Source organism: Dasypus novemcinctus, chromosome 8 (genome assembly GCF_030445035.2).
Source record: "Dasypus novemcinctus isolate mDasNov1 chromosome 8, mDasNov1.1.hap2, whole genome shotgun sequence".
In the NCBI taxonomy this organism is placed as follows: Eukaryota; Metazoa; Chordata; class Mammalia; order Cingulata; family Dasypodidae; genus Dasypus; species Dasypus novemcinctus.
In genome coordinates this window covers 47537612-47602410 of record NC_080680.1, presented here as the reverse complement: position 1 = coordinate 47602410, position 64799 = coordinate 47537612, and the positions used below count along the sequence as shown (strand labels likewise).

Here is a 64799-nt window from a genome sequence, read left to right as displayed (position 1 = left end):
AGAATGATACATGTATATTAGAGAAGAATGTATGTTCTGCTGCTGTTGGGTGAAGTGTTATGTATAGATGCTAGGTATAGATGGCTTAGAGCAGAGGTTCTCAACCTTTTTTGTTGCACGGACTCCTTTGCCAGTCAGGTGAATACCACTGACCCCTTCTCAGAATGTAGCAGCAGATAGTTTTATGACACTCAACATCAGCATGTCTTTAAATTAAATTTTAGGATTATTCAAAATTATGTTTTACAACTTTCCCATAATTTCAATACCTGATAACCTAACACCATTCAATATCCATTTAAACAGTCATTTTTGGCAAACATGTAGAAATTCAAGTTTTCCCATGGTGTCCTAAAACCATCTCTGCCATCCTTACCAGCCTTTTTGCAGGCAGTTGTCCACTGCACTCAGAACATGCTATGTCAAAATAAAAATCAAACTAAGTCCACACTGTACTGTGTATTATTTAATAAATATATCACACCAGCACCAACACATCCCCACAAGAATAATGTTATTTTGAATTTTCAATTCAAGCTCAGGGGCCCCCTGAAATCTTTCCACAAACCCCTTGGGGGTCTGTGGTCTCCTGGTTTAAGAACCCCTGGTTTAGAATATCACTCAAATCTTATATTTCCTTATGGACTGTCTGTCTTGGTTTCTATCCATTATTGAAAATAATATATTTAAGCCTCCTACTCTCAGTGTAGAACTGTTTATTTCTCCCTTCAAAGTTGCAGATTATGTTTTTATACATTATATATATAAACAATAGATTTATAATTGCTTTTAATGCCTTTTCATTTTAAAACCTGTATGAAGTAAGAAGTGGAGTTACATACCCAAAAGTACAATTTACTGATACTGGCATTTAAAATTATCTATCTGGTTAACTTTACTGAAGGCTTTATACCACTTCAGTCCACTATCTAGTGTCCTTTCCTTTCAGTCTGAGGAGCTAACATAGCTTATAGAGCAGATCTAATGGTGACAAATTCCCTCAGCTTTTGTTTATCTGGGAATGTCTTCATCTCTTCCTCAGTTTTTAAAATAATTTTTAAAAGATGTATTTTATTTAATTATTTCCCTCCCCCCTTGTGGTTTGTGCTTGCTTTCTGCTTTCTGTGTCTGTTTGTTGTGTGTTTATCTTTTTTTTTAGGAGGCAATGGGAACCAAACCCAGGACATCCATGTGGGTGGGAGGCACCCAATTGCTTGAGTGCTCTCTCTACTCCCTACTTGTTATGTCTCGTGTTCCTTGTTGTGTCTCCTCATTGCATCCATACTTCACTAGTAAGGGTTAGTGGAGGGACCAACAAGGGTACCAGGAGCTTCTCCTATGGCTTTTTTCTACCCCTCCCCCCCCCCCATTTTGGTGTCTGTGTCCATTCGCTGTGTGATCTTCTGTTTCTGTTTCTTTTTGTCTTCTCTTACCATCTTCTCCTCTAGGCTGCACCAGGATTCGATCCCGGGGAACTCCAATGTGGGAGAGAGGTGCCCTGTCACTTGCGCTGCCTCAGTTCCTGCTTTTCTGTTGTGTATCACCTTCAGTTTCCCCTGTGTCTCTCTTTTATTGCATCATCATCTTGCTGCATTGCTCACCGCACAGGCACACCTTTATCAGAAGGCCCTGGGGATTGAGCCCAGGTCCCTCTGCTCATTTTTCCTGAGAGGATTCTAAACAAAGGTCGTACTCAGAGCTAGTCCCTAGTAATCTGAAGTAGCTGATGAAAAGCTGTGATCAGTGATCAGGCTACACACACCTGGAATTTGGAGGACTGGGTCCATATAGCTCACCTTGGCACCAGCAAGCTGCACTAGAAGCCCAGTCTGTAGTTCCCACTGCTGTCCACCTTGAGGCTGAGGGAATGGGAATGGTAGCCACTGCAAGGGGGCTGAAATTCACCAATATTTACTGCAATTTGCCAGCCTCTTCCTCCAGCTTTTTCCTGGATGCTGCCCAGTGTTCCACTAGACTTCAGAGCTTTAAAATAGTTGATTCAGGCAATTCCTGCCAGTTCAATAATTGTTTTGGTGGAGAGACTGACTCCTGGAGCTTCCTAGTATGGCATCTTCCCCTTTTGCATAGGTTTTGGTGGAGTAGGGTTGTTACTGTCTAACGTTATTTGTCTTGTTTGGTTGGCCTTTTCCTGGTCCTTTGTCAAAAGAGTGCAGGCTTTTCTTGAGGGCTTATGGTCTGTGTCATAATCTGGTGTTTCCAGATTGCTATCTGCTCCAGCATCCAGTTCAGGGTATATGAAGCAAAAGGAAAATCCAGGGAACTCAGAGCCATGTCATTCCTTGAGTCCCTGATCCCTTGCCAGTCTGTCTTCTTCTCTGTACCATTCAGTCTTCTTATATGTGTTTAATAGATAATGTCCAGAGGTTTTAGCTGTGCTTATCAGAAAGAATAGGCAAAAGTATATTGATCTTGTCTGTAACCAGAATTGAGAAAAGAATTTTAGGCGAGTTTTAAAAAATTCTATAATTTCTGTCATGACTGCCAATACAAATTAACTATAAAATCAAGCACTGGCCTATTTACAGAACATTAATCCTATAATTGCTGATAGGATAGAAAGGAAAAAGTAATTGGAATTGTGTGGTTCCTAAACCTACTATACCCTGCCACTGAGTCATCCAAATACCGAGGAGTGCCCCAGTAAAGGGTATATTGCAGTGGTTGCCATGTGGAATTACAGATTCAGAGAAACTGTCGGGTTTATTTTAAGTGGTAAGATTTGACAAAATCAGGAAGGGGGTAGGAGGAATTTTAGTATTTTGTTGAATAACATTTTTTCAATATATGTAATGTCTCTTTATTTAGCTTTTTTTTCCCAATGTAATCTGTTTTTGAAGAAAATGATGCAGTTGTACTACCTGGTGTTTCCTACAACACAAGACAATTTTAGATGTTTTGCTGACTAAGCATTAAATGATAGCGAATCACATAGTAAGACAGTTATTTGTTTCTCTTTCAATCCTTTTGTGTCAAGGAGAGTGTCTTAATTTGCCAGTGCTGCTGGCAATGGGTTTGCTTTAACAATAGGAATTGTTTCATAATTTTAGAGGCTAGAAGTCCAACATCAAGGTATTAGAGAGTTTTGTTTCTCCCAGAGTCCACAGAATTCCAGCAGTCCTCCATCACGTGGTAATCTCTCCTGTGGCTTCTTCTCTTATATCTGCAGACTTCTGGCTTCAGCTGACTTCCACTCCTATGAGTGATTGTAGCCAAATTTCTTTTGCTTATAAGGACTCCAGTCATAATGATTAGGGCCTACCCTGATTCAATTTGGCCTCATTTAAATAGGATCTTTGCAGATTCTATTTACAAATGAGTCTATACTTTAATAATAACATCTTGAATAGTCCTATATACAAATAGGTTCACATTCACAAGAATGTGGATTAAGACTTAAGCAGGTCTTTTATGGGGGACATGATTCAACTCCCACAGAGAGTCTTCAAATTTTTTTCTCTTAGTAATCTCCATCTTTAACGAAGAGAGTAGATCTCAGGTTCAAAGCCTTCTGCAGCCATCAGTATTTTCCTAAGTTTTAATAAAATTAATTTTTCATTGTCTTCATTTTAATAGTTATCCTCTACTTATGGGGCATGACACTGGTTTTCCATTTAGGGCAGTGATATAAATGTAAGACAAAAAAAGCTGGTTGACTGAAAAAAAATATTAAATAATAGCGTAGGTGGTATGTGGATGTTGAGATGGTCAGTTAGGACAATGAGCCAAACTGAAAGTAACAATTGAGACTTTATCTACTTAATGACAGTGCAAGCAAGACACAAAAGAGAAAGGTACTGGCTCCCCATGTTCCATCATTTTTCCTCACGAAATGGCACCAGGCATGGTCAGGTGGCATTCAAAGCAGATGGAGAATCATCTCACCACCAAGGAGCCCGCCCCTCTCCAAAAGGCTCCTGACTCTTGATGGACTGGGGGGGGGGGGGGGGGGGAGAGGGGGAAGGGAGGGAGAGGGCAAGGGCTAGGGGTGGAAAACTACTGAGTCAAAATGGAGGAGAGTGCCTCAGTCAAGGGCCCCCTGATAAGGAGGTATCAGCTGAGGCCCCCAATAAGAAGGTCTCTGAAAGGAGAAATCTTGGCTGAGAATGCAGGTATGTATATAAACATAGCTTGGCAGGGGGAGCTTGAGTTGTTTTTTGTTTTTAAGATTTTAAGATTTATTTATTTAATCCTCCCCCCCCCCCCCTTGTCTGTTCTGTGTCTATTTGCTGCGTCTTGTTTCTTTGTCTGCTTCTGTTGTCATCAGCCACACGGGAAGTGTGGGCGGCGCCATTCCTGGGCAGGCTGCACTTTCTTTCACGCTGGGCGGGGCGCACTCCTTACGCGTGGGGCTCCCCCTACGAGGTGCGGCACTCCTTGCGTGCATCAGCACTGCGCATGGGCCAGCTCCACATGGGTCAAGGAGGCCCAGGGTTTGAACCGTGGACCTCCCATGTGGTAGACAGACGCCCTAACCACTGGGCCAAGTCCGTTTCCCTTGAGTTCTTGACTATAACTCCCTTCACAAAATTGTAAGGCACTAGCTGTACACCAACTCTGGTGTGGGAAGGGCAGCTTCTCCCCATGAGGCTTGCCAGGCAGAGCCTTGCAGCATAAGCCTAAAGGATCACACAGAGATTTTGGCCTTGACCCAGACTCCTCAGTGGGCAAAAAATAAAATTAAAAAAATAGTGATATTGCTATACAAATTACTATACTATTTCAGAATCTCTGGTCCTTTATGACTTCTTTTACATGTTCTTATGAGAGGGATTTGGGAGCCCAAAGGAACTAAAAATGCCATAGGGCAGGCAGTTTTAAAGTACATTTAAGACAATACACAGACATCAGACAAACCAGAATAGATTTTATTGATTTAACTCCTGACCCCACATTCTAGTTTAACGGAAAAATTCTTGTCATTAATTATACCATTGAGCCTTGAAGTGAAATGTGGTTAAAACTGCATTGCATGTAAGTTTTACTTAAAATATAAGGTCTTCTCAGTATACTGTTGTAGAATTATAGGGTTTTAGAGCCCAAAGAGACATTACTGAGGCTTCCCTGATCAGATAAATATGATAATTTAGTAGGTCAATAGTCTCTCTTTCTTAAAACTATAAAGATGTCCTTTATGCATATTCCATAATGCAGACTCTACCTGCAACAATTCTCTGTATAGTTCATGTTGGTCAGGACACTGTCTCTTCAAAAAAATCTGCATATTAATTTGTTATTTATTCACCAAATTTCAACTGAAAAGAAATTGGGTGGTCCCAGAACTTTGACTTGAATCCATACCTCTGAAAACACCACCATATATTTTTTACATCTGATTTCTGTCTAGCAATTACTGCTGGCACAGATAATATTAAAAAGTTTGACAAAATTTTTCCCATTTTAGTATTTCTCATTTCCTAACTCAATTAGTACTGATTATTGCCCTAATAAGACTTTAACACTAAATTTATTGTTACTGATGATTTTCCTGTAGCATTCCAAAGCAGATTATTATTAATAGATATCTATATTAAATCCAAGCAAAAGTGTAAATGAAATCATTCAGCATCCTTCAGGTGACTTGCTGCCTGTCAAGGTGAATAAGGTGGTGGTGACTGTTCTGCAGAGAGTTTTTCATAGACAGGTGGAGCATTTGGAACCTGTGAGAATGAAAAAGGTAATGAGAAAGGGTTTGGCTCAGTGCACGTGTTATTGGAGGAGGGATCAAGTACCAAATAATTTGCCTCCTTGCCTGCACTTTGCATCATGCTGATACTTTTGCAGTGGACTGAAACTTCTGGTGTTTACTTCTAAATTCTGTCCAATCCTGTAACGATTGTTAAATATCACAGGTATGTATTTTGAAACATTGTTGGCAGAAAGAATAGAGAAAAATAGGGGCCAAAAAAGTTACTTAAAATCTCAAAAGTTTATTTATACTTGCATGATCCCTGTCAATAGAAGTACCAAGCCCTAATTAATGAATTCTTATACCCTCTTACAGACACTAATATGCCTTTCATCTTTATGATGTAAGATCCTTGTAGTTGTGTCTAAAGGCATATTGCTAGTATTTGTTGAGCACTTCCATGTCCAGCTTTCATTTAATGCTCACAAGTATTCTATGAGATATTTTCTTGTTATAGATCAGGAAGTAGAGGCACAGAAATTAAGCCTGTTGCCCAAGATGACAGTAAGTGGTGAAACTAAGAGTGAAACAATAATTTGGTTCCAGAGTCAGTACACAGGACTGACTCTTTTGTCTCTTTTGCTTTTTTTTTTTAAATGGGAATATATATACTAAATAAACTTTCCCGTGTTAACCACTCCCAAGCATACCATTCAATGGGATTGACACATTCACAATATTGCAGTACCCTCACTACCCTCCATTACTAAAACTTTCCCATCTCCCCAAACAGAAACCCTATACCCATTATACATTACCTCCCCATTTAGTCTGCCCCCCAACATCCTGTACTCTAATTTCTTTTTCTATAAACTTGCATATTCTCTGATATGGATGCATGGGGCTTAAATTTAACATTCTAAATCTATCACAGTCTTGTTTGCCTTGATACCAACTTAATTTCAATGGTATACATGTTCATTACCCTGCTGTCCTCCCACTTTTATGCAGTTCTTCTCACAAATTACATGTTTTACATTAGGTGTCCAAAACCACTGATTCATAATTACATGTTATACATTTGTCCTTTAGATCCTGTAAGAAGTAAAAAGTGGAGTTACAAATAAAAAATACAGTAGTACTGGTATTTATATTTACCCTTGCCTTTACCCTTATGGAAATGTTTGTTTTCTTCATGTGACTTCAATCTATTGTCCGTTCTTTTCAAGCTGCAGAAACTCCCTACCATCTTTGTATGTTTGATACAGTAGTGATGAACTCCCTTAGTTTTTGTTTATCTGGGACTACATTAATCTCACCCTCATTTCTGTAGGAAAGTTTTGCTGGATATAGAATTCTTGGTTGGCAGTTTTGCTTTTAGCACTTTAACTATGTCCTCCCACTGCCTTCTTGCCCCCATGGTTTCCAATGAAAAATCACCACTTATCCTTATTGTCATACACCCTTGTGTATGACATTTTGCTTCTCTCTTGAAGCTTTCAGAACTCTCTATCTTTGACTTTCAATAGTTTGATTATAATATGCTACAGTGTGGGATCTATTTGGGTTTTTCCTGTTTGGAGTTTATTGAGTGTCTTGGATGTTTATATTCATGTCTTTCATTAAATTGGTTGTGGTTTCAGCTATTATTTCTTTGAATATTCTCTCTGCCTTTTCTTCTCCTTCTAGATATCCTACAATGCATATGTTGGTATACTTGTTAGTGTCCCACAGTTTCCTCAGGCTCTGTTCATTCTTCTTCATACTTTCTTCTTTCTGCTTCTCAGGCTGGATGATTTCAATTGCTTTATCTTCAGGTTCACTGATTTTTTTTTTTCTGCTAGCTCCAATCTGCTGATGAGCCCTTCTAGGGAATTTTTGATTTCTGTCACTGTGGTCTTCAGCTCTGTTTAGTTCCTTTTCATAATTTGTTTCTCTATTGATAGTCTTTGTGTTCATCTATAATTTTCCTGATTTCCTTTAGCTCTTTGACTATATTTAGGACCATTTTTTAAAAGTCTTTGTCTGGTATGTCCTAGGTCTGGTCTCCTCATTGACAGTTTCTAATGCTTTAATTTTCTTCTTTGCCTGGGCAATCATTTCCTATTTCTTTGTATGTTTTGTTAAAACTTGGACATTTTTATATTTTAATGTGTTGTCACTAGAATTTAGACTCTGAGTCATCTGTTCCTTAAGCTTATACCTGCTAATGTTATGACAGAGCTTTCCTTGAAGGCCAGGAGCCAACAACAACAAAATAGCAGGGGGAGGGGGGAAGAAAACACCTTTCCAAGTCCTTGCAGATTGATGTTTGTGAATGCTCTCCTTTGGGGCTTATCCATACAATGAGTTTAGAGAGCAGTTCCAGGTCAAATTGCAGAGGCTGCACTGATCCTTTCTGTGCTAGCATCTTGTCTTGGGCTTGCATATGCAGCCCTGGAAGTCTCCCCATTTCAAGGATATGAATGTCCCCTCTTCATTAGGAAACAGTGTCCTCCTGGTCCCAGGCACTGCACTGTAATCCCTTCCCGCAGGCAGCCACTTGTCTGCTCTCCTACAATATTCCACCCCTCCCCCCCCTTTTTTTTTCTGCAAAAAAAACTTTATTGTTTACACTTGGTTCAGACCTTGTTAGAGGGCTACTAGATGGCAGTACAACATTCCCTTTTAAAGCTCTATAAGCTGCCTTCTATAAGCAGGGCAAATTCTGGGATGGTGAGTCACTCAGGCCACCACCAGACAGACTAGGCCAGACATATATTCTTGTACAGGATATGCACAAAGGATTCTCTGCTCCCTCTGGAACTGGGACCAGGGATACACACAATGGGAGTGCAAGGCTGGCTCCATGCTGAGTTGGAGAAGTGTTGGGGAGGGACAAAAAGGGCTCCACAAAATCCTACCACTTTTAAGTAGCCTTCTTCTTGATTTGGTGTTCTCCCTGTTAGAACAGTCCTTTAACAGTTTGCTGAAGCTTTGAGAAAGATATTTCTGCCACTGTTTGCTGGTTGTTCAAAGATTCTGTGGGGGAATGGAGCCCTGAAATGTCTTGCTTCACTATCTTGATTGGGGTGGCACCCAAGATTAATTTAATAATGTATTTTATTTAGCCCAAAATACCAAAATATTCTCATTTCAACATATACTCAATATAAAAATCACTAATGAGTGATTTATAATCTTTTTCTCAAAGTCCTTTAAATCTGGTATATATTACAGCACATCTTAATTCAGACTATTTGTGTTTCAAGTGCCCAATAGCCATAGTGGCAGTGGCTTCTGTATTGGACAGCACAGCTCTATACAGTTAGTAATAGGCACATTTTTTCTCCCTCAGATAAAAATTCAGGAAAAAGACAAATGAAGTGGAAACAGAAAAGGATATTGTATCCAGAACCAAGTTCTTCTTTTGAATATTACATGTGGGGCTGTTATTATTGACCCCTAAAAATCTAGGTATTAGCGGATACAATTTAATAAAATATCTATGATTTCCATATATTTTTATATGAGTATGATTATATCAACTGAGTTAAAAGCTGCTCTCCACAAAACCACCAAGATGCAAGATCTCAACCTACCTGAGATTTAAAATAGTGCTCTTGAAAAGGTTTGCTGTCCTGGTGAGTAAGACCCTCAGGCAGGCATCTTACCAACAAGGTACTTTGAGTACCAGCTTGAAGGCTTTTGTCCTGAAATGTTGGTTAATGGGGGTCAGTATGTGAAAATAATAATTGAGTTCATTCAAGAAAAGAGAAGGAAATAGAGGTTTTAAGAAGAGTTTTAACCCCACTTACTAGCTGTTTGTCCTCTGGCTGGTCACTTTACCTCTCCGAATTTCAGTTTTCACATCCGTATATGAAAATTATACAACCTACCTCTTGGAGTTGTTGTGGGAATTAACTAAAGGTAACTAAAGGTAAATTACCTTGTATAGGATCTGATACCCATTTTTTTTAAGGGAAAAAGAAGAAATAGAGTAAATCTAAACAATGAACCTCAGATAAAGAGTGTGAGAATAGAACAGAGCTAGTGAGGCAAGAGCTGGCATCACGGTGAGGACAAGTGTATGAGCTCCTTCACAGCAGGAAAAATACTATCTATTTCCATCTTCCCCATAATGGCAGCAAAATACCATAAACACCATGAAGACTCAATGCATGTCTGTAGATAGAAATGCTGCAGAAGCTCAAGTCAGACTAACGCTGAGTTATGTACCCTGAGTTATTGGGGGGTGGGGTGGGTAAAAGTATAGTTTGGTGTTTTGCATCGGTTTAGGGGTTTAGAGGTTGATGCTATCCTTTTGTACAGTAGAATGACAACAATGTGTACAAGGCAGAGTTACACCAAAGTGGGGATGGCAGAAGCAATCTACGCTAGTGAGGGACTATTTCACCACTGATATTGGAACTGCTGTCACATCATGAGGATAAATGGCAGACTTTTCCTCAGTTTTATTATTGCTTTTAAATTCTCCATGGCACGCATGAGAATCAGAGGGAGGACTTGTTAAACACATATTTCTTGTCCCACTCTGATTCTGACTTAGTAGGTCTGGGAGAAGACCCAAGAACTAGCATTTCTCACAAGTTCCAGGTGAGGCTGATGCTGCTGGTCTAGGATCACACTTCGAGAACTACTGTTTGCTGCTTGACAGACTGCTCCCCCTCACTGCCTGCACCCACTCCAACTGCCCACTCTTGGTATGACACTGATACAGGAGGTACAAACTCAGATGCACACAGGCACCAGGTAGGAAACACAAGTAGGTCAAGTGGGACAGGTGGGCCTGAAGACAGGGAGAGAGTATATATCTCTAAGGGACAATCCACCTGCCTAGCTGCAGGTTTATGCCAGCATTTTTTTTTTTCACTTCCTTGAAAATAAATTAGAAATTTAGATTTTTATGTAAAATATTACATTTGAATGTTGGCATCTAATTCAACTTTTTAAAATGCAGGCAAAATACCTCTGAGCCAAATCCAACCAGTGGGGCATTAGTAGCATACTCTCTGTAGTATTAGCCAAGAGGGGCTAGAAGAGGGAAGCAGTATGGTTGTTCAGCTGCTCTTCAGGTTTGTCTTCACAGCAAGACTTTGTTCACTGGGTCCTATTAAGTTGGGGGAGCAGGACTTCAAGGCAGATTTCCCCTAAGAGGAGATGTGCAAGAGGTTGGACCATTGATTGGATGAGCCTGGATGTGGAATGGATGGTATTTAAAGAGTCTGTAGTATTTAAGGAAGTAGTATTCTAAAATCTAGCCTGAAATTATATTGCTGTTGACCCTACTCAATGGAAGGATATATGCACAAGGACCCTAATCTTGACATCAGAACCCAGGAGGTTCTGCTCCTCTCCCCTACTTCCAGCATTAAACCTCCAGAAGGGTAGATAATGTGCTCTCCCCTTTTACCTCAATTGCTTTTTTCTTTCTCTTTTCACTTTCTTTTCCCTTTTTAAACATGATCCTTTCTCCTCACCCACTGATAGCCCTCTGCATTTGCATTCATATTTCAGAGTACTTGTTAAAATGCAGATTCCTGGTTACTGCCCTGAGACAGTCCCAGAATCTGCACTGAACAAGAACCCCAGGGTATTCCAGTGTGTACCTTGGCCATGTCTTAGGAAACAGAATGCATGAGTGTAAACTGAGCTGTCAGCAGGTACCTTGACATTCTTCAAGAACCAAAAGTATTTTATGAACTAAACTTCCAAGTGAAGTAGTAAAATTGGTAAATATAAACACCAATTTCCAATCTCTTACAAATCATTTCCCACTCTCTGCTTCAGAAATATGTTGCTGCATAATGGAGTCTTTTCTTCCAAAAAATGCTTTTCAGGTTGAGGGTATTACTAACCAAGGGAGAAATTTTAGGAGATCTAAACTTCAACCACCCTCCTGACCAGTTTGTGGTCACTGAACATGGAAAAGCATTTTATAGCTTAATGAAGGTTTGTAAAGGTGGAGTAGCTCAAGAACTCAAAATGTGCATGTATGTTTAGTTATGTTCTTGTGCTTTAAAATGAAAATAGAATCATAGAAGAGAGCCAGGAAGGTAATTATGTCATTAAATACAGTACTTAATGGACTATTTTACATATTTTTGCCTTTATTTCATAGACTGCTAATTCTCAACCTTGCTTTTCTAGAGATATGAAAGTCCCCAAATAAGATATTAATGTTAATTTAAAAAATAAATATGATGGAGAGCAACTTTAGGCACTAGGGGAACTAGAGAATTTAAACAAACAGTTTTATCTCATAAATTTTCCAGAAACTCCCCGCATCATTGATTTAGGCCTGGAGGAATGGAAGCATGACAGGTTGAACTTGAACCTTACTGAAAAAGTTGTTCACAGTGCCCGAGCTTATGATGTAAGACTCTGTTATTCTTCACTTGGATGAGTTTGAGATGAGAGCACTGAAGCAGAAAGGAGGGGAAAAATCATTGTCTTTGTATTCAATAGCTTCAAGCTAGTAGTATTTGAGAGTTAAGAAGTGGGTACCAATATATTGATTTTGTATAGTTTTCACTCCATGAAAAGACTAAAAGCATTGTTTTTTTTTTAATACAAACACATAATGGAATAAACATATAGAAAAAAATATTAAACAAAAACTTACATGTACTATGCCACACGTGTTTCCACCATGTCTAGGTATAGAATAGAGCAAAGGGAGCTTGGAGAAGTTAAAGTCTAAGGTCACCAAGCAGGTATTGAAACTAAATTCTAATACCATACAATTGAGTGGCTTCTGTGTGCCAGGAGCTATGCTAGGAACTGGAGGTAAAAACAGGAGTAAGAAATATTGTCTCAGATCGTAAGTGGGGCAAAGAGGGTGGACGAGGCAGGAAAATAAATAACCAAGGCAATGTCATGATGCAATGCTAGAGGTACAAATGGAGTTCTGTGGTAGAGAGCAAAGTCCCTTCCCAGCTAACCTGTTGTGGACATCTCCAAAGAGGAAGTGTCATATGAGCAGGAGTTCCGTCTCTAATTCCTAACCCAGGGCTTTCCTACAGCATTTGGTTTGGAATTTTCTTGTTCAGACTCAGCAACTCCTCCCCATTCCCACTAAATGTCAACATAGGGGGCTACTGCTTGGGGGTGTGTCAGCTCCCAAGTTGTCTCCCATCTTGCCTGCCTTCCACAGTTTGTATTGGGACACTTTAGCAAGAAGGGCATTAGGGAAAAGGAGACATGAAACTGTCCAAGCTTCCTGGCAAGGAAAGGAAGAATTGAAAACTGTCTCTCACCTTTTCCTTCTTCTCCTCAGACTTCCAAGCTCCAAACCCCATTCTCACCAACCCTCCTCTCCTTTGCAGAACCTTTTCCTCTGAATGAAGTGCTTCTTAAATGAGGAATGAGGCTTTCCAACATGTATTATAAGGATAAACTTTTTTCCATTATGTATCAACCTGAGAAGCTTTCATGAAAAAGAAAGGGAAACAGGGAGGCAGGAAGGGAAGGAAAAAAGGACAAGAGAGAGATAGAGTTAGAAAGAGAAAGAGGATGAGGGGAAGAATCAAAAGAGAAAGAGAAAGAAAGAAAAAAGAAAAGGGAGGGAGGGAGGGCCAGAGAAAGAGTGAAGGGGAGAGAGAGAGGAAGGAAGGGAGGGACAGAGGATGGAGGGAGGAATCACAATTTTCTTTCTTTCAGTTGCTCACTGTGGAGAATGCCTTTGGGTGTTCAGGGTCTTTTTTTTTTTATTTTAAATTTTTAAAATTTACTTCCCCCCCTCCCCTTGCCACTTGCACTTGCTGTCTGCTGTTTGTGTCCATTCATTGTACATTCTTCTGTGTCTGCTTGTCTTGTTTTCTCATAATCTCTTTAGGAGGCACCGGAACCTATTCTGGGGCCTTCTGATGTGGAAGAGAGGCTCTCAATCGCTTGAGCCACCTCTGCTCCCTAGTTTGTTGTGTCTCTCATTGTCTTTCCTCTGTGTCTCTTTTGTTGTGTCATCTTGTTGCATCAGCTCTGCATGTGGGCCAGCTCACCTTCCACCAGGAGGCCCTGTGAATCAAATCCTGGACCTCCTATATGGTAGATGGGAGCCCTATCACTTGAGCCACATCCGTTTCCCCCTTTGGGTATTTTAAATGCTACCTGCTTTGAAGTTAAGTTTGCTGAAACTTTGTCTAGTTTTTGTAATTTATAGACTCAGTTGATGTTTGCCATTCTGAAAGATCCCACTATCAGAAAACTGGACTGTTTCATTGTATCAGCTTCCCACTCATATGGGTAAAGAGATAAAAATACTATTAAAACCACAATGGTCTTCTAAGGAAATGGAACCCATTAAAAAATTGACTGACCTATTGTGCTACTAGAGGGGTGGATGCGTTTCTTATTGCTTTGATGCTTGGATGGGTTCTGGGTATGCTGAGTTGCTCAGTAGAAGAACTTGGAATTCCCAGGCAACCTCTTGGAGGAAAGAGGTATAGAGACAAGGTTGGAGCAGCAGCAGTAGAGTAATGGAATTGGTGAGAATACCCAGAAGGATTAGTAAGACATGGGGTGTCTAATATGCTGTTTGCCATGTGAAAGGACTGTGAAACCTATGACCCACAAGGCAACAGTACTCATCTACACGTAACAGCCAGGAACTCAGGTTTGCTATGAGTGGAATCAAAGAGACAAGCCAAGTTCCTGGTTGGGGTTGATGCGAGAGACAAATCAAGAGTTGCAAGAAGTATGATGTAGGGGAAGATTAATCAAAAGCAGGAATCAGAGCTAGAGATGATTATGAGCTTGTTACCCTACTCCATGGAACTTCACAGAAAGTAGAAAAGGGGTCCTAGATTTGAAGGGATCTGTGCCCATAGTGGGAAGAAAAACCAAACAATGGGAACTGTACCAACCTTCAAGGTTCTGTATCCACTTCGTCTTCTACAATACCAGCAACCGATGAGCAGTAAAATTCCCAGGATCACAGTCAGAATGCCAATCCCGGCAGCCCTGGCCCAAGAGACAGATAAATCCAGCTTGGCACAGAAACATTGTTCTAGACTGCAATGAAAATGGATATCAACCTTCTTCTCTTTCCATGAGGACTTGGGCGGTGCAGAGCAGCCCCTTGCCGTCCCCATGCAGTTTCCCACCCTACACCACACTGGACACCCTTCCTGCCCTTCAGCTCTGGTTCTAAGGACATTGCTTCTCTAGGAGCCTCTCAGACTTGCATCCACGAGAGCCATGCAGAGCAGCATGGCCCAAGCACTCAAGTTTCAGGCACAAGAGGAGCCATAGCAACTGACCCTTATGTGGACAATTTATTTGTTGGGACTGAATTTACTTCTTATAGGGAAACGGACTTTGGCCCAGTGGTTAGGGCGTCCGTCTACCATATGGGAGGTACGCGGTTCAAATCCCGGGCCTCCTTGACCCGTGTGGAGCCGGCCATGCGCAGCACTGATGTGCGCAAGGAGTGCCCTGCCATGCAAGGGTGTCCCCCGCGTGGGGAAGCCCCACGCACAAGGAGTGCGCCCACGAGGAAAGCCGCCCAGCGTGAAAAGAAAGAGCAGCCTGCCCAGGAATGGTGCCGCCCACACTTCCTGTGCCGCTGACGACAACAGAAGCGGACAAAGAAACAAGATGCAGCAAATAGACACCGAGAACAGACAACCAGGGGAGGGGGGGAAATTAAAGAAATAAATAAATCTTTAAAAAAAAACAACTTCTTATAATGGCTAGTTTTCCCCCTCTACTAGTTCACAAAAAGGAAATGTAAATTAACATTGGCTAAACATCTACAAAAAGCCAAATGCTGGACTAAATATTCTATATGCAGAGATTAGCCCATTTCAAAGATTAGGAAATAAATGCAGATGTTAAGTGACTTGTCCATAGTCATACAGAGCTAGCATATGACAGGGCTAGGACTTGAAGCTGAGTCTGTCTCCACTGTGTTTGTACACTCTCTGCCTAAAACTCCCTCCCTCACCCCTTGACTGTCTCCTCTCTCAGCTTCTGCCCTGGCTAACTTATACTCAAGCTTCCAGTCTCAACTCTCATCTGCAGTTCCACCCCTCCCTGTATGGTGGCTACCCATGCAGGCTTCTCTAACAGGTGGCCCTGTGGTGGCAATGAGCTTGTGTGTCTCTTCTAAAAGAGAAGCTCCTTGAAGAACTTTTTGTGTGTTTAATTTGTCCCTCGGTGCCTAGACAGAGCCAGGCACATAGGAATGGATAGATGAATAGATAAATGGATGGTTGGAGATATGGCCAAACAAATGAAAAAGAATTAGGAGTGATTACAAAATCACAGCCTCTTCACCAAAGCACAAGTCTCTGCAAAATTAATGAGCCATTTAATATCTTCTTTGAAATAAATATTTACAAGTAAGTGGGTTTGTGGCATATCATTAGCCTCAACATAATTTTTTTCCCCATTTACAATTAAAACTGAAGACCTGGGAAGCGGACTTGGCCCAGCGGTTAGGGTGTCCATCTACCACATGGAGGTCTGCGGTTCAAAGCCCAGGCTTCCTTGACCCATGTGTGGAGCTGGCCCACGTGCAGTGCTGATGCGCACAAAGGAGTGCCGTGCCACGCAGGGGTGTCCTCCATGTAGGGGAGCCCCATGCCCAAGGAGTGCATCCCGTAAGGAGAGCTGCCCAGCATGAAAGAAAGTGCAGCCTGCCCAGGAATGGCGCCAAACACACAGAGAGCTGACACAGCAAGATGATGCAACAGATTCCTATGCCGCTGACAACAACAGAAGCGGGCAAAGAAGAACACGCAGCAAATAGACACAGAGAACAGACAACTGGGGCGGGGGGTAAGGGGAGAGAAAAAAATAAAAATAATCTTTAAAAAAATAAAATAAAACTGAAGACCTGAAATACCAGGCAATGAACAAGAGACAGCTTTGTCATGAAGAAGACAGAGGAAAGAATCAAATCTCAGAAGTATTTAAGGATAATGGCCTAGAGATGGAGCATTTTGAATTCTGAAAGTAACGTTGTTTAGGCTGATGGCACTAAATGGTAAAGGACAACTCAGTTTTGTTTTATTTTTTATTTTTTTGCTTTACTGAGCTGATAACCTTCTTCCTCAGGCAAGAAGTTGTTCAGCACTCTGCTTCGGACTAAGAGAAACTGATTTCTGCCCTCTCATCAAACCAGATTGTGCAAATATTTGCCTTCACTGGCTGTGGCATAGTGCTTAACAGCACGGATCTGGAGATAGTCCCGGATTGCAGTCCAACACTGCCCCACAGCAGTGCATTTACTAGTTTCTCTAAGGTTTTCCTCATATATAACACAGTGATGATGATACCCATTATTGGTGGGTATCCAAAGATGAAATGAGGGATTGAGGAGGGGTAGGGAATGGGAAGTTAAGGCTTAATTGGTACAGAATTTCTGTCTGGGGTGATGGAAAACCTTTGGTACTAGGTCATGGTGATGGTAGCATAATGTTCTGAATGTAATTAACACCACTGAGTTATGTATCTGAATGTAGTTAAAAGGGGAAATTTTAGGTTATGTATATGTTACCAAAATTAAGTTAAATTAAAAAAAGAGAATGACAATGAAATACAACACATGATCCTGGACTGGAAATAGCAATGGAGAAGAAAAGTGCCAAAAGGACATTATTGGGACATAAGAAAAAACTGGAATATATACTGTAAGCTTTATATCAATGTTAAATTGCTTGAACTTGATAACTGTACGTAAGGTGGTTTATGTAAGTCAATATCATTGTTTTAAAGAGATGTACATGTCAGTATTAAGTGTTTAAGGAACTTGTATAAAAACTACTCTCAAATGTTTAGAAAACTAGATAGATAGATAGATAGATAGATAGATAGATAGATAGATAGATAGATAGATAGTGATGGCTAGATAGATAGAATGATAAGGCAAAATGCAGCAAAATGTTAAAAATTGATGACTCTGGGTATCTGGGTGGAGAATATATTGGGATACTCTGTGTGGGTTTTGTCTTATTTTTGTAACTGTCCTGTAAGATTGAAATTACTTCAAAATAATTTTTTTAAAGAACACCAAAAAATTAAAAATTAAAAAAAATTAGGTGCCTTGCAAGAAAAGGCAGCAGATTAAACATACCTATCTAATTTCACTTCCTCACAAATCCCTGCCAAAGTGACAATGAAGCCTTTTTAAGAGGCATTAACTTCTTAAGTATGTTAGCAGCAGAAAAGGAGACAGCAGCCAGAATATACTAGAGAACAAATGGATGAGTAGTTTTTTGTTTGTTTGTTTGTTTGTTGTTTAAGGGAGGGAAAGAAAAGACAAAGAAAGGACAACTGTCAAAAGGAAATATTAAGACTCCAGTTCCCATCACAGAATTCCGCAAAGCTCTGGGCTTGGCAGTACTCTGAAGCCGAAATGAGAGGAGAGCTAAAATAAGGAAAATTGATTAAAAGCCTGCTTAAGACACAATTACTCAAATCCTCTCCCCCTCCATTCATTCGCAATGACTGCCCCTCCCCTACATTTGCAAAAAGAAAAATATTTAGCTGCTGGGACCCCAGACACAATTCAGAGTGGGGAGACATTCTGAAAATAGGAAGATTAAATATACAAATTCATATCCACTCCTCACCAGCACTCTCTTCCTCCAGTGGCTTCCAGAAAGAGGTCAGGTAGGAGGTTGGAAGAGTGTCCTTAAGCCCAGACTCAAGACCCAAAGATATGACATTAGTGGTTTCCCAAGTAAATGGCTCATCAGAGCACCTACAAAGATGCTCCCAGTCAGTACACACTATCACACAATTGGAGCTTGAAATTATCTTTTTAACTCCACTTTTGTACATGAAAGAACCACGGGACTGCCCAACACCTTGAAGCAAAGCCTCTAATATGAAGAATGGAGAACAAACAACAGAAATAGAAAAATCTGCTTCATAGAAACAAGGCAGGGGAAGGGGAAGCTACAAATGGGAACAATTCCATAAATTTAGAAGGCTTTGGAAATTGAAAATATGATACCAGAAAAATTTTTAAAAACTCAGCTGAAGTTGGGATAATCCACTGAAAAGTAAAACAGAGTGTCAAAGAAAATAGGAAAAAAATAAAATTGATAGAACCAGTTCAGGAGATCCAACATCTATATAACAGGAATTCCATAAAGAAAGAACAGGGAAGTAGATGTGGATGTGGCTCAAGCAGCTGGGTGTCCGCCTTCTACATGTCCTGGATTCACTTTCTGGTACCTGCTAAAGAAGATAAGCAAGACAGAGAGCTGAAGGGATGGGCTGGTGCAGCAAGGTGACAACACAACAAGATGACGATGCAACAAGGTGATGACACAACAAGATGATGCAACAAGGAGCACAACAAGCAGGGAGTGGATGTGGCTCAAGTGATAGGGCACCTCCTTCTCACCTGGGTTCAGTTTCCAATGTCTCATAAAAAAAAAGAAGATGAACAGACACAGCAGACAGCAAGTGTAAAACAACACGAGGGGTGGATAAATAAAATGAATCTTAAAAAGAAAAAGAACAGAAAATTGTGGGGGATAAATCACCAACAAATTTTTTCTTTTAAATTTTCAAGGACTGTAGTACAGGAGGTTTCTGATTGAAGTGCCCAGCACAAAGATGAAAATAAGCTCACACCAAGGCAAAAATGTCATGGATTTGGATTTCTCAATCACAGTGCTGGAAGGCAATTGATCCATGCTTTCAAAATTCTGGAGGAAAGCTATTTTTCCACCTAGAATTCTGTATATTCCAAAGTTTCAATTAAGTCTGAGGATAGAATAAAGACATCTTCAGGCATATAAAGTCTCAAAAATGTTTACCTCCTGAACAACTTTCCTGAGGAAGCCACTGAAGGATGTATTCTACCAAAACAAGGGGAAAAAACAAGAAAGAAAAGGCAGGTGACCTTAGAAACTACTGATTGCCTCTGTTGTCTGTCCTCTACTTCCTCCACAGTAAGGGAGTTGCGCTGGACACATGGTCTTCCATGATAAAGAGTATATTTCCCAGTTTCCCTTCCAGGTAGACGTGGCCATCTGACTTATGGTCTGGCCTATGGGGAAAATGAGTGAGATGTGTCACTTTAAAGAAATGGGCCTGGCCTCTCCCTATCCCCCTTCCTGCTGGCTAAAGACATAGAGATGATGGTGTATCATTTTTAACCATGTAGCCAAGGTGTAACCAAGGGTTAAGAATTAACAAATAATTATGATTACTAAATCATTATATAGATGCCTTTACATTATAAAATAGCCAAAGGTTAATATCTGAAATTACTAAAGCTAGAGTGACCTCACCCCTGTTTATGGTTACTCTAGACTTAACCTCACCCTCTGTAGGCTTACATTTGTGATGGTAATTCTAGATTGACCTTACACATGCTTATAGATTATGCTCACCCTTGTGTATGCTTACCATTGAGATGGTAACCACTCCACCCACCTCTGTTTAATATCCATATATAAAACCTTGTAACTGACCTTTGTTCTGTGTACCCCTATCCCTGATCCTTGTAACTGACCCTGGTTTACTACTGCTACCCCCCATCCTGTTCAGCCCCTTAATGTTTATAAATGAAGGAACCTATGTTCAACTCCACCCTAATTATTCATTAGCACCCCATTGTTATAAAATAGAATTTCTGCACATCAGGGTGGCAGTTTTGGACCATGTGTGCAACCAAATAAACCATTTCTGTCATTGAAACCCCAGTGTTTCAGGAATTGGCTTTAAAGAAACATCAGGAAAAAATAACCAACTTTTGCTCAGTGTCAATTTGGCAACCCAGATGGGACTAAAGACAAAGGGGTCCCAGAACAAGTCTGCCTACCCAAGGTTCTGGGGCCCTAGCGAGAGAGGTAAGCATGATAATCAAGCTTTCTGCAGCTGCTTAAACCCTCTTGGTCTAAAAGGTTGACAATGAACTGGTACTGAGGACTTGCAGATAACAGGAGATGAAGAAAAATAGTAAATGAAGCAACAGGGAAAAAACAGAAAAAAATCCTAACAGCCCAGGGTATGCTAAAGAGAAATTAGCAGCACCAGTAAAGAATCTTAAATGGAATGCTAAGAGTGCTGAGGATTGTGTTAATTTAAAACAGAAAGAGGTCCCTAAAGCTAAAACTTACAAAGGATAAATGAAGTAATACAAGAACAGAAGTTCCTCCACTTTCCTAGAAAGAATGTATACTGCTTATCAGCAATATACTAATATAGATCCAGAAAGTCCAGAAAATACTAGACTTTTAAATATAACCTTTAATACTCTAAGTTCTCCAGATGTGAGAAGGAAGCTACAGAAAATTGATGGGGGTGGGGGTGGGGGGGGGTGGGGGGGGGGAGGGCGCTAGAATTACCTATTTCTAGTTTAGTTAGCATTGCCTGTGAAGTTTATTGCAATAGGGACTGAATTAACAAAAACCTGTACTTCAAAAGGCAAATGACACTATGCAAAGCTCTAACAAACCAAAAAACAATCAGAACAAGACTAGCACAAAAAAAGTAAGACCCCTGGGCCCAACCTCCACCCTTCCAGGAACAGAAGTTATTTTAAAACTAAGAACCCATTAATGTGCATATTGCAAAGAAGGACACTGGAAAAGGTATTGTCTTAGATACCCCTGTGGAAAAAGCCAAGAACAACTAGGTGGGAGCAGACAGAAACCCTGAATGAAAAGGTCCAGTGTAGGGAAGCTTTACTACTGAATTAAAATCAAATATTTAAAGCATAGCTTCCTAAATACACCTCCCTTGCAAAAGACCTGTTAACCAAATAATACCCAGATAACTTTTTCTCTAATTTATATATATATATAAAAGTATTTCCAAGAAAAAGGTTGCATATTATGGGCAACACTGATCCCAGAAGGAATCTTAAAAGCTGTAAGAAAACCAAAGGCCTGGAATGATGGAAAGCCCAAAGACAACCATACCAAAAGAGTGAGATTTATGAGCCTAATTGGTGAGTTATGTTTCTGTTTGTGTGTGTGTCTATTTTTGTCTATCTGTTTCTTCAAAGTATATCTTCATACCTCCGGATGGTAAAATCAAATTAACAAATGAAAATTCTTAAAAGCACTGTATTCAAATTGCTAAAAATTAAATAAGTGCTTATATAAATGAATACTTCTGGAACCCAAATTAGAAAAGCTGAACAGGATGAAAATGTCATAGATATTTGACTAAAGAAATTATTTGAAAAAAAACTTTAAAAAGTTTTCCTGAATTCCTCCACAATCTTTCTATAATTTATCCTACCAGGGTGTTCTCTTAACCTTGACTGTATTAAAACTGAATAAGGGGAAGTGGATTTGGCTCAACTGATAGAGCATCTGCCTACCATACAGGAGGTCCAGGGTTCAAACCCAGGGCCTCCTGACCCATGTGGTGAGTTGGCCCATGCGCAGTGCTGATGTGAGCAAGGAGTGCCATGCCACACAGCGGTGCCCCCTGTGTAGGGGAGCCCCATGCATAAGGAGTGCACCCTGCAAGGAGAGCCACCCCATGCAAAAAAAGCGCAGCCTGCCCAGGAGTGGTGCTCGTACATGGAGAGCTGATACAACAAGATGACGCAACAAAAAGAGACACAGATTCCCAGTGCTGCTGACAAGAATGCAAGCAGACACAGAAGAACACACAGCGAATGGACAGAGAGCAGACAACGGGGGTGGGGGGGGGGTGGGGTGGGGGGGGTGGGGAGGAGGAGGCGATAAATAAATAAATTGTTTTTTTTTTTTAATAAACTGGATTAGGAAACTATAGGGGATGGGCTGGGTTTGGAAAGATGGGGGAGATATGAGTTTAGCTTAAAATCCTGTCTACTTGACCTTATTAAAATGATAGGACAGAGGGGATATTACAGAATAAACCTTGTTTTGCATAGTTTGACCTGTAATTTCCAAATTAAAATTAAATTTTAACAGCTTTGAGATGACAGTAATTAATAATCCAATGGTCAAATTTCAGTAAGTAAAGAAAAAGTCCTTGAAAGCTATGAAAAATTTTCCTAAACTGTAATATATTCTCCAGAACCTGATAGTCAGTATGCTCTTGAGGTTATTTATAATTTTAAGGTATTATGAGAACAAAGAAGTTTTAACCTCCTATGAAGGAAAAGAAAAAAAACATTTCTTATATAAAATATTATTAATTTTATTCCGCTTTGGTGTAATCTCCCTAGGCTTATACAAATACTAATAAGTTAACAATAATGAGTCCAGTTAGTATAGGGAGAGAGGGAAGACAAGTCACAGCTCGGACCCAGCAGAAAACATGGCTGTGAGACCCCACCTGGAAATCCCGAGGGAAGATGGCTACTAAGAACAAAGCTGGAAAGACCCCACCAAGACCCTGCCCTCAGGTCTCATTTGGAAGTCCCAGATAACGCCAAACAAAAGGGCCCCTGAGGGGTGGGGATCTTAAGGCAACCAGTCAGAACAGCAAACAGCTGAGGCCCCTCCCCAACATTAGGAAAGGGGAGGAGTGAAGAACAGCTTTGATAAAGGCAGCCCCCCAACCCCAGGCACTCCTCTTTGCCTGGAGGTAGCCCGCACCCATGTCTTCGGTGTGTACTTTTCTCTTGCTTATCAATAAACTCTATTTTACTGACCTAACTATGTGATGTAGCCAAGAACCTAGAGGAATCCAGTGTCTTCCGACTACATCTAGTGAGCCAACCAGGAGTTCTAGAGGCACGTAACTCTCCCTGATCCCCTGTGAGGGCTGGTGAGTCTAATCTTTTAATTGTAGTGTGTCTGTGCCCTCTCTTGGTTGTCCACCATCCCCTTCTGCCATTTTAAATGGGTTTCTGGATAGGTTCCCATAGGGCATAAGCTCAGGCTACCCAGACTTCCGCTTCCCTCTTTGGAGGTGGCATGGGTGGTCCTTGGATTTTCATGCCACATAGATCTAAGGAAGTTCTGAGTGGTGGGTGAAACTGTTCTTGAGACCTGATTAGGCATGTGGCCTGAGCTGTGGAGTCTACCAGGCCCTCCCTGTGAGTTCAGAATGGCTATCAGCTGTTGTAGCAGTTCCTGAGGCCACTAATTAACTCCTTTTAATTAGAAGTGCCTTTAATCTTCCAACTGCTCCTGTCCTCATTGTTGGGTCTGTGAGATGCATTGGAGTGTCTTAGAAACTGAAAATGCTTTTGTTAGTGAGGCATTGGTCCTTTTGTTCCTCCTTAGTTCTGGGAGGCCCTGAGATTACCCCCAGCACAACTGAAGCTGTTCACTGGCAAATTGCCTAACAATGACTCTGATCTTTTAATGGGCTTTTAATGTCTGGTTTAACTATGAAACTTGGATTTTGGAAGTGGCCATAAAGTGAGCTCTCTCACAGTTACTTCTTAAGACCTCTGTAAGAATAGGCTGAAAAAAGGTCCCTAGGCCAGTCTATTTCCTGGGGAGAAAGCCGGGCTTGGGAGCTCTGGTCTGGGAACCGAACCCAGAGTCTCCCAAGACCTCTAAGGTTCTGGGGATACCCAAGACTAGAGACTCCTGATTCCTGGAAAACAGGGACAGCAAGTAGTGCTCCCCAATCTCCAAGATGCTGGGTTGGTGTGCAATTTGTTCAGTGAGATCTAACACTAGGATGCCACAAAGACTGATGAATATGTTTATCTTCTCCTAGGATAATGGGCAGCTCTTCCAGCATTCCAGCAGACTTCTCAGAAACTGGGATGATCTGCCTACTGATGGTGTAAAAATGAAGAAACCAGTTTCTCTCTGCCACACCACGTGGGCACTGTACTAGTTAGAGAACAGCCAAGAATGTCTGCTAAATGGGAGCTTCAATTTCAACCCTATAGTCCAGCTATCCTTACTGTGTAGAAGAGAAGGAAAATGGGTAGAATTTGCCTGTATCCAGCTTTTTATGTCCCTGTTCAGAATAAGAGCCTAAGGGGTTCTTGTTGGTTGTGCTATGCAGAGGGAAACCCCAGAGCACAGAATAAGCCCCCTCCTGAGAAGGAAGATGATATCTTAGATGACCCCCTTCTAAGCAACCCACCTTGTTATGACCCAGCTCTGGACCTGGAAGCCCCTTTAAACTCACCTCCAGCAGGGGCATCGGCACCTCTCCCATATGCTTCTAGATCTAGTCTGGCAGGTCATACCCAAAGTGAAACCTCATTCCACCCAGATAGAAATCTGAGCGTCTCTACCCTATAAGAGAAATAGCTAAGGGGGACGCTAGGGTACATGCCTCCTTCTCTATGGCCAATCTGGCAAAGTACAAAACAAAAGTTAGGTTGGTTCTCTGAGGACTCTACCAGATTTACTGAGGAGTTCCAGCACCTCACAAGGACCTTTGACCTAACATGAGGTGAAATGCACATTATTCTTTCAACTTGCTTTACCCTGGAGGAAATTCACCGCATCTGGACTGAGGCACAAGGGCACACCAACAGACTGGCTGCCCAACAGCCTAACCAGGATGTGGTGGGAGCAGTAGCAATTCCTAATACAGATCCAGGGAGGAACTATCAGAGGGGACAGGCAGATCTGAAAGCTAGAGACCATATAGCCACATGTCTCTTTGAAGGGATGAGGAAGTGCATTACCAAAGCGGTCAATTTAGTAAGTTCAAGGAAATTACTCAGGAGCAGGATGAAAACTCAGCCTGATTTCAAGGAAGGCTTATTTCATTAGTCAGTCTGCTCTAGATATCTGTAGGAAGCTGCAAAAGCTTTCCATGGATCCCCAAACTCCCATGAACATCCTTTTAGAAACAGCCCTCTTAGTCTTCAACAATGGAGACCATGCCACAAGATGGAAAAGGTAAGGGGCAGCAGGCACGGGGTCCAGGATAGGCTCGCCTTTTAGCTATTGCCATTAAAGGCACCCTCTCACCTCAGGGCCACCCGAATTCAGGTTCTATATTAGCAGGAACCTGCTTCAAGTGTGGAAAGGCCGGCCACTGGAAACGTGGCTGTTTCAAGCTGCTTCACTGCTGGCATCTGCCAGGGCCTTGCCCAGGTGCGGAAAGATTGAGCACTGGGTCCAGGAGTGCACCACTCTCCAGAGAGGGAATGGGGCTCCCCTGCAAGCCCTGCTCACCACAGTCAGGGAAAATTGAGGGGACCTGAGGCCAGGTGTGACTCCCTGAACAACACTGCAAACCATCCACCAGGAAGAGCTTCAGGTGCCCCTTGGCATGGCAGGTAAGACTGTAACTTTCTTAATTGATATGGGAGCCACTTGTGCAGTCCTGACCTGCCACTCTGGACCTCTTTCATCTCAGTCATGGCCTATAGTAGGAGTTGATAGAAAACCAAGATCTAGACAGTTTACTAAACCTCACCCCTATAGACTGGGAAACCTCCTAATAAGCCATCAGTTCCTAGTTATTCCAGAATGTTTAGACTCATTAATGGGACGGGACTTTCTGCATTCACTGGGGGCTTGATTTGATTAGTTGATCCCAGCCTGAGCTCCCAGGGGTATAATATCTCAGAAACGAGAGCTGGTAAGCCTGGATTTAAAACCATCTGTCTTGCTGCAGTGTTAGCATCAGACCCAGGGACCCAGCTAAACAAAATCTCCCAGGAGATAACCAACAAAATAAATCCCTTAGTATGGGCTATGTTTCCATCTCTTACACTATCAAACAGCCCTACCCTCACAGAAAGCAGTAACCCCTTAAGGAGGAAGCTGTCCAAGGCCTCCGGCCCACAATTAAAAAGTTCTTGGAGAAAAGTAGTTAACAGCTTTATTATACTGATCCATCTGGTCATGCCCAACACTTATACTCTGCTAACCCAGATCCCAGAAACCACAGCTTGGTTTACTGGTCTTGACTTAAAGGATGCCTTTTTCTGCATTTCATTCCACCCAGACTTCCACTTCCTTTATGCCTTTAAATGGCAGCATTCCAACTTTAAACCTCTGGTCTAGCTTACGTGGACCGTGTTGGTGCAAGGATTCTGTGACAGCCCCCATATATATATATTTTCTCTCTCTTCTTCCCCCCGTTGTCAGCTCTCTGTGTCCATTTGCTGTGTGTTCTTCTGTGTCTGCCTGAACTATCAGGCAGCACTGGGAAACTGCGTCTCCTTTTTGTTGCGTCATCTTGCTGCATCAGCTCTCCATGTGTGCGGCACCACTCCTGGGTGGGCTGTGCTTTTTTCACACAGGGCAGCTCTCCTTGCAGGGCGCACTCCGTGTGCATGGGGCACCCTATGTAGGGGCGCCCCTGCCTGGCATGGCACTCATTGCATGGGCCAGCTCACTGCTTGGGTCAGGGGGCCCTAGGGATTGAGCCCTGGGCCCTCCATATGGTAGGCAGATGCTCTATCAGTTGAGCCACATCTGCTTCCCAGCCCCCATATTTTTGAGAATGCCTTAGCTCAGGACCTGGCTGATCTCCACTTGCCTCAGAGTTCCCTCCTACAATATGTGGATGATCTGTTGCTTTGTAGTCCAACAAAGAAAACTTCCAATGCCAACACCATTTTAGTTCTTAATTTCCTAGCTGATAGGGGCTACAGAGTGTCAGCATCCAAGACACAAATCTCTTGGCAGAACTTCTCCTATTTCGGGTTTCTTCTCATACTAGGGAAAGGGCTTTCTCCTCAGAAAGAGTTCATATCATCACTAGTATTCCTCAGCCTCCAACACAAAACAGCTGCGGGCTCTCCTGGGCACGGCTGGTTACTGTAGACTGTAGATACCAAGGTTTGCCGACATGGCCCAGCCACTGTACAGTGCTATTGCAGGGACTGACAGCCATCCCTTAGAATCCCTTAAGAACAGATGAGAAAACTGCCTTCCATGCCTTAAAACATGCCTTAATTAGCCCTCCAGCCTTAAGAATTCCTGACCTAAACAAGCCTTTCTTTCTGTGTGTAACTGAAAAGAAGGGCGTGGCTCTGGAAGTATTAGTCTAGAAATTGGGCGAGATTTCTTGACCAGCTTATTTCTCCAAAATGCTGGATAACACAGCACAGAGATAGCCACCTTAACAAAGAGCAGTGGGTGCAACCTCCCTTTTAATTGAACAAGCCACCAAATTAATTTGGGGGCACCCTCTCACAGTCTTTACCCCACACCAGGTGAAAGATGTAGTTGAAGCCATGAGCTATCAATGGTTTACAGGGAGCTGGTTAATTAAATACCAGACTCAATTACTAGAGACCCCTAAAGTGCAGCTAAGGGTGTGTCAAACCCTCAACCCAGTCACCCTGATACCAGCAGGAGAAGGCCCAGGTCAGATCCTGAGGGACCCCTTCTCCACTCCTGCCTTAAAATTCTCAACCAAAACTACTCAAGCAGGCCAGATTTAAAAGATGAGCCTCTAAACAAACCCAGACTTTGAGTGATTCACAGATGGAAGTAGTTTTGTCAGGGAAGGAATTAAAAGGGCAGGCTATGCTGTGTTCTCTCAATTTAGAACTGTAGAAGCCCAAGCCCTTCCCCTAGGAATGTCAGCCCAGAGGGCAGTCTAATTGTCCTGACCTGAGGCTTAATACTAGCCACTGGGAAAAGGGCCAACGGTTACACAGACTCCAAGTTTGCATTCCTCATTGTCCACGCCTTGTCCGAGCCTCTGCTGTTGTGACCAGAACTAGGCTTGCTTTTTTTTTTTTAATTTCCCCTTCCCACTTGAGGCTTGCTTGCTCTCTGCTCTCTGTGTCCGTTCTCTGTGTGCTCTTCTGTGCTGTTGCTTGTCTCCCTTTTTTGGTTGCATCACCTTGCTGAGTCAGCTCTCCACGGTGCTTGCAGGCCAGCCTGCCTTCACAAGGAGGCCCCGGGACGTGAACCCAGGGCCTCTCATATGGTAGATGGAAGCCCAACTGATTGAGCCACAGCCACTTCCCTTGGCTTGATTTTTAACAGTGGGTCACCTATTAAGTATAGGCAAGAAATCCTGGACTTACTAGAGGCTGTTCTGTTGCTGCAAGAAATAGCAGTTATGCGTTGTCCAGGGCACCAGAAAACTGCTATAACTAGGAGAATCACCCAGGCAGTTGCAGCAGCTAAAGCCACAGTGCAAACCCAAGTCTCCCTCTTAGCCCTCATCCCAGTACCTGTCCCACTACCTAAGGCTCAGAGTATACCCAGGACTAGCAAACTTAAGCAGCTGGCCTAGTGCTCACCTGGAAAGCTAGTCAGTGGCTTGTTAAGGCAGCTCAAGTCTACCTGTGGAGCAGTGCAGTAGAAGATCCTTCACGCACCAGCGTAGCCAAATAGGTTTTTTAGAGCCAGGTCCTGGCAAAAGCAGAGGTCACCAAGAATTGTTCCTTATGTCCAATTAATGACCTAAACAATGGGAGGCTTAACCTCCTCCCTTAAACACCCCTGTCTAGCAGTGGAGATCATACCCAGGGGAGGACCGACAGATGGACTTTACCCATTTGCCATCTTGCGAGGGACATAAGTACCTCTCAATACTGGTAGATACTTTTACTGGTTGGGTGGAAGCCTTTCCCACTAGAAGGGGAATAGCAAACAAGGTGCCTAAGTCCCTCCAGAGTGACAATAGGCCAGCCTTTAATAGCAAAATAACCCAATGGCAGCCAACAGACATTGGGTTATTTAGCTATTAAACATCATCTTCATAGTTCCTGGAGACCCTAATCCTCATGGAAAGTAGAAAGAGCCAACCAAACCTTGAATCAAATTCTGGCCAAACTTTGCCAGGAAACTACATCATCTTGGGTCACCAATCTACCCATTGCTTTGCTGAGGCTGCATGTAGCTCCAGAAGACCTGCTTCAGCTTAGCCCCTTTGCGATGGTCTATGGATGAACTTTCCTCACCCTGCTACTAGATGAAGAGACCCAGGAACTCACCAAATATTTTATAAACCTAGGAGAAAACTCAACAAATCATCTAAGAGCTTCAAACAATATTCTCCCTAGCCCCAACCATGAGTTACCTCCACCTAAATTTAAACCTGGAAACCAGGTTCTGATCAAAACCTGGCAGGAGAACAGACCTCACTCCCAATGAGGAAGGGAGCTTACTCTGTGGTTCTGACCACTCCCACAGCTGTTAAAGTTAAAGGAATTGCCAGCTGGGTGCATTTGTCCCAAGTGAAGCCTGCTCTCCAAGGAAGTGCCAACTTGCCAGAAACACCTGATGAGAGGTTCGAGTGCCAGTCACTGGATGGCCTTCAAAAAAGTTTAGTAGTGTCTGTCAAAGTCAGTACATAAGTTGTGCTATTCCCTTTAACTCTAGCCCAAGTGAAGCTTCATTTTGTCTAATACATTATCCTATTGCTAGGGGAAGGGCAAGCCAGATGTCTATTTAACCCAGTACCCTATCAACACCACAATGTTTACGAGCACCAAAGATCCACTCAAGGCTTAGCAAGCTCAAACACTACCCAGTACTGTCAGGAACACCCTGCTAGCTCTTGTGATTCTATACTTCTAAACATACTTATGCAAGCCAAACACGCCACCAAAGATGCCGTGGGCATAGTCAGAAGCTAAACCCCTATGGTCTGAGAGGAGAAGCTAACCTTGTCTGGAACACCCCGAGAAGCATCCTGTTTCACAACACAAATGGGTTTATGTTAGTACTGTGTGCTAGCAGGTTAAGCAGTGAGCTGATAACTTGAAGCTCTGAAGAGGGCTCTAGCTCACCAATAACTAATCTCACATTTGCCACTAATTTAAGCTATCAAGGTGGAATTTTCTTCTTTGTGGAGACCAGGCTACCTCTCTTTACCTCCCCTTTGGACCAGCTTATGCTCATTAGCATACATCATTCCCTTTATCTACTATGATCCTGAAAAGCTCACTCTCACATTTACTGTATTTTCTCACCACACAATAACTAAAAGGGCAGTGCCTCTCCTCATCCCCCTCCTAGTTGTCGTAGGCATGACTCCATGCCATGGGAACTGGGGTTGGTAGTTTATAGCAAACCCAACAGTTCTACCACAATCTCTTCCTGGAGTTAACCAACAGCATAGAAGAAACTGTGCCTTAGAAGCCCTTAGACAGCAAAGAGACTCTCTTGCCACTGTGGTGCTGCAAAATTAGAGAGCCTAACAGCAGCACAGGGAGAAACCTGTCTGCTCCTCAAGGAAGAATGCTGTTTCTATATAAATCACTCCAGAATAGTCCTAGACAGCATTCAAAACCTACAAGATGATAAAAAGAAAAAGAAGGAAAAAGTGAAAAAAACAAACAACAAAACCTACGAGATGAAGCCCATCAACTTCAGGAGGATGCAGCCTCTGGAGGCACTGGCCTTTCTCACTCTCATGGACCAGGATGTCATGACTCGCCCCCTTATTGGGCTCACTTACCACCATCTCCTTTATCCTTTTAGTGGGTCAATGTATCTTCAAATTCCAAGTTTATTTCTTCCAGAATCAATGCCTTCCAGAACAAGGTATTTGTCATGTGAGGATTTCATCCAGTCCCAACCATGGTGCCAGATTCTCCTTCCCTCAACCTCAATAGAATAACCAGGGAGTTTTAATCTGGTCAGGCAGGGACTACTGCCCCGGGTCAGCAGGAAGCAGCCTCAGAAGAATGACCATCCCACTTCAACTACCTCTTAAGAATAAGGGTGTAAACCCTGGGGGAGGGGGGGTTGAGACAGGTAATATAGGGAAAGAAGGAGGATGAAACAAGCTGGAACCCAGCAGAGAACATGGCTGTAAGACCCCACCCAGAAACCCCCTGCGGGAAGACCACCCTAAGAACAACGCTGGAAAGACCCCACCAAGACCCTGGCCATGAGGTCCCGTTGGGAAGTCCCAGATAACTCCAAACAAAAGGCCTCATTGTTGGTCCCTTAAGAACTAACAGGTGGGGATCTTAAGGCAACTAATCAGAACAGCAAACAGCTGGGGCCCCTCCCCAACAGGAGAGGAGAAGAATGGCTTTAATAAAGACAGCCCCCCAACCCCAGGTGCTCCTCTTTGCCTGGAGGTAGCCCACATCCATGTCTTGAGTGTGTACTTTTCTTTTTTCTCTTTCCTCAATAAATTCTTTTTTGATGGCCAAACTAAACTAGTATGCTCTTGAATTCTTTCATGCAACATAGCCAAGAACCTAGAGGAATCCAGCATCTTCCAACTATATCAAGTCTGTTAAATTTTTAAGATGTAAAATTGTAAGTTTTTAATTAATGAAATTATTTTTACAAACCTTTTTTTAAAAATAATTGTTTTGGAGGATGTGGCTCAAATGGTTGAGCACCTGCTTCCCACATGGGAGGTCCTGGGTTCGGTCCCTAGTTCCTCCCAAAAAACAAACAAAAACAAACAAGCAAACAAATGAAAATACCAACTAAAGGGAGCCAATGTGTCTCAGTGGTTGAGCACTGGCTTCCTACATACAAGTCCAGGGTTCAATCTGTGGCCCCGTATCTCAAAAAAAAAAAAAAATTGTTTTGCCTAAAGTGAAATGGCAGTTTTTCACAGAACAAAATAAGGGATGTAAGACAAACTTAAATGAACATGGAAAGAAGTAGAAGGGTTGCGAAAGCTTGTTTAAGGGAGTGCTTTTGTCCTAAAATAAGACTGGTTTTCATAAAATCAGGGTGAAAATATGTACAAGATTTGAATGGATATGGAAAGTTATAGAAGGCTTACTGGAAGTAAATTTCGCTGTTGTTCAATAAGTTAATTTTTAAATTAACAACTTTTTTCAAATTCACAAAAATGAAAGAATAGAAAAGGGAAGCTCAATAAGATATGGAAACATTACTCCTAAAAAGTTTTTTTTCAGGCACTTTTATCTCATCTAATTCCCACTGCTAACTCAGTTGTTCCTCTAGTGTTCCTCTAGTGAACACAGATTAGTTAAATGACATAGTCATCATCTCCTTATTAATGAAATAAAATGAAAAATGCTTAATCAATGAAGCAACAAGCTTCTTTAAAGGTGAAATTTGTCTTAAAATAACTTAACAGAGAAACCTGTCAGGCACCACCTTAACCTATTATGATCTATGCTAAGTAGGATTTGTTTGCCAAATAGAACACTGATGCAAAACCTGAGTTTGATTTTCTCTCTTTTAAGGTGACACAGGTTTCTTAAATTGTTAATCTGTTTAAGTGAAAAAATAGAAAAGTCCCTTTAAAATGAGCAATATATAAAGAACAAAGGATCTGTGCCTTATCAGGGTGGCTTCATGTACTTCATGTTGGCTTTATGTATCCTTAATGGTTAAAAATACATGGGGAAGCAGACTTGGCCCAGTGGTTAGGGCGTCCGTCTGCCACATGGGAGGTCCGCGGTTCAAACCCCGGGCCTCCTTGACCCGTGTGGAGCTGGCCCATGCGCAGTACTGATGCGCGCAAGGAGTGCCGTGCCACGCAAGGGTGTCCCCCGCGTGGGGGAGCCCCACGCTCAAGGAGTGCACCCGTAAGGAGAATCGCCCAGCGCGAAACAAAGTGCAGCCTGCTTAAGAATAGCACCGCACACACAGAGAGCTGACGCAGCAAGATGACACAACAAAAAGAACACAGATTCCTGTGCCGCTGACAACAACAGAAGCAGGCAAAGAACGCGCACCAAATAGACACAGAGAACAGACAACTGGGGCTGGGGGGGGGAGGGGAAATTAATAATAATAATAATTTAAAAATATATATGTATACAGCTGCTGCTATTTTGGAAGGTAAGTCTTTTCCAAACAATTTTACTAATTTGTCACTGTGATAAATAAAGGCCTGTTTAAATACAATGTTTGAACCTAACCACTTTTATATTCTAATAAATCCTTAAGGATGTCTTTAATTTCAAACTGTTACAAAAGAATTTGTCCTATTATCTTATAAAAAGAAAGGTGCTAAAATATATGTTAATGAAAATTAACATTATCAATATATTTCTTATCAGTACACTGTTTTGCTCTGATGCTTCTCTAAAAGAGCATACAGTCACCCCATCTTCAACAAAAGGGGACTTTAAAAGCAAGGCAAGAGTCTATAAATTATGCTTTGCCTGTTGATTAACATAATCTTGGTAAAAGTGTAAAAGTAAAATCAAACTCACTGTGATCTATAGTTAATGATCTCTAGAAACAGCTTTTTTAAAAATACTCCTAAAGAAATTAAGACCTTGATTGTAAGCTCTTGCAGCAGTCATATCTATACCTGAGCTCTGATCACTAATTGTTATTTTTAAGTCCTAAAATGCTTACTCTTTGTGTATAACCTAATAAAGCCCTAGAATTGCTAAGGGCTTATATGACACCTGAAACTAAGAGCTAAAGTTAACCAGTTCTAAATGTGCTGAAAAAGCAGCATTAATTCTAAAAGACACCCCCCCCCAATCAAGGAAGCTAAAAAGAATCGGACTTCAATTAAAAGGTAAATAGGGCTAATCTAAAATGAAGGAGAATTGAGGTACAAGGAAAAGGTAGCATTATTAGTATTTTAAAACATTAAGTACTATGGAGACCAGAAAGAAGAAATTTACATTGTCAAGAAAATTCTTTAAATTTCTATATCTGATTTTACCTGACCCATCAGCTTATTTAAACGCATAGCTAACATGGAACCTAAAATAGCAAATGAGATTGTGATATTCTGTACAAAATTGTTGTAATACCTTGATGCCTTTCAAAGTATTTTGGGGTATAAGATAGAAAGGTATTTACAAAGACCCCTAAGGGATTGGAAAAAATGTAGAAATATTAAACTTCTTCACCTGGGAAATTCCTCCTACTTTTTCAAATAATAGGAGCTCCCGATTTATTGAAACAGTAGAACTGTGCAAGGTAAACGTGTGGTAAAGAAACATGCTAGTAAGCTGAGTCCTCAGTCTCAAGCCTTGCCCTCATGAAACTTATTTCTGTAATGAGGAAGCTAAACCTAACTACTAATGCCTAAGAGTCACCTCTAGAGAACCTCAAGTATGGCCTGCCTCTCTAAACCATATTCTCTCTACATTCCGCCCTACATGGGACAGGACTTCCAGGGGTAAAGTTTTCCTTGGCAACATGGGACTTGACTTCCAGAGATTTTTCCTGGCATTACAGGACTTGACAAGTCCCAGGGATGGTCCTCCCTGACAACATGGGATTAAACCAAAAGGGGGAAAAGAAATAGAACAGAGTAAAGTTTTAATAGCTAAGAGATACCAAATTGAGTCAAAAGGTCATTTTGGAGGTTACTCCTATGCAGATTTCAGCCAAGCGGTACAAACTGCCATAGTAGCCAAAGTCCCTCTCCCTCCCCGCAAAAATACTCCAGACTATATCTAAGAAAAGCTATAAAATTATTTCCCCAAAGTTACATGGTTATTGAAACTTGTAATTCTCAATTTGCATGTTAAGTTTATTTTTCAGAGAGTCTCTGAATTATTCCTATGCCAGACAATCCCTGGAACCCAGAGGTCAAAATGACAGCCCGCTCTACATGAGGGGGTAGAACCATCATTGTCAATGCCCCTTTCCAGCATGAAGAAGCCAGAAAAAGCCGACCACTCCGCCCACCTCTGTTTAATATCCATATGAAAAACCTCGCAACTGACCTTTGTTCTCTGTACCCCTGTTTGAGATCCTAGTGACCGACCCTGGTTTACTACTGTACACCCCATCCTGTCAGCCCTTTAATGTTTATTAATGAAGGAAACTGTTCAGCAACTCCCCAATTACTCATTAGTACCCCAGTATTATAAAATAGTAGAATTTCTTCAGATCAGGAAGGCAGTTTTGGGTCATGCTGTCACTGTGCTCCTTTGCTTAACCAAATAAACCCTGTCTTTGAAACCCTGGTATCTCAGGATTGGCTTTAAAGATGCATCGGGAGAAAAGAGCCTGCTTTTGTTTGGTATCAAAAGGCAAGTTTCAAGGGGATTAACCAGAGAGAAGGAGTTGAACTTTTTACTCTTATAGTGCTAAATGAGCGATAAATAAAATTACATTTTGAAAAAAGGTGTATTGTTGAGTATTTTGAGTCATTGTTCAACAGCTGAAACAATCTCCTAACTAATACCATGTGGAAAATACCCCCAAAGAATATATTTTTGTTCTTCAGACATTGGTCTGAAGATATCTCTGCCCCTATCCCAATTGACCCTGCAGGAAAACTAAAGAATCCTACTAGGGTCTTCTGAGGAAATACAGTCTGAATTCTTCTTCAGTGTCATTGGTGGGTTCTACAGCTTGTTTGTCCCTGCCAGTTTACACTATTAAAGATTTTCCAACAGTTCTTTCAAAAAGAGAGGAAGTTTGCATGGAGCTCTGAACAGCTAGCATATAAGATGGTCCAGATAAAATTCTGATTACAGGGGAGTGGATGTGGCTCAAGCAATTGAGCACCTGCCTCCCACATGGGAGGTCCCGGGTTTGATTCCTGGTGCCTCCTAAAGAAGACAAACAATGAGCTGACAATGAGCAGACATCAAGTGGGAACAACGAGCAGACAACAAGCAAAAACAATGAGCAAACAGATGAGGGAGCCATCTCAGGCGGACATAAACAACAAAAACCCTATTATTGACCCTGTTGGAGACCCCATGCAAAGGGCAGGCCTTCCCTCCCACCACCATCCCCTTCCCCACCCCCAGTACCTGCAGAAGGTGTCTGAGGTGGGTTGAATTACTTGTACCAAGGGAAGACATATTCTTAATTTTAACCCACATCGTTGTATGTGTGAACTTATTTGTAAATAGGACCTTTTGAAGATGTTATTAGTTAAGGTGTGGCCAGCTGAATCAGAGGGCATCTTAATTCACATTACTGGGGCCTTTCAAAGGGAAGGAACTGGAAGCCAGAAGTGAGAGAAACACAAGCGCAAGAAACCGGAAGCCAGATGGAAGCCAGTGGAAAACCAGAAGAGAGGAGGAAAGGAGAGGCCATCGCCATGTGATGAGAGGCAGAGACAAGCCGAAGAACTCAAGAATTGCTGGCAGTCAGCACCAGAGCACTCTAGACTCCAGAGAAAGCAAGCCTTGCTAATATCTTGATTTTGAACTTCTCCTAACCTCAAAACCAGGAGCTAATAAATTCCTGTTGTTTAAGTAAACCCATCATGTGTTAAGTAAATCCATTTGTCATAGCAGCCTGGAAAACTAAAACAATGCCCTCCCTGCCTCTGTGTTCCTTATTACAGCACTTACATTTGACAAGGTTATTTTCATGCCTAACTCTTCCACTAAATTATAAGATTTTTCAAAAATAAGAATAGTTCCTTGTGCTGGTATACAATGCATAGCTCTTAGATATGTATAATCATATAAATAATTATTTTTCATTAATTCATAATACCAAATGCATTTCCTTAGGATAAGGTTATGATGCAAAGGTTATGACCACTGTGGAGGGTTGAAGCTGTATGTACCCCAGAAAAACATATCCTTAAACCTAATCCTTTCTTGGGAGTGGGAACACATTGTAAGTAGGACCTTTGATGAGGTTACTTCAGTTAAGGTGAAACCCACCTCAATCAGAATGGGTCTTGATCCTATGAATGGAGTTATTTATAAGCAGAATGAAAGACAGAGAGAGAAAGCCATAGAAAGCAAGAAGCCAAACATCAGTGGAACTTGGAAGAGAAGGGAGAGATCAGGAGATGCCTCTATATGCCTTGTCATTAGACAAGTACCAAGCATCGCTGGCAGCTTGGCCCAGAATGCCAGTCTTTGGGAAGAAAGCATTGCCCTGATGATGTCTTGGTTTGGATGTTCTGTTAACCTCAAAACCATGAGCAAATAAATTACCATTGTTTAAACTGAACCATTGCATGATATTTGCTTGAGCAGCCTAAGAAAGTAAAACAACCACAGTCTTCGCTTTGAATCACCCTTTACTCTTATTGGCTCTTTGGCCACTCATTTTTATTCTGCCTACAATCCACCTTCAGAGTTGGGGGTGGATCCACCTGGTTAGAGTTGACAGAACTGGGTATTATCCAAGGCTTAAGGAGGAAGTCCTCTTGATTCAAGACAGAAAATGATGACTTTCCATTTGGAAACCTATGAGGATGGCCCAGACAACAAGGTGAGACTTAACTATTTACCATTCCTATCTCCCTGCCTGTTCGGCCTCAGAGAAGCTTGCATGAGCCCTTGTAGGACTGCAGATTCTCCTGATTTCATTGCCAGGGCTTTTACTGTCTGGGGAGATGAACATGAGGGAAATGTATGGGCAGGCACATGCAGGTAGGAGACAGCAGACTGTGTCAGCAAACAGAAAACTGCAAACCCCGCTGGGACTGGTTTTGAACTTACGCTTCAGCTGTGATGTAGGAGTGGCCACGCCCCTTCTTGGGATAGCCATATGTGAAGTGAGCCTCTTCTCTTGGCATCTTGTGAGGTCAGGGCACAGGACACCTACCAGAAGGGGCACACAGCATCATTTAGTGCATCCAAAGCTTTCTCATCTGTCATCTCATAAAGACCCACAAAGACGTTCTAGTTGAACAGCAACAGCCAGAAAGCTCTGGTTTCTCTCTATGAGAACGCTGTGCCTGCTTCCATCTGCGTTTGATACTGAGGGCTCCCGCTAATTGAAAATTAAGTTCAAAGAAGAAACTACAAACAATAGCAAAACAATTTCAAATTGAATTCTTATTTGGTGGAAACATGTTCTCCCGTTGCCTTCAATTGGACCCTATAACAAGCTTGTCGAGAAACAACAACAACAAAAAACATTTCTATTCATTCCCTACCTTCCCTAGCCTGAAACTGTGGTTAATAAAATAAGAGGAGTTATTTCTCTCTGTCATTTTTGGGTGATATCAATCCTTGGTCAAATAGGAGTCTCTGGTGACAATATATGTTTTCCAGAGCACCCTCTACCTGAGTCTCCCATGGGTATGGGAAGCAGAATTGTCAAGTCAGGCACGCCCCAGCCTCACTTTTCAGCAAAGGAAGCCAACCATACAGGTGCCTCGGCTTGACCATGCTCCCTCAAAATGAACTGACGAAGCCCAGGACCTGACTTGTCCCTAGTTCAAATCTAATGACTAGGATTAAAAAAAAGGAAGAAAGAATTTTGAAAAAAATCTACAAAGCACACAAGCAAAAAACATGTGAACTGCTATAGTCGTGATCAAAGTATGTTCATTGAAAACAAGAATGGTTTTATGTAACATTTTAGGTAATCTAAGTATCCTTTAAAAATAAAAATATATTAAAAAAACAGTAACAGAAGCTTCTTTCCTTGATATTGTACATTTTTCTTCTCTTATTGTTCTCATGAATTTCTAACTCATCCCCATAGAGTTATAGTAATGAGCCCCAGTTAAAAACAACAGGGGAAAAGGGAACTCATCACGTGAATCCTTCCCTGTAGGGGCATTTTATGTGTAATTTACCCTTCCCAGTTGTAAAAAAGAAAGAAAGAAATTACAGTTGAACTCACTGATCATCTCAGGTAATTACTATAGGGGCAAACCCTGGGTTTGAAACTGCAGACACAAAACTCAATTCTGAGTTAATTTATTTTGGTATCCCTCCCAAACAAAGAGCAGCAGTCTTTTAGGTAGCAGGAGAGTACTTCTAAAGCAGGGAGCCTGCTTCTCACCAGCAGCCTGACAACCTGAAAACTCACTTTTCTTGGTTTTCTGCTTTTTGTCTCCATAGTCGAGGAGGGCTGAGAGAGAATTTAGGAGACTGAACCAGCAGAAGATGAAGAATTACAAACTTAAGGAGAAATTCTCCTGACAGCCAAGCATCAGAAAGTCAATGAAGGAGGGTAGAAGAGTTCCCCAGAACGTTCCAAATCCCATTCTGAAAGAAAAGTGGTACAATTTTGGCTGGGAGGGCAACACTCTTACCTTCCTTGGTGAGATAGTCCCTCTGTCTGCTGGCTAGTGGTGTGTGAAGATTGCTTTTCTGGCTCTTAGTCTTCTTAAGATTTCCCCCTGATCTTTAGTCCCATGAGAGTCATGAGTTTGGATTTCTAACAGGGTCATCTGTGATCTTAATTGGCATGAAAGAAACCAACGTCATTTTTCCCCCTCAAAAACTCACAGCTCACTATGGCCTCTGTTTTCCCCAGATCCCAATGTTTCTCCGTAGAGAAGCCATTTATTTTAAATGCTGGTCCCTCCTCCCTAGGGTTGCCAGATAAAATACAGGATGCTCAGTTACATTTAAGTTTCAGATAAACAATGAATAATTTTTAGTAAAGTATGCCCCATGCAATATATGGGACATGCTTATATTAAATTTTTTTTTTTTACTTATCTGAAATTCAAATATAACTGAACATCCTGTGTCCTCCAGTATCTCCACCTCAAAAAGCTTTTGGCTCAGGCACCTCCTCAGGGTCAAGAAGAGGAAACAGAAGCTCCCTAAATCTCCTAACCTGAGTGTCCTGAGTTCTTTGTGACTCTCCTCAGTAACACTCTGGGAGATGACTGTCTTCTTTGGAGAGTGGGTTTCTGTGCATTTGCAAGGGGCAGGTAAGACTTCTCCTTGAAGGTATAATATCTCTTTATAAACTAACTGAAACTAGGGCTGATTCCACTAATCTACTCTGAAAGTCAAATGTGTAACCCAGAAACAATTCACTGTGATACAATATTCACCTTTGCTCATCAGCTTTCCATAGCTATGGTGGAACAAAATAAACAAAAGACCCACCAGAATAAAGGCATATAAGAATCCCCATCAGTGGGGGACTTAAATTAATGATCACAATGTTCCCCTTCCCCGTAACATACTAGGGCTCCACTCCTTCTGGATCCTGTGGCTTTCTGATTTCCATTTGGGCTGTGAACAGGAGTTGACCTTTTTGACAGAAGGATCAATGTACATTTATATTGGGTAATGATCACTGGAAATGGCAAGGAAGACACAAAACAGAGAAAGAGAAATTGGTCCTTATTAGGCAGGAGATAAGAGTATGAGTAGAAAGCAAGAACATAAGAAGTGATTAATAATACTAAGGGTTGGGAATTAGCCAGGAATAGAACCATCAGCTAGCAACCATTCACTCATTCATTCATTCAACAAATATTCTTTAGTCCCAGCTACATGCCAAGACTACACTAGGTTCTGGATTCCAAGGTGTTCAAGACAGACAGGTGCCTGAACTTAAATAGGTTATATTCCAGTGGAGCAGAGTAATAAACAATACAAATACCATATATGTTGGGTGATGGGTTGGAAAGGATTGGCTGGATAAGGAAAGCCAAGGGAAAATTTAAGCTGAGATCTAAAGGACAAGATGCAAATATGGGGGAAGAACATTCCGGGCAGAAAAGAGCCAGTGTAAAGGCCCTGAGGTGTAAGTACAGAACATGACTTAGTCTGGGTTTCCAGAACTGAGACTGGCTCAGGAGATACTGTACAAAAATCATTAAAGTTTCAGGTCTCTGGTGTCAATGGTTTGAGGAGAGCAACTTCATCCTGAGCCTTATGCCTGATAACTCTCAGAAAGTCCTAATGGCACAGTGCTGGTCTAGAGAGAAGGCTGTTCTGAGTGGAGAAGACCAAGGTTTGCATTAAGCTGGACTTCACAATTAAGGTGGGCCCCTGGGGTGATGGGCAGCACACAGAGGAGAGAGGCACTGACCTGCATCTCCCAAAAGCAAACAAGCTGGAGAGTATGTTCCCAGATAGTTGTAGTGCCCTCAGTGTGTTGAATTAGCCCCCTGAATTAGTCCACAACACCAGGGTACTTGGATGTGCCCAGGAATTTCTTCCAGGGTGGAGACCACAAGGCAGCTAACATCACCCCCTCTCCTAGAAGGGGCTATAGGAGCAGACCCAGCACACTGAGGGCACTACAACCTGTCTAGGAACATACTCTCAATTCGTTTGCTTTATGGAGCCCAGTGAGGGAGTCCTGATCAGATCTTACACAGTCATCTCTTCAGGTCTTTGAGTGGTTTGCAGCTTCTGAGGCACCCAGTCCTTTCAAGGTTAAATGCCCAGGGCAGCTGGGAATGGCCTCTTCAAATAAGGGTTCCCTGGTAGGGAAAACTTATCTTCAGCCTGAAAATCCTGCCACATCTTGCTTCCTAGAAGACTCCTGTACTGGGTTAGATGGAGGCCCCCAATATTCATGTCCAGTTAGACCCTCACAATAAGACCTTATTTGGAAATAGGATCTTTGCACGTATAATTGAAGTAAAATGAGGCTATAATGGAATAGGATGGGTCCTAATCCAAGGACTGGTGTCCTGCATAAGAAGAGAAGACACAGGGAAGAAGGCCACATGAAAAGGAAGGAGAGATTGGTGTGATGCTCCTACAAGCCAAGGAATGCTAAGGATCACTGGCCACCACCAGAAGTTAGATGAGGCAAGGAAGGATCCTCCTCTAGAGCCTTAGAGAGAATATGGCACTGCTGACATGTGATTCCAGATCTCTAGCCTCTGGAACTATAAGAGAGTAAATTTCTGTTTTTAAACACCTAGTTTGTGGTACTTTGTTATGGCAGCCATACAAAACTAATACACCCACAGGCTGTCTGGGCTCCCAGCCACTGTCCTTGGATCCGCCTCACCACCTCATGCGCCAGCCCAGGGCCAGACCAGGCATGCCCTACCTCACCCTCAACACTTCCAAATAACTTTTTTTTCTTCCCTGGCAGTATAGCCCCGAGGATAAAAGCAGGGACTGGAGAGTCCAAACTGCCTGGACTTATCTCCTCAATTTGTATGATCTTGAGCAAATCATAAACCTCTCAGAGCCTCAGTGCCAGTGTGTATATGATAGGGCCAGTAGTAGTATCTGCTTCATGGGTTAGTCGTGAGGGTTTAAGGTGATAATGTTTTCAATGCTTAATGCAGTATTTGGCACAGAATAAGCAACAACAGTGTGAACTGTTACTGTGAGGCTGCCCCACCTGCTATCCCACTGACCCAGCTCAGACCCACCTGAAGAGTTAGGATGTGGGAACTTTTCTTCCTCCGCCCTAGTCCCAGAGTTGGAACTTGTATCTAAATTTTATCAGGGGATGGTCGGGCATTGGCTGGTTCTCTTCTGCCACTTGGTGGACTTCGCTCCCCTTGCTCCACAGACCAACCTGATAAAAGGGTTGGGGACTGATTGCTGGAGATGCCTCTGCTCTTTTCAAACCCTTCTGCCGCCGAGGGACTTCTTGCAGGGCTCAGGGGACAGAAGCCCCTTTACTCACCCTCCTCCTTCCCCGGTGCTCTCCTCCAGCTTGTGAACCGGTGTCTCCCTCAAACACACCCCAGTAGAAAATGCTAGAACTTTGTAAAAAGCATTGCTGTAAATGGAAGTTGCTGCTGCCCATTCGTAGGAGAGGCTGATTTAACAGAACTGGCTCTTCAGAAGACAGACAAGGCGGGTAGATCCCTGTGTTGATGGAGGCAGCTGCAGACGGTACTGCCCTCCCCGAAAACCATGGGGCCGGAAACCAGATGGAATGGTCTTGAATCCCAGTTCTTACACTTATTACCAGTATGACCTTGGGCAAGTTACTTAGCCTCTCTGAGCTTCAGCATTCTCACCTGCAAAAGGGAATAAAAAATCATTATACAATTGATGTGAGAATTAAATGAGATTATACAGTTGTCTAGAGCAGTGCCTGGCATGTTATTGAACCTGGAGAAAGGCTAATGTCTCTGGGAATGTGCAAAGAGCCTTGAGAGGGATAACAGGTAGGCCACAACTGCTGTGGCCTGATATCTGCTAAAGTGATAATTAGTTACCGAGTTATTGCTGTAAAGTGAAGGGATATAGGATTGAGAAGTCCTGATGGTGGAAGGCAGTGGTGAGGTAGAAACTGAAATAGAATGAAGGCACTTCTAAGTGGGGGCCTACAGGGGAAGCCCTAGCAGCCTGGGGCAACTGGAGGACAGCAGGAGCCCATCCTCCTCCCTCAGACACCAAAAAGCAAGAGTCACCTCCCGCTGGCCTCAGGCTGGACTTAAGTATTGCCCCCCCAGGAAGGGGTGGGGGAGGAATCCGCCAGTTCCTCACTCCATGAGGAGAGCTGTTCAGGGAGAGCTGACGTGGGCCCCTGCTTGTGCACGGAAGCTGACTGAACCATGTGAGAACATTGGTCCAGGTCCCAAGGCTGCACAGGTGGACAAAGAAGAGTACCAATAAATCAGAAACACGTTAAATCCATGCCCATTTCTGAACCCCAGTCACTATCAAGAAGGATGATGTGATCATTTGGAGCTGTATGTTTCCCAGAAAAAATATGTTCTTTAGTTTAATGCATTCTTGTGAGTGTGAACCCACTGTCATTAAGATCTTTCGATGAAATTACTTCAGTTAAGGTGTGGCCCACCTCAGTCAGGATGGGTTTTAATCCTATTACTGGAGTCCTTTATATGCAGAATGAAATTCAGACAGAGAGAGAGAAAGCCACAGGTTGCAGCCAGAAGGGGAAATCCAGTGGAATCTAGAAGAGAATGGAGAGGCCAGGAGAGGCTGCTTTGTACCTTGCCCTGTGAGAGGCTAAGGACCAAGGACCACCAGAAGCCTCAGGACTACAGTCTTCAGAAAGAAAGCATTGCCTTGATGATGCCTTGATTTGGGCTTTCTTTTAGCCTCAAAACTGTGAGCTAATGAATTCCCATTAAGCCAACCCATTGTATGGTATTTGCTTGAGCAGCCAAAGAAGCTAAAGTAGATGGAATTATAGGACTGGCTTATCTTTGGGGTGGAAAGCTGCTGAGAGCTCAGCCTCAATGCCCACTGCAAGGTGCAACCATCCCAGAACTCTGTCCAGGATGCAGGATGTCCAGGGACAGGAGGCACTGGGAAGATTTCTGATTGCCCAGAATGATATGGAGGGTTTCACCAGGCATGAGATAGAGGCAGAGTACATTCCAGGTAGAGGATAAGTAGGGTAGGGGTGGGAAGGTGAGACTCCAGAGTGAAGGAGGGCTCAGAAGTGTGGAACAGCCTGGGGGGTATGGAGAACTGCAAGTAGTTCCACAAGGTTGGAGCTTAAAGTGCAGTGAAGGGAGTAACGGGCTTGAGGCCCAGGCCGTGAGTGTCACAGGACCTACAATACCACACTGAGGCTTTTGGAGTTAATCTGCTGCTGTGCTGAGTTGCAGAAATGTTTTAAGCAGGGAAAGAGGAGTGGCTGACCACACTCGAGGTCATTTATTTGCCCGTCTGTTTTCCGGGTGACTGCGAGGATTAAGTGTTAATGTGTGGAAACTGTAAATTGCTATTGGCACAAGATCTATAAGGAGCAGCGTGCTGTTGTTGTTGTTGTTTTAAGATTTATTTTTTATTTATTTCTCTCCCCCTCCCACCCCATTCGCTGTGTGTTCTTCTATGACCGCTTCTATCCTTATCAGCAGCACTGGGAATCTGTGTTTCTTTTTTTGTTGTGTCATCTTGTTGCGTCAGCTCTCCGTGTGTGCTGCGCCATTCCTGGGCAGGCTGCACTTTCTTTTGTGCTGGGCGGCTCTCCTTATGGGGCACACTCCTTGCACATGGGGCTCCCCTATAGGGGGGACACCCCTGCGTGGCACGGCACCCCTTGCGCTCATCAGCACTGCGCATGGGCCAGCTCCACACGGGTCAAGGAGGCCCAGGGTTTGAACCGCGGACCTCCCATATAGTAGGCAGACGCCCTATCCATTGGGCCAAGTCCACTTCCCAGCGTGTTCTTGAATAGCATGGCATTGGATTGGTGATGCAAAGATGGATGAATAGGAGAGCCTGGGCTTCAGAGACCAGCTGATTGGGGCTTTAGCATTGACTACTTGTGTGTCCTTGGATATGCAAGACTCCCAGCCTCAGTCTCTTTATCTGCAAAATGGGAACACAGTATCTATCTTTCAGGGAGGCTATTAGATAAGGCTAGTGTACTTGGCATGAAGTAAACTCTTGTATTAGCTAGGATTTTTTTTTTATTGCAGGCAACAGAAAGTCAACTCTGGCTAATTAAGGAAATAGAAAATTAATGGGAGATTATGAAATTGTCCCACAGAACGAAGGAGAAGTCTGAACAAACTAGGCCTTAAGATGGATCAGAATCAGGAAGTTCTGTGGATACAGTTAGCGGGAATTGATGGGCGACCCTTGATGTTGTTGCCATCAGAATGAAACCAGCTCCAGCCATGTTCAATCTTCTTTTCTCTCAGCACAAAATTCAGATTCCTTGGAGAATCTTGTTTGGCTATTTTGGGTCTCAGCCACATCCTTGCCCGGCTTTAAGGAGGCTGGGAGGGGCTTAATCCATGCCCCATCAAGGCAGATGCAAGAAGGAGAAGTTCTTCAGAAGGACTCGGGGTGCTGTTAAATAAACAGGAGGGAAGGGATACTGGAGGAGTCAAAGACACAGCTTAGCTCTACAACACTTAGCAAATGGTGGCCAGAGGAATTATACTGGGTGTATCAAAGTAGGATGTGCCTGAGAGAAGACTCTCTGAGGCTCTGTTGTTTCCTGACAAGCACTATGAGAAGATCAGGACTAGATATCCTGATATCCTAAAGAAGACCGAGAGGCTGCCAGGAGCCCCCTGTTATACTCCCATCCTACCACTTACTGTATTATTATTATTTACTCATATCTGACATGCTCATATCCTGCCCTCCCAGAAGGTGTGGATTACCTATCTCTGTATCTCTGTTGGCCAACACAGTGCCTGGCACGTGGTAGAACCTCAGTAAACCAAGGTGCTCAAATCTCATCTTCAATGAGGTTTCAAGAAGTAGCGTTGTCAGAGGAAGTGGGATACTTCAGCAACAAATTGTCAGCTTCATTGTATTTTTCTGTTTGATTTTGAAAGAGATTTCTCTCCCCTCCAACCACCATCATCCAAAGTATTCTGTCTTTCTTGGCACCTTCAAAGCACAGTATTCAGAGAGGAGAAGGGCTCCTGGGAGCAGCCCTGAGGGTAACCTGGGACCCAGTACATAGCAGAGATAAGCATGAAGGTCAAGACCTCCTCTTCCCCCTTTAGCATCCAAGAGCTAAAGGGGGGTAAGAAAGTGTAAGTCATAAACATTGTAAGTATTAGCTTTCTGAGTCCCCTGCCATTCTGGAGGTCACTTTTTCCAGCCTTCTTCCAAAGCCACCAAATTTGCAATCCCACAAGGCCTGGTTCCTTACAGCTGACATTTTGAGGTTCCTGTAGTTTTTGTATTTAGGGTGAGCGGCCATTTATAAATGAGGCTTTTAATTTTCGTAAGAGAGGAGCATTTGGCTCTTCCACTAACCCTGCTCAGTTCTGCCTTCCTGCTGGCCTGGAAATAAATAGCCCCAGCCCTTAAACATGAAAATACCAACTATCTCTACTCAAAAAAGAAAAAGGAAAAAAAAAAGAATCATTTCTGAATATGCAGAAAAGAACAAACTCAACCCTTTGACAGAGAACTCTTTGTCCCTGCTATGAGAATTTAGGCATTTCCATCCATCTGGGATGAGAACTTGTGATTTCAAGAGTAATGTTGGGGGAAAGCAGAAGAGGTGGAAATAGAAATTGCCCAAGGTCAGAGTCATGCGTTATAATTTTTTTCCTGACCATAACTGTGGGAAGAAAATCTGTTGGACTACTAAGAGTTACAGAACTCATTCCCTGAGCAATCCCTGCCCCCTTTTATTTTATTTTTTTAAGAAAAAGAATGCTCCATATAGCAGCTTGGTTTTCTTTATGTTAAAAAAGAATTCCGTTGACTTAAATTGCTGAAGGGGAGATCTCAGTCCTGGGGTTTTCTGGAATTATAAAGTCATGGATTTGATAAATTCATCATCTCTTACATTCTACTGATAGTAAGCAAGCTGAAACCTGGAGAGACTGACCTTGTGAGTCAGATCATCTGGTTGCCTTTTCTGTATTTCTGTCTTCTTGATTATCCTTGAGTTTATTTCAATGTCTTCTTGTCTGTTAATTAAGGGAAGCTTCCGGGGCCAAGCCTGCCACAGAGTCTTAAAGAGACAGTGGTGGCCTCCAAGACCAATTTGGGAAACCCTGGGGTAAAGATTCCCGTGGAGGACCACAATCAGGGCTGCTAGCTTCCGGGGGGTTGGGGTGGGGTTTGGAGGAGGGAACCAGCAGATTTCCCTCAGCCAGGTACTGTGCCGAAAGGTTCATGACGGCCCTTTGGGGGTCAAGAAGAGGAAGCACAGCCAGAGTCTCAAGGGGCCAATGCCTGAGAGCAGCTGGCTACTCAGGGACTTGCATGCCCAAAGCCAGGCTGTTGGTGTGTTTCTTGATATTTCTGTAGATTTTTCTAGAGGTCCCCCTAGTGTTTGGTAAAATCTTTGTAATATTTTAGGCTAGTACTGAATCAGAAATTCTGAGGATGGTGTTCAGCCAGCTGTGTGGTTGATAAGTCCTGCAGGAAATTTTAGCACACGCTAGATTTTGAGAATCTTTGTAAGAACACTCTAGACCACATGATCTGGGCGTGTTGGCTCTGAGGACAGGGGCATCCGCTGCTCAGCCCAATTCTGTCTCCTCGCATTTCCCTCTGCAAAGAAAACATTTGCTAGCAGTACTTCTGGGCTGGTCTAAATGAATTTAAGGTGATGAACATCTCTTGCTAGACATAGAATGGCCTTGTGGCAGAGCCAGGCCTGGAAGCCAAGGTTCCTGTTGCTCACTCAAGGGTTCTTTCCTCGAGTCTTGGTGTGTTCATTTCCTGGCACTGGATTTGCTGATCCTGTGACATAATTTGGCAAATACCTAAACCAGCATATTGGTTTGACAGGAGATGACTGAATAGGAGGAAATTGTGCTTTGAGCGCCAGAGTCCCTGGCAAGAGGGATCCAGTCTCTTGCCTTGGTTTCTGCAGGCACGCTCAGCTCTGAGGGAAGGTGGTCTCTAAAAGGTAAACCCAACAGCCCTTTCCTGGTTCCATTTCCCAACCCACCACAATGGGACCCTCTTGCTCTACTTCTGTTCTCTCGAGTGTGGGAATTTGAAGTGCATACCTCCAGCCTGAGTTCTCCCTGTCTTTCACGTACGAGTAGCACAAATGTAGAGGAAAGCCATTAATTTTCTCTTTCCCCAGCCTGCTTCTAACTAGGAGACTTAAAACAAGAAAATGTATCCTCTCGCGGTTCTAGAGTCCAGAAGTCTGAAATCAATGTCACTGGGCTAAAATCAAGGCAGGGCCACGTTCCCTCCAGAGGCTCTGAGGGAGTGTCTTCCTGGTCTCTTCCAGCCTCTAGTGGCTGCCAGCACATTCTGGGCTTGTGGCCAGAGCACTCTCCTCTCTGCCTCCTAGGTCACATTGCCTCCAATCTTCTTCTATAGTAAAATCTCCCTCTGCTTCTCTCCCTCTCTCTTTTTTTTGAAAGATTTATTTTTATTTCTTTCTTTCCCCTTCCGCCCACAGTTGTTGCTCTCTGTGTCCATTCTCTGTGTGTTCTTCTGTGCCCATGGCACTGGGAATCTGTGTCTCTTTTTGTTGCGTCATCTTGCTGCGTCAGCTCTCCGTGTGTGGTGCCACTCCTGGACAGGCTGAACTTTCTTTTGCGCTGGGCGGCTCTCCTTACGGGGTGCACACCTTGCACGTGGGGCTCCCCTATGTGGGGGACACCCCTGTGTGGCATGGTACTCCTTGTGTGCATCAGCACTGCGCATGGGCCAGCTCCACACAGGTCAGGGAGGTCCTGGGTTTGAACCGTGGACCTCCCACATGGTAAACGGACACTCTATCCATTGAGCCAAGTCCACTTCCCTCTGCTTCTCTCTTAATAAGGATATTTGTGATTGCCTTTAGGGCCCTCCCAGATAATCCAGGATAATCTCTCCATCTCAAGGTTCTTAACTTAATCACATCTGCAGAGATCCTTTTTCAAGATAAGATAACATGCATAGGTTCCAGATATTAGGACCTGGATAACTTTGGGGGTCATTATTCTGCCTACCACAAGACCAAATACATTTTTTTATTCTTTTCTTTTTTTCAATCATTAGAGAAATTGTGGGTTTACAGAACAATCATGTATAAAATGCAGGTTTCCCATATACCACCCTATCATTAACAGTTTCCATTGTGTGAAACATCTGTTATAACTGATGAAAGCACATTTTTATAATTGTGCTATTAACTGTAGTCCAAGGTGTGTATAGTGTAGTTTCATGGATTTTAGTACAATTTTTATTCTGTTACCATATACACAATCTAACATTTCTCCTTTTAATCACATTCCTATGTATATTTGGGTGCTGCTAATTATGTCTGCAATGTTATGCTACCATCATCACCATCCATTACCAAACTATTTCCACCATTCCAGACAGGAACCCTATACATTTTAAGCCTTAACTTCCCTTTTCCTATCTCCACCTCATCCCCTTGCAACCTGTATTCCAGATTATGACTCTATGAGTTTGTTTATTCTAATTATTTCAAACCAGTGAGAGCAAACAATATTTTTTCTCTTGTGTCTGGTTTATTTCACTCAATATGATATCTTCAAGGTTCATCCATGTTGTCATATGTATCAGAACTTCATTCCTTTTTAATGCTGAATAATATTCCATTTTATGTACATATCACATTTTATTTATCCATTTGTTGGTAGGTGGACCCTTGGGTTGCTTCCATCTTTTTGCAATTGTGAATAGTGCTATTATGAACATTGGTGTGAAAATATCTGTTTGAGTTTCTGTTTTCAATTTTTTGAGGTATGTACCTAGTAGTGGGATTGCCAGATCATATGGTAGTTCTATGCTTAGCTTTCTGAGGAACCATCAAATTGTCCTCTACAGAGGCTATACAATTTTACATTGCCACCAGCAATGAATAAGTGTTCCTATTTCTCAGCATCCTCTTCAACAATTGGGTTTTTGTTTTCTGTTTTCTTTTTTAATATCAGCCATTCTAGTGGGTATGGAATAGTTTCTTATTGTAGTTTTGATTTGTATTAACCTAATGATTAATGATGTTGAGCATCTCTTCATGTGTTTTCTGCCCGTTTGTGTATCTCCTTTGGAGAGATGTCTATTCAACTCTTTTGCCCATTTTTAAAATCGGCTCTTAAATTTAGGTCTTTGATCCATTTTGAGTTGATTCTTATATTCTTATATGTGAGGTAGGGGTCCTTTTTTTTTTGCAAATGGCAATCCAGTTGTCTGAACACCATTTGTTGAAGAGACTATTTTTTCGCAATTGAATGGTTTTTGCCTTCTTGTCAAATCAGTTGGCCAGAAATGTGAGGGTTGATTTCTGAGTTCTCAAATCTATCCCATTGGTCTGTATGTCTCAGTTCTATTCCGTTTTTCTATATGTCTATCCTTGTGCCAGTACCATTCTGTTTTAATTACTGTGTCTTTGTTATAAGCTTTAAGATTGGGAAGTCTAAGTCTTCCAACTTCATTTTTCTTTTTCAAGATGCCTTTGGCTATTCGGTACCCCATACACTTCCATATAAATTTTTTTAAAGATGTATTTTATTATTTATTTCTCCCCACCCCCTTGTTGTTTGCATTTGCTGTGTCTGTTGTGTGCTGGTCTTGTTTGTTTTTTTTTTAGGAGGCACCAGGAACTAAACCTGGCACCTCCCATGTGGGAGGGAGGTACCTAATCTCTGGAGCCACCTCCACTCCCTGCTTTGTTGTGTCTCTCATTGTTTCCCTCTGTGTGTCTCTTGCAGCAGCATCTTGTTGCATCAGTTCACTGTGCCATCCTGTCCCATCACCTCGCTGTCTTGCTCATACTCTTTAAGAAGCACCAGGAACCAAACCCAGACCTCCCATGTGGTAGATGGGAGCTCTGTTGCTTGAGCCACATCCATTTCCCTTCCACATAAATTTGATGATTGGCTTTTCCATTTCTGCAAAAAAGGTTTTTGGAATTTTGTTTGGGATTGTGTTGATTCTATAAATTACTTTAGGTAGGATTGACATCTTAATGATATTTAGTCTTCGAATATATGAACATGGAATATCCTTCCATTTATTTGGATTGTCTTTGATTTCTTTTAGTAATGTTTTGTAGTTTTCTGTGTCCAATACCTTTACAACCTTGGTTAGATTTATTCCTAGTTATTTGATTCTTTTAGTTGCTATTGTGAATGGATTTTTTCTTGATTTCTTGTTCCAATGTTCGTTGTTTATTTATAGAAACACTACTGATTTTTAGCTGTTGATCTTGTACTACTCCGCTTTGCTGAATTAATTTATTAGCACTAGGAGCTTTTTGTGACTTCTTCAGGATTTTCTGTATATAAGATCATATCATCTGCAAATAAGGAAAATTTTACTTCTTCCTTCAAACTTGGATGCCATTTATTTCTTTTCCTTGCTCTGGCAAGAACTTCCGGTAGAATGTTGAAAACAGTGGTGTCAGTGGACATCCTTGTCTTGTTCCTAATCTTATAGGGACAGCTATCAGTCTTTCACCATAAAGTAGGATGCTAGCAGTGGGATTTTCATATATGTCCTTTATCATGTTGAGAAAGTTTCCTTTTATTCCTAGTGTTCTCAGTATTTTTATCAAGAAGAGGTGCTGGATATTGTCAATTGCCTTTTCTGGATCAATTGAGATGATCATGTGGCTTTTTCCTTCATTGTGTTAATTTTATGAATTACCTTAATTGATTTTATTATGATAAACCAATCTTACATCCCAGGGATAAATCCCACTTGTTCATGGTGTATAATTTTTTTAATATGCTGTTGGATTTGGTTTGCTATTATTTTGTTGAGGATTTTTGCCTCTATATTCATAAGAGATATTGGTCTGGGTGCCGCTGTGCCCCGCTGAATTATGCCTAAAGGGAGACACGAGAAGATTGAAAAGGAGCTGGAAGAGGATGTCAACGAGGAATAGATGAGACCCTATTGGAGAGACCGTGGGGTCTGATGGAGAGGTACCCAGAAAGTGTCCAGGTCACAGCTGGAGCTACTTTTGATCCCTTCCTCTTTGTGGTTCAAAAAAAATATACAGATTTTCCAGGGCAGCCTTGTGGATTGGGACCTTCCTTTATGAACCTGCTTTTTGCTGTTGTTTTTGAGATCAAGACGTTGCAAATGGAGCAACAGGAGCAACTGTTCTAGGGCCCAACACGGGGCTGTCAGGAGGAATGCTAGGACCTCTACCTTCACTCCCTGGAAAGACCTAGATTTTTACTGCTATAATTGGACTGCCTTGGTAGGAGGAATTTGAAATTCAATAATGTTTAATTATTTTGATTTTTTTTTAAACTTTGCTACATTGATCTACCCAAACCCAGTTGAGAGAATTCTTCCTACTTTCTCAGAAACTCCCAGCTTTCAGCTGTGCCCCTCATACTGTTCTTATTTCTGTTCCTCATTCTGATACTAGAGTGCAGCAATGCAAATGGTTAGACCCACTGCTTTCACTAAATTACTCCTAAGTAAAGATCCCTCACTATTCCATTGTGAGTAAGAACTGATGCCAGTAGGAGGGAGCTACCTCTGGCCATTAAAGACTTTTTTTTAGACTGGAGATGTTGGGGAGGGTCATGCACAGAGATTATGAAACAGACAAAATGCGTTATAGCTGTAGTGTGAAGCAACTGCTCTGAATTCCTGGGTGTGTTGGGGAGGAGGGAGGCAGGCAGAAGCCTTGATGAGACTGGAAGATAAGGCAGAAGCTCATTTCCTCTGCATTTTGGCTTTCAGACCTTGGTGTGTTTATTTTTAAAAAGTCAGTGCTCACTTTTTGTATTTAACTATTTAAGATGTTTCCAACTCAAAAAAAAAAAGAGATTTTGTTTTGTACTTTTCTTGTGATTTTTTTTTTTTTAGTTTTTTGTTTTGTTTTGTTTTTTACATAAAGCAGTTTTATTGATACACATTATAAAGCATACCGGGAGCAGATGTAGCATAGTGGTTGAGAACCTGCTTCCCACGTTCACTCCAAGGTCCCACGTTCACTCCTCAGTACCTCCTTAAAAAAAAATACCAGGGAAACAGACTTGGCCCAGTGGTTAGGGCGTCTGTCTACCACATGGGAGGTTTGCGGTTCAAACCCCAGGCCTCCTTGACCCATATGGAGCTGGCCCATGTGCAGTGCTGATGCGCGCAAGGAGTGCCCTGCCACGTTGGGGTGTCCCCCGTGTAGGGGAGCCCCACGCGCAAGGAGTGCGCCCCGTAAGGAGAGTCGCCCAGCGCGAAAGAAAGTGCAGCATGCCCAGGAATGGAACCGCACACACAGAGAGCTGACGCAGCAAGATGACACAACAAAAAGAAACACAGATTCCCGTGCCGATGACAAAAACAGAAGTGGACAAAGAAGAAGACACAGCATATAGACACAGAGAACAGAAAACTGAGGTGGGGGCGGGGGGGAAGGGGAGAGAAATAAATAAATAATAAATAAATCTTAAAAAAAAAAGACTTCATTCCTTTAAAAAAAAAAAAGAATAATCACGTTGTGCATTCATCACGACAAAAAATATTAGAACAATTTTATTACTCCAAAAAGAAAAACTCCACACCCCTTATCAATCCTTCCCCAGTCCTACATAACCACTAATCTAATTTCATCCTTATAAGTTGACTTATATTTACATTTTATATAAATGGAGTCATACAATATGTAGTATTTTTGTCTGGTTTGTCATATATACAATTTTACCCATATTTATATTTCACACGAAGTTTTATTATGCTATACTGTTCCATGTTACATTTTTTAGCTTTTCTTTTAGTAATGTACAAGATCTTGGACTTTCCCTGTAAACCACTTTCCTACCCACATAACAATACTGCTAACTACAAACTTTCATTTCCAGAAATTGACACACATCATTTTTACCAATTCTGCACAAGTTGAACCTCAGTTTTCCATTCTCCAAAGTCATTCTATTTTCTGGTGACCCATATTTAAGTTATTAACGCCATGAAATTATACAATATATTTAGTTCATAGTAGCACAATCATACAGTATTTGTCCTTTTGTGTCTGGCTTACTTCACTCAACATAATGTCCTCCAGGTTCATCCATGTTGTCATGTGCTTTACAACTTCATTTCTTCTTACAGCTGCATGATATTCCATCATGTAAATACCCCACAGTTTGTTTATCTGTTCATTGGTTGATAAACACCTGGGTTGTTTCCAACTTTTGGCAATCATGAATAACGCCACCATGAACATCCGTGTGCAAATGTCTGTTGATGTCACTGCTCTAGTTTCTTCTGGGTATATACCCAGTAGTGGTATTGCCGGGTCAGGTGGCAAATCTATATTCAACTCTTTAGGAACTACCAAACAGTCCTCCAGTGGCTGTACAATTTTACATTCCCACCAGCAGTGAATAAGTGTTCCTATCTCTCCACATCATCTCCAATATTTGTAGTTCTCTTTTTAATTGCGTCCATTCTAATAGGTGTGAAATGATATCTCAGTGTAGCTTTGATGTGTATTTGCCTAATCACTAGTGATGTTGAACATTTTTCTCTTTTTTTTTTTGCCATTTGTGTTTCTTCTTTGGACAAATGTCCATTCAAGTCTTTTGTCCATTTTTTAATCAAGTCATTTGACATTTTATTGTTGAGTTATAACATCTCTTTATATATAATGAATATCCAAACCTTATCAGATATGTGATTTCCAAATATTTTTTCCCACTGAGTCAGCTGCCTTTTCACCCTTTTGGCAAAGTCCTGTGAGGTGCAAAAGTGTTTAATTTTGAGGAGGTCCCATTTATCTATTTTTTCTTTTGTTGCTTGTACTTCGAGTATAAGGTCCAAAAAACCACCACCTACCACAAGGTATTTAAGATGTTTCCCTTTATTTTCTTGCAGTAGATTTAAGGTCCTGGCTTTTATATTTTAGGTCTTTGATCCATTTTGAGTTGATTCTTATATAGGGAGTGAGAAAGGGGTTCTCTTTAACTCTTTTGATTATGGATATCCAGTTCTCCCAGCACTACTTGTTGAAGAGAATGTTTTGTCCCATTAACAAGGTTTTTGGTAGATTTGTCAAAAACAAGTTGACTAGAGAGGTGAGGGTTTATTTCTGGATTCTCAATTCTACTCCACTGATTGATGTGTCTATCTTTATGCCAATACCATTCTGTTTTAACCACTGTAGCTTTGTAATATGTTTGAAGGTTAGGAAGTGAAATTCCTTCCACATCACTGTTATTTTTAAGAATACTTTTGGCTATTCAGGTGCACTTTCCCTTCTAGTTGAATTTGGTAATTGGCTTTTCTCTTTTTATGAAGTAAGCTGTTGGAATTTTGATTGGCATTGCATTGAATCTATAAATCAATTTTTGGGTAGGATTGACATCTTCACTATATTTAGGCTTCCATTCCATGAATATGAAATATCTTTCCATTTGTTTAGGTCTTCATTAATTTCTTTTAGCATTGTTTTGTAGTTTTCTATATACAGGTCCTGTGTTTTTTTTGGTTAAATTAATTCCAATTATAGAGCCCTATTGCTGTGATTGTAAATGGGATTTTTTCACTGATTTCCTCCTTAGATTGTTCAGTACTAGTATATAGAGACATTAATGTTTTTTACATGTTGATCTTGTATCCTGCCAATTTGCTGAACTCATTTAGTAGCTCAGGTAACTTTGTTGTAGACATTCCAGAATTTTCTAAATGTAGGATCATGTCATCCACAAATAATGAAAGTTTTACTTCCTCTTTTCCTATTTGGTTGCCTTTTTTTTTGTTTCCTAATTGTTCTGGCTAGAACTTCTAGCACAACGTTGAATAACAATGGTGACAATTGGTATCCTTGCTTTGTTCCACATCTTAGAGGGGAAGCTTTCAAACTTTCCCCATGGAATACAATGTTGGTTGTGGGTTTTTCATGTATGCCTTTTATCATATTGAGGAATTTTCCTTCTATTCCTATCTTTTGAAGTATTTTTATCAAGAAAGGTGATGGATGTTGTCAAATGCATTTTCTGCATTGATTAAGATGATCATGTGATTTTTTTCCTTCAATTTACTAATGTTTTGTGTTCCATTAATTGATTTTCTTACAGTGAACCACCCTTGCATATAAGGAATAAATCCCACTTGGTTGCGATGTGTCTTTTGATATGCTGTTGGACTCTATTTGCAGGTATTTTGTTTAGAATTTTTATACCTATATTCATTAGAGTGATTGGTCTGTACTTTTCTGGTTGTCCCTTTAGCTTTGGCATTAGGGTGATGTTGGCTTTATAAAACATGTTGGGTAATTTTCCCTCCTTTTCAATTTTTTTTAATGGTCTATATTTCTTTCTCTCTCCTCTCCCCTGACCCCAGTTGTCTGTTCTCTGTATCCATTCGCTGTGTATTCTTCTTGTCCTCTTCTGTTTTTGCCAGCAGCACCAGGAATCTGTGTCTCTTTTTTGTTGTTGCATCATCTTGCTGTGTCACCTTTCCATATGTGCAGCGCCATTCTCAGGCAGGCTGCACTTTCTTTCACGCTGGGCGGCTCTCCTTACGGGGTACACTCCTTGTGCGTGGGGCTCCCCTGCGTGGGGGACACCCCTGCGTGGCACGGCACTCCTTGCGCGCATCAGCACTGCGCGTGCACCAGCTCCACACAGTTCAAGGAGGCCCGGGGTTTGAACTGTGGACCTCCCATATGGTAGACAGACACTAACCATTGAGCCGAGTCCGCTTTTCTCCTCTTCAGTTTTTTGAAAGATTTGAACAGGATTGGTGTTAATTATTCTCTGAATGCTTGGCGGAATTCACCTGTGAAGCCATTTGGTTCTAGAGTTTTCTTTGTTGGGAGATTTTTCATGACTGACTCAATCTCTTTAAATGTGATTCATTTATTAAGTTCTTGTATTTCTTGTAGTATCAGTGTAGTTGTTGTGTATTTCTAGGAATTCAACCATGTTGTCTAGTTTGTTGGCATACGGTTTCTCATAATATCCTCTTATGATTCTTTTTATTTCTGTGGTGTCAGTTGTAACTTCACTGCTTTCATTTCTGGTTTCATTTATTTGCATCTTCTCTCTTTCTCATTAGTCTAGTTAGGGGTTTGTCAGTTTTATTTTATCTTCTTAAAGAGCTGGCTTTTGTGTTGTTTTTTTGGTGGTTGTTTTTATTTCTCTCCCCTTACCCCCCCGATTTTGTCTGCGCTCTGTGTCCATTTGCTGTGTGTTCTCCATCCACTTGCATTGTCAGCAGCACTGGAAATATGTGTCTCTTTTTGTTGCATCATATTGCTGCATTAGTTCTCCTTGTGTGTGGCATCACTCCTGGGCAGGCTGCGCTTTTTTTGCGCAAGGTGGCTCTCCTTACAGGGTGCACTCCTTGCACGTGGGGCTCCCCTACACGGGGGGCACCCCTGCATGTAACGGCACTCCTTGCATGTGGCAGCACTGTGCATGGGCCAGCTCACCACATGGGTCAGGAGGCCCTGGGTTTGAACCTTGAACCTCCTATGTGGTAGGTGGATGCTCTATCAGTTGAACCACATCTACTTCCCAGCTTTTCATTTTGTTGATATTCTCTATTGGGTTCTTTTTGTTCTCAATTTTATTTATTTGTGCTCTAATCCTTTTTATTTCTTTCCTTTTGCTTGCTTTTGGATTGGTTTGCTGTTCTTTTTTCTACTTTCTCCAATTGTTCAGTTAGATCTTCAACTTTAACTCTTCCTTCTTTTTTAATATAGGCATTTACAGCTATAAATTTCCCTCTCAGGACTGCCTGTTCTGTATCCCACAAATTTTGATAAGTTATGTTCTCTTTTTCATTTATCTCAACATTTTTACTACTTTCACTTATAATTTATTCTTTAACCCACTGATTATTTAGGAGTGTATTGTTTATCCTCGCCATATTTTTTAACTTACCTCTTTTCTGTCTATTATTGATTTCCAGTTCCATTCCATTAAGATCTAAGGAGGTGCTTTGTATAATTTCAATCTTTTTATATTTATTGAGACCTGCATTATGACCTAACATGTACTTCATCCTGGAGAAAGATCCATGAGCACTTAAGAGGAAGTATAACCCAATGATTTGGGATGCAATATTCTGTGTATGTCTGTTAATTCTAGCTTGTTTATCATATTATTCAAGTTCTCTGTTTCCTTGGTGATCTTCTGTTTAGTTGTTCAATCTAATGATGTGAGTGGTGTGTTGAAATCTCCAACTACTATTACAGAGATGTCTATTTTTCCCTTCAGTTTTGTCAGAATTTGCCTCATGTATTTTGTGGCACCCTGGTTAGGTGCATAGACATTTATGACTGTTATTTCTTCCTGGTGGATTGTCCCTTTTATTAATATATAATGGCCTTCTGTATCTCTTATAGCTTGTTTGCATTTAAAATCTGTTTTGTCTGATATTAGTATATCTATCCCTGATCTTTTTTAGTTACTGTTTGCATGGAGTTTCTCTTTTCCAACCTTCCACTTCCAGCAAGTTTGTACCCCTAGGCTAAGGTGAGTTTCTTGTAGGCAGCACATGGATGGCCCATGTTTTTTATTGTTGTTGTTTTTTAAAGATTTATTTTTTAATTATTTCTCTCCCCTTCCCCCCAGTTGTCTGCTCTCTGTGTCCACTCGCTGTATGTTCTTCTGTGACTGCTTCTATCCTTATCAGCGGCACTGGGAATCTGTGTTTCCTTTTGTTGTGTCATCTTGTTGTGTCAGCTCTCTGTGTGTATGGCGCCATTCTTGGGCAGGCTGCACTTTCTTTTGTGCTGGGCGGCTCTCCTTACGGGGCACACTCCTTGTGCATGGGGCTCCCCTATGCAGGGGACACCCCTGTGTGGCACGGCACTCCTTGCACACATCAGCACTGCACATGGTCCAGCTCCACACGGGTCAAGGAGGCCCGGTGTTTGAACCATGGATCTGCCATGTGATAGGCAGATGCCCTATCCATTGGGACAAGTCTGCTTCCCTCATGTTTTTTTATCCATTCTGTCAGCCTATATGTTTTGATTGGGGAGGTAATTCATTCACATTTAATGATATTACTGTAAATTGGGGGTTCTTTTTTTTTTTTAAAGATTTATTTATTTAACACCCCCCCCCCCTCCCAGTTGTCTGTTCTCTGTGTCTATTTGCTGCGTCTTGTTTCTTTGTCCGCTTCTGTTGTCGTCAGTGGCATGGGAAGTGTGGGCGGCGCCATTCCTGGGCAGGCTGCACTTTCTTTTGCGCTGGGCAGCTCTCCTTATGGGTGCACTCCTTGCGCGTGGGGCTCCCCTACGCGGGGGACACCCCTGCGTGGGGCGGCACTCCTTGCACGCATCAGCAATGCGCATGGGCCAGCTCCACACAGGTCAAGGAGGCCCGGGGTTTGAACCGCAGACCTCCCATGTGGTAGACGGACACCCTAACCACTGGGCCAAGTCCGTTTCCCAAATTGGGGGTTCTTAACCAGGGGTCCATAAGCTTGAATTGAAATTTGAAAAATGCTTGTGGGGACATGTTGGTGTGGGCGTGATATATTTATTAAATAGTACATAGTATAGTAAGGGCTTAGTAAGAGGTCCATGGTTTTCACCTGACTGGCAAAGGGGTCCATGGAACAAAAAGATTAAGAACCCCTGCTGTAAATGTGTTGCTTACATCCACCATTTTATTCTTTGGTTTTCATATGTCATATCTTATTTTTGTCTGTCTTTTTACTCTTTTGTTAGCCTTTCTGCTATTCTTTCTTCTATACTCTCCTCCAAGCCTCTCTCTCTTGTCTTTTTCTTTCAGACTCTAAGGCTTCCTTTAATATTTCCTGCAAAGGTGGATACCTTTTTTCACAAACTCTCTTAGTTTCTGTTTGTTTGTGAATATTTTAAACTTACCTTCTTTTGAAGGACAATTTTGCTGTATATAGAAATCTTGGCTGGGAATTTTTCTCTTTCAGTATCTTAATTGTATCACACCACTGTCTTTTCACCTCCATGGTTTCTGAAGAGAAATCTGCACTAAGTCTTGCTGGGCATCCCTTGTACGTGATGGATTGCTTCTCCCTTGCTGCTCTGAGAATTTTCTCTTTATCTTTGATGTTTGACATTCTGAGTAGTACGTGTCTGGGAGTAGATCTATTCACATTTATTCTGGTTGGAGTACATTGTGCTTCTTGGACATGTAAGTTCATTTATTTCATGAGAGTTGGGAAATTTTCAGTTACTATTTCCTCAAATACTCTTTCTGCCCTTTTTCCCTTCTCTTCTCCTTTTGGAATTCCCATGATATGTTGTTGTTGCATTTTGTGTTACCATTCCACTCCCTGAGCCTCTGCTCAATTTTTTCCATTCTTTTCTCTCTTCAATATCAGCTGTTCTGTATCACTTATTCTTTCTTCTATCATTTCAAGTCTGCTATTGTGTGCCTTTAATATTTTTTTGCTCTTACCTATTGTGTCTTTCATTCCCAGGAGCTCTATTACTTTTCTATTCAGGTTTTCTAATTCTTCTTTGTGATTGCTCAGTGTCTTTTTTTTTAAAGATTTTTTTTCTCCGCCTCCCCGCCCCCTTTCTCTGCTCTCTGTGTCCATTCACTGTGTCTTCTTCTTTTTTTTTTTAAAGATTTATTTTTTATTTATTTCTCTCCCCTTCCCTCCCCAATCCCCCCACCCCATTGTCTGCTCTCTGTGTCCATTTGCTGCCTGTTCTTCTTTGCCTACTTCTATTGTTGTCAGCAGCACAGGAATCTGTGTTTCTTTTTGTTGCATCATCTTGTGTGTCAGCTCTCCACGTGTGGGCACCACACCTGGGCAGGCTGAACTTTCACACTGGGTGGCTCTCCTTACGGAGCACACTCCTTGTGCGTGGGGCTCCCCTACGCAGGGACAGCCCTGCATGGCAGGGCACTCCTTGCACGCATCAGTGCTGCACATGGGCCAGCTCCACATGGGTCAAGGAAGCCCGGGGTTTGAACCGCGGACCTCCCATGTGGTAGACGGATGCCCTATCCATTGGGCCAAGTCGGCTTCCCTCAGTGTCTTTTTGATGCCCTTTATCTCTTTAGCTATATTGTCTTCTACTCATTGATTTGATTTTGCAAATTTGTGTGCATCTTTTTGCTTGGTTGTCTCAAATCCTGTGTCTCTTCTGGGACTTTGATATATTCCTTTTCTTGAACCATTTCTTCCATTTTCTTAGTATAGCTTGTAATTTTTTGCTGATGTTTAGACATCTGATTAGGATGGTGAGTTTACTCAGATGCTCAATTTCTCTTTTGTAGGAATTTTGTAGCAGAAGGCTGTTTATTACTGCTGTTCTTTGATTCTTGGTTCAACCTGTTCTGGGTCTTTAGAATTGTCCATGTTAGTTCTCAAAAGGGGCCCTGAATTCAGTAATGGGTTGCAGACCTTCTTCCTAGGGCCTTGGGTAGGGAGGCTGTAAAGGCCAGAAAAAGCCTCACTTATTTATTTACTTTTAATTTCCTCTCATGCATTTCCTTGGTGTGCCAGCAGTTAGTGTTCTTTGTCAGCCCTCTCAGTTCATTGCCTGGTCAGAGTGTTTGCTGCAACACAGACCAGATCCATGTGATAGAGGATCCTGCCTAGAGGCTGAGCGCCTCATAATTCAAACTTTCTGAGAGGCAGTTTTCTAACCTTTGCTGGCAGTCCACTCCCTTTTCCTAGGTAGGAGATAATTCCACTTCCCTCCACATCTTCACAACCAGTCCTGGTCAGTAGAGGGGGAGATTGAGAGGGTCAGATCTCTTTAGTCCCTTGTTGGCTCCCAAGGCACACAAATAGTGTGGCCCCACCTGACCTGGAAGGACTTGTGCAACACAGCAGACAAATTTGTAGATCAAAAGCTGAGTCAGCTTTAAGTTGTGTTCCTCTGTCTCCCCTTTCCTAGCAAGGTAGATACCTGAATCCCCCTTGGTGTGTAGCCACTGGCCCCCAGGCCTGAAAATGTAAAAGTGTCTGCAGGGTAGGGGAAGATGTAGGCAGTTGCAGCTGTGCCTTTTAACTCACAGTTTTGCCCTCATGATTCTTTTTCTTTGCCCTCTCTCTTCTGAGTGGTGTCCACCCTTGCCCAGGTTCCTAAATCCTAGAAGATTTTTTTTTCCAGGCCATTTCTTCCTGTCTTCTAGCTATTAATATTTTTCTCTTTCTTAACCTTATTTTTTTCTCTCTTTATTTTTTAAAAAATGTTACAATAAAAAAAAGAAGATGTCTCCATATACTCCCCATGCCCCTCACCCCACTCCTTCCACATCAACAACCTCTTTCATCATCATGGAACCTTCATTGCATTTGGTGAATACATTTTGGAGCACTGCTGCACCACATGGATAATGGTTTACATTGTGGTTTACCTTCTCCCCCAGTCCGCCCAGTGGGCCATGGCAGGATATACAATGTCCAGCATCTGGCCCTGCAGTACCACCCAGGACAACTCCAAGTCCTGAGAATGCTCCCACATCATATCTCTTCTTCCCTCTCCCTACCCTATTAATGTAGGACTGTCAATTTTCCCTTCAAGTCTGTCAGTATTTGATCCATATATTTTGGAGCTCTGCTATAAGGTGCATATATGTTTATAATTGTTGTGTCTTCCTGTTTAATTGTCCCTTTTATCAGTATGTATTGACTGTCTTTGTCCTTCATAATTGTTTAGACTTACAGTCTATTTTATGTGATATTATTATAAAATAGATACCCCAGATCTCTTTTGGTTATTACTTGTGTAGGATATTTTTTCCACCCATTCATATTTTTCAATAATTGATTTTTTATTTTTAAAGAAGATTTAGGTTACATAAATGTTACATAAAAAATATAAGGGATTCCCATATGCCCCACTCCCTCCCCATCTCACATTTTCCCACATTAACAACATCCTTCATTACTGTGGTACATTTGTTACAATTGGTGAACCTATATTGAAGCACTGCTACTAACCATGAACTACAGTTTACATTATAGTTTACACTTTGTCCCACACAATTTTGTGAGTTATGACAAAATATATAATGGCCTGTACCCATCACTGCAATGTCATACAGGACAAATCCAATGTCTTGAAAATACCCCCATATTACAGTTATTCTTCCCTCTCCCATCTCTCAGAATCTCTGGTAGCCACTGCCTTTACATCAATGATAAGAGTTCTTCCATTGCTAGAATAATAATAAGTCTATAGTAGAGTAATAATAAGTCTACTTTAGTCCATTGTTCATTCCCCCATCTTGAGGATTTTGGGATGGTAATGCCACTCTGCTTCTAATTGAGAAGGGGCTTAGATCCCATGGGGCAAATGGATGATGCTATTTTGCTTGCATTTGCAGACACTCTCTGTTCCTTGGGATGGGCATTGCCCATCATCGTCCCCTTGTTGGTTGTCCTGGGTAAGTTCAATGAACTGTAGAGTAGATGTTGCAACTCTGCTGAAATTCAGGGCTCAATATATGGACAGACTAGATTTAAGTCTCTGGGACAAATATTTATCAAGTATAGTGCTAATAATGGGTTCAAATAAAAGGGGCAGAAGAGCCATGAGTAGAGAACCTATAAATTAGTCTAACTCATAAATTCCAAAGTAAGGTCCACCGACAGTGTGCTGAATTCCTGAGCTGTCTGCCCTGCTTATAGTTTCTGGATATCTGTAGAGCCCTCATATACTTTCACTTTTAACCTACTTATGTCTTTGAATTTAAGGTGAATCTCTTGTAAATAGCATATAGTTGGGTCCTGTTTGTTTTTTTTTTATCCATTATACCAATCTCTCCCTTTTGATTGGAGTTTAATCCAGTAACATTTAAAATCATTACCATTAATGCAGGACTTCCTTCTGCCATTTTGCTATTTAGACTTTTTATGTCATATCATTTTTGTCCTTCAATTCTTTCATTAATGACTACTTTTATATTAATTTGATATATTGTTTTATCATATTGAGTGACTTCTCTTTTATATTTGTATATATTTTCATCTCTTTTCTTTGTGGTTACCATGGGGTGAAAATTTAACATCCTAAATATAAAATGATCATATTTATTTAATATCTACTTAATTTCAATGGCAGATGCAAACTTTTCCTGTACCATTCTGTCCCACCACCGTTTTTTTGTATTTGTTATCACTTATATCTTTGTACATTATATGTCCAAAACTGTAGATTTTATTATAACATTTTTTCCCCTTTACTTTAGTCTGAAGAACTCCCTTTAACATTGCTGTAGGGCAGGCAGGGCTAGCAGTAATTAACTTGCTGAGCTTTTGTTTCTCTGGGAGTGTCTTAATCTTTCCCTCTTTTTAAAAAATTTTTTAAAAAAAGATTTATTTTATTTATTTATTTCTCCCCCCCCCCCCCCTTGTTGTTTGTACTTGCTGTCTGCTCATCTTCTTTTCAGGAGGCACCAGGAACTGAACCCGGGACCTCCCATGTAGGAGAAAGGCACTCAATGGCTTGAGCCACCTCTGCTCCCTTCATGTTGTGTCTCTTGTTGGGTTTCATTGCTATATTATCTCGTTGTGTTATCTTATTGCGTCATCTTGTTGGGTTAGCTCACCATG

At 41.9% G+C, this 64799-nt stretch overlaps 1 protein-coding gene across 1 annotated transcript; it reads right to left on the bottom strand.

Annotated features, from left to right (window-relative positions):
- Nucleotides 1-4874: 4874 nt before the first annotated feature.
- On the bottom strand, nucleotides 4875-37871 carry MLANA (melan-A). Its single transcript, XM_023588441.3, has 4 exons — nucleotides 37752-37871; nucleotides 14512-14608; nucleotides 9229-9339; nucleotides 4875-5678 (listed from the first exon to the last, which is right to left on the bottom strand). Exons 1-4 carry the CDS (start codon nucleotides 37826-37828, stop codon nucleotides 5610-5612), a joined length of 354 nt encoding a protein of 117 aa, XP_023444209.1. The 5' UTR covers nucleotides 37829-37871; the 3' UTR covers nucleotides 4875-5609.
- Nucleotides 37872-64799: the final 26928 nt, after the last annotated feature.

What these genes read in the sequence shown, in the direction of transcription:
- MLANA (XM_023588441.3), bottom strand. Translation starts at nt 37,828, where the DNA reads ATGCCAAGAGAAGAGGCTCACTTCACATATGGCTATCCCAAGAAGGGG. An exon ending in TCCTACATCACAGCTGAAGC is followed by an intron (nt 14,609 to 37,751) that starts GTAAGTTCAAAA and finishes CTCTTGGGCCAG; the next exon opens with GGCTGCCGGGATTGGCATTC. An exon ending in GTGGATACAGAACCTTGAAG is followed by an intron (nt 9,340 to 14,511) that starts GTTGGTACAGTT and finishes CCAACATTTCAG; the next exon opens with GACAAAAGCCTTCAAGCTGG.